The sequence below is a fragment of the Nelumbo lutea genome, chromosome 5, assembly GCF_056320005.1.
Source record: "Nelumbo lutea isolate HS-2025 chromosome 5, American lotus-T2T, whole genome shotgun sequence".
NCBI classification, from domain to species: Eukaryota; Viridiplantae; Streptophyta; class Magnoliopsida; order Proteales; family Nelumbonaceae; genus Nelumbo; species Nelumbo lutea.
The window spans coordinates 72,808,460-72,880,548 of record NC_142688.1 but is presented as its reverse complement, the minus strand read 5'-3'; the positions used below and the strand labels follow the sequence as shown (position 1 = coordinate 72,880,548).

At 40.2% G+C, this 72,089-nt stretch overlaps 1 protein-coding gene, 1 long non-coding RNA gene and 1 other non-coding gene across 4 annotated transcripts; all 3 read left to right on the top strand.

The window, feature by feature from the left end:
• Positions 1 to 17,302: 17,302 nt before the first annotated feature.
• On the top strand, positions 17,303 to 17,409 carry LOC148852892 (small nucleolar RNA R71). Its single transcript, XR_016100081.1, has one exon. It is a non-coding gene; the product is annotated as a small nucleolar RNA R71 (small nucleolar RNA).
• A 23,504-nt stretch (positions 17,410 to 40,913) lies between these two features.
• Positions 40,914 to 44,024, top strand: LOC148852891 (uncharacterized). Its single transcript, XR_016098781.1, has 4 exons — positions 40,914 to 41,027; positions 42,628 to 42,696; positions 42,782 to 42,862; positions 42,954 to 44,024. It is a non-coding gene; the product is annotated as an uncharacterized LOC148852891 (long non-coding RNA).
• Positions 44,025 to 46,646: 2,622 nt separating this feature from the next.
• LOC148852890 (uncharacterized) lies at positions 46,647 to 53,176 on the top strand. 2 transcript variants are annotated; one of them, XM_088944206.1, is made up of 2 exons: positions 46,647 to 47,907; positions 52,706 to 53,176. In XM_088944206.1, the coding sequence occupies exons 1-2, from the start codon at positions 46,960 to 46,962 to the stop codon at positions 52,835 to 52,837; spliced, it is 1,080 nt and encodes a 359-aa protein (XP_088800332.1). In that variant the 5' UTR covers positions 46,647 to 46,959; the 3' UTR covers positions 52,838 to 53,176. The 2 variants fall into 2 exon arrangements, with proteins under 2 accessions (XP_088800332.1, XP_088800333.1); XM_088944207.1 differs by having other exon boundaries at positions 46,740 to 47,907; positions 52,709 to 53,176.
• The last annotated feature ends 18,913 nt before the right edge of the window (positions 53,177 to 72,089 follow it).

The following is a 72,089-nucleotide window of genomic DNA, read 5'->3' as shown; positions in this document are numbered from 1 at the left end:
AGCTAAAGGCGCAACTGGCTAAGCAGGCTGGTCTTGTCCGGGAGCTGAAGTGGGAGATTGCCAAGCTCAAGGCTGAGCAGGACTGGTTGAGGCAGGAGGTCGCTGAGGAAGCCAGTAATGAGTACAAAGCATCAGAGGAGATGCAGATGCACATGAATGAGTATGTCGAGGCTTCCTTTACAGTGAGGTTCAACCTTTTCTGACGAAGGATCCTTCACCGTCACCCAGAGTTGGACTTGAGTCACAAGGCTGAGATGCCTTTTATCCAAATTCTCTACAAGGGTCTGTCGAGGGAGCTGAGGATGAAGCCAAAGCTGCTATTGGTGCTACTGATTCTACCACCGAGGATTGATCGACGACCTCCTATGTTCATTATTTTCTGTGTTTTTCTTGTGTTGGATCGGTATGCCAAGCCTTAAATGATGTAATGGACCATCTTAAGTTGAATATCAATTCTTCTTCATGTTGACTATATATATGCTTCTTCTTGTTGTTGCTATACTTGTGCATGTGCATTTTCCTTTTTTCAGTCAAAATATGCCCAGCGGGGCTATTATGCATGCTGAGTCGAGCTACGCCTCGGCATCTTGTTACTTGTACCAATTTTCTTTTCACTGGCCAAGGTGTGGTCGGCTGGGCTACTGTGTGGGTCGAGTCAGGCTATACCTCAGGCGTCCTCTTCGTACTTCAAGATTCTAGTCCGTTAGCTGAGGTATAGTCGACCAAGGCATGGTTGGCTGAGGCATGGCCAACCAGGCTAAGCCTCGGTGCCTCTCGTCTTGTGCTGACCGAGGTTACCATTAGCCAAGGTGTAGTTGACCGGCCAGGTTATGCCTCAGCGTCCCCAGTCTTGTGTTGACCGAGGTGTCATTGGCCAAGTTGTAGCCGGTTGGGCTATGCCTCGGCGTCCCCAGTCTTGTGCTAATCGAGATTACTATTGTCTGAGATTTTTTTATTCTTGAGCTCTCAGCCATGGGATGCTTAGTTTCTGGTCTCGGGAGCCTTTGGGGCCCCTCTAGTGCTAGCCGCTTCCCAGCTAGCTCAGCCGGTAAGTTGGCGGTAGTACGTAGTTCCTCGATGGCCCTCAGGCCTTGGTGGGTAGGGGCGTTCTTCCTCTACGTTTAGGCTCAGTCATTGACAGCTGAATCGAGTAGTTTTTTTGGCAATGTTGATGTGTGGCTCATTGTGACACTAGCAAGTGCACTAGCTGTTCAAGTAATAAAGTAGTGAGTGAAGTATCGTTCCCACGAGGATTTAGGAAACAAGTATCAACACTAAACTGAATACTTCTTATCTGATTAACAAATAAATCAAAACTTTAATGAAAGCTAAAAATCCTAAATTAAAATCTATCTAAATCATTGGTCCAATTGCCTTCAAATCAGGTTAGAAGACTAAACAAAAAATTTCAATCTCAGAATTCAGTAATCTATCAATTTGGATCATTCGAATAAATCATAATTGAGCCTTGGTTTGGTGAAACCCCAAGGTCATGAACAGCCTCTCTCAAGCACATGTTCATCCTATGCATGAATAACAATTCTTCTATCTCTAACAAGAATCTAATCCCCATGCATGCATTTCTTCAAACACTTCTAATGCATCAATTCAAAACTGAATTGATCACCAACTGAATTGTGCAAGTTATCTCTAATCTTGCATCCAATTCAGTTCTTGAATAGTAGATCTGAATTCCTAGAGTCTCTCTCAAGCACTCTAGGAATTCCAAGATTTAGATCCATTCGGCCAATCTAAAAATTGCCGATCTGAATTCTCTTTCAAACAATTCAGATCTTGCAATCTCAGATCTGAGAATTCAGATATGAGTTTTGAAAGTTAGTTGGCTGAATAAATCTACAATAACACCCTTATTCAAGAAACTCCAAGTATAATTCATGACCATTCGAATGAATCAAAAAGAATTAGATTTCTGAACTGAAATTTTACAAGCTGAAATACATCAAGGAAGAATGGAAGAATGAGAAAGAAGAAATAAAATATAACAAAGAAACAGAATTCAAATTAAAGGAGAATGAAACTACAATTGAGTTATTACAAAGGATCTTTGAATCACAAACCCCGAATTTCGAACTCACCTTCTCTTCTAACTTGCTTGTCTTGAACTTCCTCCAGCCCTTCTTCTTCTTCTTCCTTGCGCCTAACCTTCTTCTCTTCTCTTCTCTCAAGGTGGCCGAACCTCTAAGAGTGGGAGAGCCTTCCTCTCAAGCAATTGAACACCTCTCCCCCCTCCTAGAGGCCTCCTTATATAGTTTTTCAAGGGGGCTCTTGCCCCTTCTTGAAGCCTCTAGAATGGGGTGTATTACACCCCTTTATTGAGCTTTCTAGAGCTCTCTTGAAAGCTTTCTAAGGGCTGCTATTTGGGCTGCACTTAGGCTCTCTTAGCACATGATATCTATACATTGAGCTGCTCTTTTGGGCTGAGAATGGGCCTTCCTTGCTGGGCCGAATTCTACTCTTAACTAGGCTTTCTTTTCTTGGATTTTCTCAAGGAATCCACTTGCTCTTCTTGGGCCGAAGTGCTCTCTCTTGCTTCCACAACCGGGCTGGGCTGAATTTGGTCTTTTTGAACCTTCTTTTCTTGCCTTTTTCCTTCATTTTCTTGGATTAATTACCCCTGAAACTTATTCTTAGCATTAAGCTAAATTAAGGCAAAAATTAATAAAACTGGCATAAAAATCCATGCTAAAGTCCTCAAAAATTATAGATAAATTGTAGGTTCAACGAATACCCCCACACTTAAGCTTTTGCTTGTCCTCAAGCAAATACATCAGCTATAAACTGAACATTCCCCCCTTCTACTCTCACCATTTACCTGGTGAACTTTTTAAGATAGAAATGCATTGAATAGTCGGGGAACTTTTGTAAGTGCTCAACTCTTATTCTTGTAAATTACCATTTAACATATGTATAAGATCCAAGGAAAGGAGAATATGAATTTCATCATAGTCTAACCTTCACTCCTATTTCATATATAAATCAGCTCCTTAATTGTCAAGGTTAATAATCAAATTTCACTAAGTTTCACATCTGTAACTAAATCTCAATGAGAGTTCAACTTTAGAGTGCCCCTTTGAACCTCAGTTGTCACCACAATTACTTATTTCTAAGGGTGAGTGCATCTTATGCTCCATCTCACAATTTTCTTCTTCTTTTTTTTTGGTGTGAGTGCATTTTATGCTCCATCTCACACTCTTTTCTCTCTCTTTTTCTTTTTTTGTTTTTGTGTGAGTGCATCTTATGCTCCATCTCACACTGGTCACTTACTTGAGGTAGGTAAATAGGACTCATGTTCTGAGCTGCTAGTTTTACTATTCAGTTCAAAATAGCGGAGTCAATTTGGGCTTTTGTCCTTCTTTGCAATTATTGAACCTCAAGAATCAACACTTCAGATGTGCACTAGCTCTCTTGACCATTAACCATGAAATCAAGGGCTTCCATACACATGAAGATAGTTAGGGCTAGTCATGCTGAAAGGCATATTCAGCTCCCCTTTTCTCATGCATATATCAAATTGGGTCATTCACAAGAATAAAAACTTAACAAGTACATCAGTCTCCCTCAACTCATTGAATTCCTTCTTAAAAATCATCAAATAAATAGTAATGAACTTGAGGGTTTCCAGTCTTTTTTTTGGTTATGTCATTGCTTACATATGTGTGTTGGGGTGAATGAGGTGCATGATTTCATCCCCCATACCCTAGCCTTGGGCTCACTCCCCTGCACTTAAGATGAACATTGTCCTCAGTGTTCCTAGTGTTAGGGAGTCATAATAAAACCAACAAGAGTAATATCAAGGAAAGAGAAGGGTGTATAGAGAGCTCCCTGAAGATTGTTTTCAAATTTTGCAATGGTTCTTTTGGTGGGAGGCCTCTTCTCCTAGAAATCACTTCAAACTAGAAGGAGAGATCAAAAGCTTTATTCTAACTAATAATCTAAGCCAAACAATAAAAAGACTACTATACACAATTCCAAACAATGTAAATAATTTAACCAATCTATAATACACAACAAAAACTTACAAGGTCAAGAAGTTTGAATTCTATTTAACAAAAAAAAATTCAAAAATAAGATCAAAAGCCAATATAAATATCTCTTGGAATCAGATATGAAAGTGATAAACAAGTGATTTACAAGATTAAAACTAGCCTAGAAGTCTAAGAGTTCTTGAAATCAGCGCACTACCAAAGTTATTTGATTTTTTTTTGTTGTGTGCTCAGATCTACATTAGAATTTCAGCAATGTAAGTGAATGTATGCAGATCTGATCCACACTAATAATTTTGCAAACTAGAAAGACATAGCTCCATTACTGAAACTAAACCAACATTCAAGAGTGAAGTAGATGTTCAATGGAAAAGAGAGCTAGCTAAATCAGCAATGGAGTTTATTACACACTATTCTAAACTTAAATGAACATAAGTAAACAAATCTAAAATCTATTGTAAACAGATCTACAATCATTGTTGAATTTATGATCTTTAGGCTGCTCTTCAAGTTCTAACCATAAAAAATCATATCTGAAAACTTAACTTTTGAGAACAGTCACTTACAAAAATTCCAAACCTAATATCAATAAGTAGGTCTAAAATTTGTTGCAGTTAGGTCTGAAATAAGTCTGATCCCATGAGCTTAGGACTTCTCTTTCAAGTCCCAACTTAAATGTCTTGTATGCCTCAATTGATTGCAGAGACCTGAAATCAGATCTGCAAACTTACCTACTGAGAACAACCACTTTTGTATCTGAGTTCAGATCTGAAATTATAGTAGCCACTGATACTGAAATCATTGGTCATTGTGAATTTTTATAGCAGCTGAAATCAAATACACAACTATTTATTCAATCATATACAGCAACTACTTGATGCTAAGACAGTGGATCTGAAAAAAAATGTTGCACTCAAGGATAAATCAATTAGGTCTGGGATCAGATCTGATTTGAATTAGGGCTGATATCAGATCTGATCTGAAAAATATATTAAGAGGACCTAAAATAAACTGAAACAAGTCCTAAGTTAGGCTTGGTTTAAGGATTTTAAGCCCTACAATTGAAGACCAGACCTGTATAACTCATGCATATCAAACAATTGCTAAGACCCGAAATCAGGTTTGCAATGTTTGGCATTGTTAACTACTATAATTCAGACAGAACAAAACTCAGTCCATAGATATTTCAAATCAGAACTCATATCAGACTACCTGCATTTCAGGTCTGCAACTTTATTAGAAATCAGAGCTGGACATTAAAAACTTTAAATTTAGAAATGGACATCCAAGCCTGTGTGGCTCATATTAAGTAATTGCAGAAACCTGAAATCAGATCTGCAACTTTATACTGTAAGCAGCCTTGATTCAGATCTGAATGCCAATACATCAAAAATATGAAGCTCTTTTTAGACCTTTCAGGCCTCACAAACATTAGTCCTAATCCAATCCAAACATCAATCCACAGCCAATTCAGATCGGGTGCAAGTGATTTAAAAGATAACAAAACATCAAGTTCACAAAAATTTCAGATCATGTACTTATACTGCCTCAGATTCTCATGCACTTCAGATCTGATTTTACCATTCATGGCATAAATTTTCATCAACGAGGCAAGTCTTATGCATCAAATTGTGAATTGGGTGCTGTCACTACCCGAATTCACATCAAAATTGAGTAGGTTCAGGTCTGAGTTTAGATGAACTCAGATCTGAACCTAGCAGAATGCAGACCTGCAACCGGCTGAACTTAGATCTGAACTTCAAATTTGAGTTTCAGATTTGAAAGCTCACATGCTATTCTTTCATTGTTTTCTTTTTCTTTTCTTGTTCTATTTTTTTCTTTTTAAAAATGAAGAAAACTAAAACAAAATACAGCAACGCAACCAAAATCTTTTTGGATGAGTGCAGGTCTGATTGATGAATTCAATTCAGATCTGAACTCATTTTGAGAGTTATAATTTTTCTTTTAGAACCAAAAGAAGAAGAGAAATTTGATTTACATAAGCTACATTAAAACTGAAACTAAGGATGGAACAATCATGTATCGAGAGAAGAAACATGGCTTCCTCAATGTAGCCCTTGATAGAGTATACACTTATTGGAATGTAGTACACATGGCTGCACACACCCATTCAGATCTGCTACACTTTCTATTCATGCACAGCTGAAATCAGAGCTATCTAACTCAAAAAATTTCAAAGATCAGCCCAGGACCATTCACAATGCCAATTAAGTAATGTTAATTGTAATACAAACATGTTCTCAAACCTGCCCTGATTCAGCCTTGTTGTAGCAGGTAGCAGCCTTGCTAGGTCTGAACTTACTAGAAACACTTATGAAGCTCTGCTTTTCATTAGATATCTGAGGTATCACAAATTTTTAATTCAAACATACATCTCCTCCGATACATTAGCTTGGTTATAAGTGCATAGAGCAGAAAAAACAGTTCATCAAAAATTCAAAGTTTTGGTTCAGTCCTCAACTGCAATTCGGATTTGAATTAGTTCAGATGCTGCTACCAAAGTGCTTTTGGGGGAACACCATAAGTCCCCTAGGGTGAATTAGGTGGTGATGATACTCAATTCCCCTCAAAATTGCATCAGTTCAGGTCTGAGTTCAGATGAACTCAGATCTGAACTGTTGCAGATCTGTAACAACCAAAGTGATAACTAAACTCAGATCTGAGTTCCATTGCTATACAGATCTGAGTTATGGTCTTAAATGCCCTTCTTTACTATCCAATTATTTTGGGGTGTGCAGATGGATAATAGGGTGAGTTGGGGTGATGATGGCTCCCAATTCACCTCATGATTGCATCAATTTAGGTTTGAGTTCTGATGAACTCAGATCTGAACTATTGCAGATCTGCAATATCAGAAGAGAAGTCTGAAATAGAAAAATGTGTGGAAGTGTTGCATTGCATTAAAACTATTGAGGCCTCAAAAAAAATTTTCTCAAAATAAACACACTTTTCCTCAACCAAATCAGCTCAAAAAAGATCATAGTACAAGTTATCTAACATTGCAAAGTCTGCCCTGTATCCTTCTCTGTTCACAGCCCCAGTTCAGATCTGAATTTCTTTACCCAATGCTATCCAGTTGTTTTTGGGAGATAGCAGATTTGTTCTAGGGTGTATTGGGGTGATGATAACCCCCAATTACCCTTTAAATTTACATCAGTTCAGGTCTGAGTTCAAGAGAACTCTGATCTGAACTGTTGCAGATCTGCTACAACGAGTTTTGATCTGAATCCTTACTTTCTATTCTTTTGTTTATATGGTTCTTTTTTTTTTCTTTTCATTTTCTTATTTTTTTCTTTTTGTATTGAAAGAAAAAAAAATTATAGAGGGCTGAAACAAAAGTAGATTTTTTTTTTTTCGGTTGAGTGCTGAAGTTCTGCTATAGTAGATCTGAGTACCGAATGCAACTCAGATTTGCAACACTCATGATTTTGTTATTTTTTTTTTCTTTTAGAGGGTAATACTTCAAGATAGAAAGAAAAACAGGTCTCATTTACTAAAACAAGGAAAATAAAGTAATCTACTAAAGAGAAAAGAAGCATAACTATAATAGTACAGCAGTTGCATTCAAAGCAAAAATGAAAAATTAAGCAAATTAAACAACTATGAATGCAATGCTGAATGAGACCAAACTAAGAATGCTCAATGTTTCCTAATATTGCTTCCCTAAATCCCCGGCAACGGCGCAAAAAACTTGATGTGTGGCTCATTGTGACACTAGCAAGTGCACTAGCCGTTCAAGTAATAAAGTAGTGAGTGAAGTATCGTCCCCACGAGGATTTAGGAAACAAGCATCAATACTTAACTGAGTACTTCTTATCTGATTAACAAATAAATCAAAACTTTAATGAAAGCTAAAAATCCTAAATTAAAATCTATCTAAATCATTGGTCCAATTGCCTTCAAATCAGGTTAGAAGACTAAACAGTAAATTTCAATCTCAGAATTCAGCAATCTATCAATTTGGATCATTCGAATAAATCATAATTGAGCCTTGGTTTGGTGAAACCCCAAGGTCATGAATAGCCTCTCTCAAGCACATGTTCATCCTATGCACGAATAACAATTCTTCTATCTCTAACAAGAATCTAATCCCCATGCATGCATTTCTTCAAACACTTCTAAGGCATCAATTCAAAACTGAATTGATCACCAACTGAATTGTGCAAGTTATCTCTAATATTGCATCCAATTCAGTTCTTGAATAGTAGATCTGAATTCCTAGAGTCTCTCTCAAGCACTCTAGGAATTCCAAGCTTTAGATCCATTCAGCCAATCTAAAAATTGCAGATCTGAATTCTCTTTCAAGCAATTCAGATCTTGCAATTTCAGATCTGAGTTTTGAAGGTTAGTTGGCCGAATTAATCTACAATAACACCCTTATTCAAGAAACTCCAAGTACAATTCATGACCATTCGAATGAATCAAAAAGAATTAGATTTCTGAACTGAAATTTTACAAGCTGAAATACATCAAGGAAGAATGGAAGAATGAGAAAGAAGAAATAAAATATAACAAAGAAACAGAATTCAAATTAAAGGAGAATGAAACTACAATTGAGTTATTACAAAGGATCTTTGAATCACAAACCCCCAATTTCGAACTCACCTTCTCTTCTAACTTGCTTGTCTTGAACTTCCTCCAGCCCTTCTTCTTTTTCCTTGCGCCTAACCTTCTTCTCTTCTCTTCTCTCAAGGTGGCCGAACCTCTAAAAGTGGGAGAGCCTTCCTCTCAAGCAATTGAACACCTCTCCCCCCTCCTAGAGGCCTCCTTATATAGTTTTTCAAGGGGGCCCTTGCCCCTTCTTAAAGCCTCTAGAATGGGGTGTATTACACCCCTTTATTGAGCTTTCTAGAGCTCTCTTGAAAGCCTCCTAAGGGCTGCTATTTGGGCTGCACTTAGGCTCTCTTAGCACATGATATCTATACATTGAGCTGCTCTTTTGGGCTGAGAATGGGCCTTCCTTGCTGGGTCGAATTCTACTCTTAGCTAGGCTTTCTTTTCTTGGTTTTTCTCAAGGAATCCACTTGCTCTTCTTGGGCCGAAGTGCTCTCTCTTGCTTCCACTACCGGGCTGGGCTGAATTTGGTCTTTTTGAACCTTCTTTTCTTGCCTTTTTCCTTCATTTTCTTGGATTAATTACCCCTGAAACTTATTCTTAGCATTAAGCTAAATTAAGGCAAAAATTAATAAAACCGGCATAAAAATCCATGCTAAAGTCCTCAAAAATTATAGATAAATTGTAGGTTCAACAAATGTGCTGTCGAGCTGGGCATAATGGGCTCAGTCATTTGGGGATTGGCGGAGTCAACTCAATTAACAGTGTAACTTAGCATGTGCGTGTGTAGTGTGTGTAATGGTCATGGGCGCACCTCTAGGTCAAAGAAGTAGCTTAAAAGGAGACTTTTATTGCTTGTGGGTCTACTGGTAGTACATCTTGAGATTTCCCGAGTTCTAACTCCTCGGTATCGGTTGACCTTTGAGGTCTTCAAGTCTATAATTACCTGGTCTGAGGACTCCGGTGACCCTATACGGCCCTTCCCAGTTTGGTCCGAGCTTTCCTTCTCCTAGTGTGGGGACTATGACTTTGTGTAGAACAAAATCGCCTATCTTGAATTCGCGTCTTCTTACCTTAGAATCGTAATGCCATGCCATCTTCTGCTATTGTGCAACCATCTTCACATGTGCTCGGTCCCGAGCTTCTTTTACTAGGTCCAACTCCGCACGTAGATCTTCGTCATTCTGTCCCTCGTCAAAGAGCTCGGTCCGAAGGGTTGGGGAACCTATCTCCACGGGAATCATGGCCTCAGCCCCGTAGGTCAAACTGAAAGGGGTCTCTCTAGTGGCAGTTTGCGGGGTCATCCTATAAGCCTAGAGAATGCTTGACAACTCCTCAACCCACCTTCCCTTGGCATGATCCAGGAATGTTTCCAGGCCATGTAGTAGGATGTGGTTGGTTACCTCAGTCTGCCCATTTCTCTGAGGTCGGTGTACCGTGGTAGTTCGGTGATCGATTCTTAGGTCGGCAAAGAGGGCCTCGAACTTCTTGTCGGTGAACTATGTTCTGTTGTTTGTGATGAGCATGAGTGGGATACCAAAGCGGCATATGACTCCCTACCAAAGGAAGTTCTAGGCATTGTGGGCGGTGATGCACACCAAGGCTTTGACTTCTACCCACTTCATAAAGTAGTCCACTACTATGAGAAGGAACTTCTTCTATGCAACCGCGGTGTGGAAGGGGCCGAGAATGTCCATTCCTCATTGGGCAAACAGCCATGGGCTGGTGATCAGTCTCAGAAGCTGCAAGTTGGTGATGTAGATTAGAGTGATGTTGGCAACTATCGCACTTCTGAACTAACTAGGTGGCATCCTACTTCACCGTCGGCCAGAAATACTCATGTCGGAGTGCTTTATGGGCTAGTGTACGCATGCCAGGGTGATCTCCATAAATTCCATCATGTATTTTCCTAAGGACGTAGTGTGTCTCGGCTAGGGGAGGCACCTCAAGTAAGGAAGCATGTGGGAACGGCGGTATAGTTGACCCTATATCAAGCAATACCAGGTTGCTCTATGTTGGAGTCTTCTTTCTTCTGCTTGATCCTCCGGGGAGGTGCCCTCTCGAAGATACTCGACTATGGGGTCTATCCAAGATGAGCCATGTTGCATTGGAAGCGTGAGGACAGCTGATGGTGTGATGCTCGGCTGGGCCAGAGTGTCTAAACGGATAGTTGAGTCAAGGTCTATCTGTAGTGAACTAGCGAGCTTTGAAAGGGTGTCAGCTCAAGTGTTCTCGTCTCAAGGGATCTACTGGATGTTGAAGTGCTTGAGCTACTGAATGAGCTCCTACACCTTCTGTTGGTAGCTCACCATAGAGGGAGTTCAAGCCTCGAACTGGCCATGCATTTGGTTAACCACAAGTTGGGAGTCGTTGAAGGCTCAATTCATCATGCGCCAAGGTCTAAAGCAAGGCGAAGCCCAGCAATCAGGACCCCATACTCAGCCTCCTTGTTGGATGCTTTGAACTCAAACCTGAGGGCGTGTTCCAACACTACGTCATCCGAGCCGAGGAGGATAAGTTCGGCACCGCTGCCCTGCTGGTTTGGCGAGTCACCAACATGGAGGGTCCATGCTGGGGGCAGTGGGGCTGGTTCCTCTAGGGTAAATGTACATTCTGCGATGAAATCTGCCAAGGCCTGGTCTTTGATCGCCAACCAGGGTGCGTACTTGATGTCGAATTCACTCAGCTCCACACTCCACTTGACTAGGTGGCCCGACACTTCCAGTCTCTATAGCACTTGCTTAAGGGGCTAGCTAGTGAGTACTCGAATGTTGTGGGCCTATAAGTAAGGCCTGAGCTTTCTGGCTGTGGTGACAAGGGCAAGAGCCAACTTTTTGAGATTCGAGTATTGGGTCTCTACATCATTGGGGACCTTGCTAGTGTAGTAGATCGGCCTTTGTACTCAGTCCTCTTCTTTGACCAATATGAGCTGACGACCTCATCCCGGCGGAAAGGTAGAGCAATAGCTCATCTCTTAGGCTTGGCTTAGTTAGAAGGGACGACGAGCTTAGGTACTGCTTTAGTTCTTGGAAAGACTGTTCACACTTTTCTGTCCAATGGAAGTCCTTTGGCCGTTTGAGGGCTTTGAAAAAGGGGAGGCACCGGTCCGTGAACTTGGACATAAACTTGTCAAGGGCGGCTATTCTACCAGTGAGCCGTTGCACTTCCATGTGGGTCTAGAGGGATGGCATGTCAAGAACGGCTTTTATCTTCTCCGGATTTACTTCGATTCCTCTCGTGTTACCATAAACCCTAGAAACTTGTCGAAGTCAACCCCGAAGGAACACTTCGTTAGGTTTAACCGCATCTTGTACTTTGTAAGTGTGTCGAAGACTTCGCGGAGGTCAGCCAAGTGGTCTTTGGCCTTTTTGATGGATGTGTGGCTCATTGTGACACTAGCAAGTGCACTAGCCGTTCAAGTAATAAAGTAGTGAGTGAAGTATCGTTCCCACAAGGATTTAGGAAACAAGTATCAATACTAAATTGAGTACTTCTTATCTGATTAACAAATAAATCAAAACTTTAATGAAAGCTAAAACTCCTAAATTAAAATCTATTTAAATCATTGGTCCAATTGCCTTCAAATCAGGTTAGAAGAGTAAACAGTAAATTTCAATCTCAGAATTCAGCAATCTATCAATTTGGATCATTCGAATAAATCATAATTGAGCCTTGGTTTGGTGAAACCCCAAGGTCATGAGCAGCCTCTCTCAAGCGCATGTTCATCCTATGCATGAATAACAATTCTTCTATCTCTAACAAGAATCTAATCCCCATGCATGCATTTCTTCAAACACTTCTAAAGCATCAATTCAAAACTGAATTGATCATCAACTGAATTGTGCAAGTTATCTCTAATCTTGCATCCAATTCAGTTCTTGAATAGTAAATCTGAATTCCTAGAGTCTCTCTCAAGCACTCTAGGAATTCCAAGATTTAGATCCATTCGGCCAATCTGAAAATTGCAGATCTGAATTCTCTTTCAAGCAATTCGGATCTTGCAATCTCAGATCTGAGAATTCAGATCTGAGTTTTGAAGGTTAGTTGGCCGAATTAATCTACAATAACACCCTTATTCAAGAAACTCCAAGTACAATTCATGACCATTCGAATGAATAAAAAAGAATTAGATTGCTAAACTAAAATTTTACAAGCTGAAATACATCAAGGAAGAATGGAAGAAGGAGAAAGAAGAAATAAAATATAACAAAGAAACAGAATTCAAATTAAAAGAGAATGAAACTACAATTGAGTTATTACAAAGGATCTTTGAATCACAAACCCCCAATTTCGAACTCACCTTCTCTTCTAGCTTGCTTGTCTTGAAATTCCTTCAGCCCTTCTTCTTCTTCTTCCTTGCGCCTAACCTTCTTCTCTTCTCTTCTCTCAAGGTGGCCGAACCTCTAAGAGTGGGAGAGCCTTCCTCTCAAGCAATTGAACACCTCTCCCCCCTCCTAGAGGCCTCCTTATATAGTTTTTCAAGGGGGCTCTTGCCCCTTCTTGAAGCCTCTAGAATGGGGTGTATTACACCCCTTTATTGAGCTTTCTAGAGCTCTCTTGAAAGCCTCCTAAGGGCTGCTATTTGGGCTGCACTTAGGCTCTCTTAGCACATGATATCTATACATTGAGCTGCTCTTTTGGACTGAGAATGGGCCTTCCTTGCTGGGCCGAATTCTACTCTTAACTAGGCTTTCTTTTCTTGGATTTTCTCAAGGAATCCACTTGCTCTTCTTGGGCCGAAGTGCTCTCTCTTGCTTCCACAACCGGGCTGAGATGAATTTGGTCTTTTTGAACCTTTTCTTGCCTTTTTCCTTCATTTTCTTGGATTAATTACCCCTGAAACTTATTCTTAGCATTAAGCTAAATTAAGGCAAAAATTAATAAAATCGACATAAAAATCCATGCTAAAGTCCTAAAAAATTATAAATAAATTGTAGGTTCATCAAATACCCCCACACTTAAGCTTTTGCTTGTCCTCAAGCAAAGACATCAGCCATAAACTTAACATTCCCCCCTTCTGTTCTCACAATTTACCTGGTGAACTTTTTAAGATAGAAATGCATTGAGTAGTCGGGGAACTTTTGTAAGTGCTCAACTCTTATTCTTGTAAATTACTATTTAAGATATGTATAAGATCCAAGGAAAGGGGAATATGAATTTCATCATAGTCTAGCCTTCACTCCTAATTCATATATAAATCAGCTCCTTAATTGTCAAGGTTAATAATCAAATTTCACTAAGTTTCACATTTGTAACTAAATCTTAATGAGAGTTCAACTTTAGAGTGCCCCCTTTGAACCTCAACTATCACCACAATTTCTTAATTCTAGGGGTGAGTGCATCTTATGCTCCATCTCACCCTTTTCTTCTTTTTTTTTCGGTGTGAGTGCATTTTATGCTCCATCTCACACACTTTTCTCTCTCTTTTTCTCTTTTTTTTTTTTTGCTGTGAGTGCATCTTATGCTCCATCTCACACTGGTCACTTGCTTGAGGTAGGTAAATAGGAGTCATGTTCTGAGCTGCTAGTTTTACTATTCAGCTCAAAATAGCGGAGTCAATTTGGGTTTTTGTCCTTCTTTGCAATTATTGAACCTCAAGAATCAACACTTCAGATGTGCACTAGCTTTCTTGACCATTAACAATGAAATCAAGGGCTTCCATACACATGAAGGAAGTTAGGGCTAGTCATGCTGAAAGGCATATTCAGCTCTCCTTTTCTCATGCATATATCAAACTGGGTTATTCACAAGAATAAAAACATAACAAGTACATCAGTCTCCCTCAACTTATTGAATTCCTTCTTAAAAATCATCAAATAAATAGTAATGAACTTGAGGAGTTCCAGTCTTTCTTTGGTTATGTCATTTCCTACATATGTGTGTTGGGGTGAATGAGGTGCATGGTTTCAGCCCCCATACCCTAGCCTCGGGCTCACTCCCCCACACTTATGATGAACATTGTCCTCAATGTTTGTAGTGTTAGGGAATCACACTTGCTAGAGCAAACTGAAGAAAAGAAAAGGATGAACTGAGTCCTTAAAGAATTGGAATTTTGAGAAAAAGATCTTTATTTTACTAACTAATATTCTAAAAAGATAAATGACAAAAAGATGCCTTAACCTATTCATGAGCAAGCATAAAAGATTATTGGTTATCAAGATAAACAGTGGATGGAGGGGGTACAGTATCGCCCGTTAAATATGGTTTCAGGCGCTGACCATTTACTTTAAACGTGCCCTGAACCGGGTGGGTGAGTTCTATAGCCCCATGGGGAAAAACCTGTGAAATGGTAAAGGGTCCAGACCACCTAGATCTCAGCTTACCTGGAAACAAGCGGAGACGGGAATTATATAACAATACATGTTGGCCTACATAAAAGTCCCGTCTCAGCAAGTTCTTATCATGCCAATTTTTTATTCTTTCTTTATAAACTTTGGTATTCTCATAGGCGGCAAGTATGAATTCATCCAATTCATTCAACTGCAACTGCTTTTTAGCCCCTGTGGCCTGAATGTCAAAATTTAAGAATTTAAGAGCCCAATAGGCCTTGTGTTCTAATTCAACTGGTAAATGGCATGCTTTACCAAAGACCAATCTGTAGGGGGACATGCCAATGGGTGTGTTAAATGCAGTTCTGTATGTCCATAATGCATCATCTAATTTGATGGACCAATCTTTTCTGGCAGATGCTATGGTCTTTTCCATAATTCTTTTGAGTTCCCTATTAGCCAACTTCACTTGGCCACTAGTTTGAGGGTGATAAGGGGTAGCTAATTTATGTGTAATTCCATATTTCTGCATTAACATCTCAAATTGACTATTGCAGAAGTGAGTTCCCCTATCACTAATTATAGCTCGCGGAGTGCCAAATCGGGAGAATAGCTTCTTTAGGAAGTGTACCACCCTTCCTGAGTCATTTGTGGGTAAAGCCATGGCTTCTACCCATTTGGATACATAGTCAACTGCAACGACGATGTACTTATTCCTAAAAGAATTCGGGAAAGGTCCCATGAAATTTATACCCCAAACATCAAAGATTTCACATATCAAAATATTGGAAAGGGGCATTTCATTCCGTCAGGAAATGTTTCCCGATCTTTGGCATTTGCCACATGTGGACACATACCTATGGGCATCTTTGAAAAGTGTGGGCCAAAAAAAACCTGATTGCAAAACCTTGGCTGCAGTGCGACTAGCTCCAAAATGACCTCCTGCTTCTTTATCATGGCAAAATTGGAGTACCGACTCCATCTCCTCCTCAGGGACACATCTCCTCATCTTGTATCCTAAGGCTGAGTTGTCCTTGTTGGACATCAATCATTGCTTTCCCAGTAGCCAGGAAAGGTCTTCCTAGGATAAGCGGGACCTCCACATCTTCTTGCATGTCTAACACAATGAAATCAACTGGAAAAATGAATTTGTCAACTTTAACTAACACATCTTCTATGATCCCCCTAGGATATCTAATGGATCTATCAGCCAATTGTAATGCCACTATAGTGGGTTGGGGTTCATTCAACCCCAATTTCTTGAAGATAGAATATGGCATTAAATTGATGCTAGCTCCCAGGTCACATAAAGCTTTTTCAATTTTTAAACTGCCAATGGTACAAGGAATAGTGAAACTCCCTGGATCTTTGAGTTTCTGAGGTAGCTTGTTTAGAAGGATAGCAGAACATTCCTCATTTAAAACAACTGTAGCCACATCTCCTAGTTTCCTTTTGTTTGCCAATAATTCCTTCAAAAACCTTGCATAGTGTGGCATCTGGGCTAAAGCATCAGCAAAAGGAATATTAATATGTAAACTTTTAAATATTTCAAGAAACTTACCAAATTTCTTTTCCAATTTTTGTTGCTTCAGCCTGTTAGGGAATGGAACTTGTGGCTGCTAGTGCATCCCTTGTTGTGCTTCTGGTTGCTCCGTCTTCTGTTGTCCGGTCCCAAGGCTTGTTTCTGCCTTGGGTTCAGCCCAATTATTCTTTTCTACCTCGGGCAACTCTTTTCCATTCCTTAAGGTAATAGCTTGCACCTGCTCTCGTGGATTCACTTTAGTGTTGCTTGGAAGAGTTCCCGGCAGTCTGGAAGAGATTAATTGTGCCAATTGCCCCACTTGGTTTTCCAGGTTTATGATTGAGGCTTCCTGGTTCTGGAACCTGGTTTCTGCACCTGCTATAAATTTTGTCATCAGTTCCTCCAAATTGGACTTTAGTTCAGGCTGATGATAAGTCTGGTGGAACGGCTTGGAAGTATGCTGATTTGGCCGGGACTGGTTTGAATTTCCCCTCCATCCTGAATGAAAAGTATGGTGACTCTGATAACCCTGTTGTCTTGATGAATTGCTGACATAGTCAACTTGTTCAGTAGATGGCCTGAACTGATTGCCAACTTGGCAGTCAGTACTGATGTGGCCTCCCCCACACAATTCACAATTAAGAGGCTGCACATGCATGACAGCTATCTGCATTTCATCTATTTTCTTACTGAGTGCTCCTATTTGTGCAGATAGTGTCGTATAAGTATCAACATTATGCAAGCCATGCTGCTTCCTAGTTTGAGTTCTTTCAGAATGCCATTGATAGTTGTTGGCTGCCATTTCCTCCATAAGTGCATGGGCAACCTCAGGAGTTTTATTATTTATGGACCCTCCGGCTGCAGCATCTAATATGGTCTTATTTGAGTCAGTAAGACCATTATGGAAAGTCTGCACTTGCAGCCAAATGGGGAGGCCATGGTGAGGAACACTCCTTAACAGCTCCTTGTATCCTTCCCATGACTCGTATAAAGATTCCCCCTCTTGCTGGAAAAAAGTAGTGATGTCATTCCTCATTTTAGTAGTTTTAGAAGGGGGAAAATATTTAGAAAGAAAACGGCTGGCCATTTCATCCCACGTAGCTATTAATCCTGCCGGTAATGAATTCAGACATGCTTTGGCTTTATCCTTCAAAGAAAATGGAAATAACCTCAACCTAATGGCATCATCACTTACCCCATTGTGTTTGAAGGTGTCACAAATTTCTAAAAAGTTAGAAATGTGTGCATTGGGATCTTCGTGGGCCAATCCACAGAATTGCACCATGTTTTGAATCATATGTATGATGGCAGGTTTGATCTCAAAGTTGTTAGCAGCAATATTGGGCCTGATAATGCTGGAGGCAGCTCCAGTGAGAGTGGGTTTGGCATAGTCCATCATAGTCCTATGCTTAGCCATTTCTTGAGCTTCTTGAGCTTCTTGCTGGACTTGTCTGGCTGCGCTTAGTCGGACACAGAGAGTTCTTTCAATCTCTGGGTCATAGAGGATTTCCTCCAGCTCGACTCTGCTTGTCAGAAACTACGAAAGTCAAGGCAATAAACAAGCCAATATTCACAAAATAACTAACCTTATTACAACTGAAAATGTATAGTGAAGTATTGGAATATACAAACCTACATCCTAAAATAAATAAATGCAGCTAACTAAAAGCAGATCAACATCTTATTCAATATACAGAATTCAGTAGCAATTTACAAACAGGTCTGAATTCAGTAATCTCTTAGTAGAACAACCGTTTACAAATTCCTTTTCTTTATATTGCTGAAATAGATCAGAACTGCTGAAATCTTAGTAGCTACTGAGAACAGTAATATATAGTTCTGAAATCATATCTGAAATCTTAGCAGCTACTGAGGACAGCCAAATGCGGATCAGCAGTGATTGTGTTCAGGTCTGAGCTTCATATTAAAAGGCTATTCTGTGCTACTGAAGGTCAATACACCGAACTGAAATCAGTGTACAAAGGATTGTGAGATAGCAATTCAGACATCAGTTCTACACAAAATTGAGATTAGCTCTGAAATCTCAGAAGCCACTGAGAACAACAATAAATATACAGCAGCTACTGATAACAGTACAGTTGTGCTCAGGTCTGATTTCCATATTGGAAGGCTACTAAATATCAGATCTGAACCCACTGTTTTGATGAGCTATGCATCACCAAACACCAGCTAGAGTAGCCATACTAAAACTGACCAATTCAGCAGGATAACCCACTGATATCAGCAATGAAACATGCTGTATACAGATCTGCACAAAACCGAAATCAATTAGTAGTAAAAAGATATGAAATCAGACCTGTATTCACCATGGTGTGGCTGCTGGGATCTGATTTTTTTTTCTTTTCTTTTGAGATGAAATAAAACACAAAGCAGTAATGCAACTATACTACTGAACAAAATCTCTTTTTTTTTCGGTTTGCTCAGATCTGATTTTTGATTTCAGTACTGAAATCTACTGTGTACAGATCTGAACTCCCCTATTTTTATGAGCTATATAGAACCAAAAACCAGCTAAACTAGCAGCACTAAAACGGTAATCAAAACCAAACAAATCAGCAATAGAAAAAAATAGAGTAGTAATATCAATAATGAAGAATACTATATGCAGATCTGTACAGAACTGAAATCAGTTAACAGTTGAAGAAATCAGTAATGAAATTTTTGATAAACAAAACCAGCAATCAACTAAACTACCTAAACTAAAACCAAAGATGAAGCAATTCAGCATTAGGAAAGAAGACCAGCTTCATCAGTAATGAAAGCTTCTGCATTCAAATCTGAATTCTAAGATGCAGAATTAAAAATCAGTTCTTTGCTATCCATATCAATTGCATTTCAGATTTGAATTTCACTCATTCTTTGCTATCCATTCACCCTTGAGGCAGGTTGGATGTATCATAGGGTGGATGTATCAGAGGAATTCAGATCTGAACTAAGCAGATCTGTAACAATAGAATTCAGATCTGAACTCAAGTCTGAGTTTGGATCTGAATTCTCAATTGCCTTACCTTCAGTCATTACTACCAAATTGCCTTTGAGGAGTAGCAGAAGTGTCCTAGGGTAAATTGGGGTGGTTATGACACACAATTCACCACAAATTTGCATCAGTTCAGATCTGTGTTAAGAGGAATTCAGATCTGAACTGTTGCAGGTCTGCTATAGCAGAATTCAGATCTGAGTGCTGATCTGAATTCTCAATTGCCCCTCTTATTGTTCATATGATCTCTTTTTTTTTCTCCTTTTCACTATATATATTTTTTTTCTTTTTGTAATAAAAAAAATAAAAAAAAATAAAAGGCTGAAACACAAACTAACTAAGTCTTTTCGACAGAGTGCTGCAGGTCTGAGTTCTGCTGATCTGAGTGACGAATGCAACTCAGATCTGCAAAACATATGTTGTTATGAATTTTTCTTCTTTTTTTTTTTCTTTTTCAATGTAACAACACCAATATTGAAAGGAAATGAAATCTATATTTATTAAAATGAAACTAAAACAAGGAAATGAATTAATCTACTGAAGAAAGAAGAAACATAATTAAATCAGTACAGCTGTTGCATTCAAGGCTAAAATGTAAAATGAAGCAATTAAAACCTTCTATGAATGCAATGATGACTGAGACCAGATTAAGAATGCCTAATGTTTCCTAATATTGCTTCCCTAAATCCCGGCAACGGTGCCAAAAAATTGATGTGTGGCTCATTGTAACACTAGCAAATGCACTAGCCGTTCAAGTAATAAAGTAGTGAGTGAAGTATCATCCCCATGAGGATTTAGGAAACAAGTATCAATACTAAATTGAGTACCTCTTATCTGATTAACAAATAAATCAAAACTTTAATGAAAGCTAAAAATCCTAAATTAAAATCTATCTAAATCATTGGTCCAATTGCCTTCAAATCAGGTTAGAAGACTAAACAGTAAATTTCAATCTCAGAATTCAGCAATCTATCAATTTGGATCATTCGAATAAATCATAATTGAGCCTTGGTTTGGTGAAACCCCAAGGTCATGAACAGCCTCTCTCAAGCGCATGTTCATCCTATGCATGAGTGACAATTCTTCTATCTCTAACAAGAATATAACACCCATGCATGCATTTCTTCAAACACTTCTAAGACATCATTTCAAAACTGAATTGATCACCAACTGAATTGTGCAAGTTATCTCTAATCTTGCATCCAATTCAGTTCTTGAATAGTAGATCTGAATTCCTAGAGTCTCTCTCAAGCACTCTAGGAATTCCAAGCTTTAGATCCATTCGGCCAATCTGAAAATTGCAGATCTGAATTCTCTTTCAAGCAATTCAGATCTTGCAATCTCAGATCTGAGAATTCAGATCTGAGTTTTGACGGTTAGTTGGCCGAATTAATCTACAATAACACCCTTATTCAAGAAACTCCAAGTACAATTCATGACCATTCGAATGAATAAAAAAGAATTAGATTGTTGAACTGAAATTTTACAAGCTGAAATACATCAAGGAAGAATGGAAGAAGGAGAAAGAAGAAATAAAATATAACAAAGAAACAGAATTCAAATTAAAGGAGAATGAAACTACAATTGAGTTATTACAAAGGATCCTTGAGTCACAAACCCCCAATTTCGAACTCACCTTCTCTTCTAACTTGCTTGTCTTGAAATTCCTTCAGCCCTTCTTCTTCTTCTTCCTTGCACCTAACCTTCTTCTCTTCTCTTCTCTCAAGGTGGCCGAACCTCTAAGAGTGGGAGAACCTTCCTCTCAAGCAATTGAACACCTCTCCCCCCTCCTAGAGGCCTCCTTATATAGTTTTTCAAGGGGGCTCTTGCCCCTTCTTGAAGCCTCTAGAATGGGGTGTATTACACCCCTTTCTTGAACTTTCTAGAGCTCTCTTGAAAGCCTCCTAAGGGCTACTATTTGGGCTGCACTTAGGCTCTCTCTTAGCACATGATAGCTATACATTGAGCTGTTCTTTTGGGCTAAGAATGGGCATTCCTTGCTAGGCCGAATTCTACTCTTAACTAGGCTTTCTTTTCTTGGATTTTTTCAAGGAATCTACTTGCTCTTCTTGGGCCGAAGTGCTCTCTCTTGCTTCCACAACCGGGCTGGGCTGAATTTGGTCTTTTTGAACCTTCTTTTCTTGCCTTTTTCCTTCATTTTCTTGGATTAACTACCCCTGAAACTTATTCTTAGCATTAAGCTAAATTAAGGCAAAAATTAATAAAATCGGCATAAAAATCCATGCTAAAGTCCTCAAAAATTATAGATAAATTGTAGGTTCATCATTGATCTTCTCGAGCATATCGTCGACATATGCCTCCACATTCCTACCGAGTTGTTCTTTGAATGCCTCGTTCACCAGTCGCTGATAGGTAGCATCGACATTTTTTAGGCCAAAGGGCATCACCTTGTAGTAGTACAGGTCGTGGTCAGTGATAAAGGTTGTACGCTCTTGGTCGTCCAATTCCACTCGGATCTAGTTGTAGCTGGAGAAGGTGTCCATGAAGCTTAGGAGCTAATGTCCTGCTGTTGCGTCAACAAGCTGGTCAATTCGTGGCAGGGGAAAGCTATCTTTGGGACAGGCCTTATTTATGTCGGCGAAGTCAATTCAAATTCTCCACTTTCCACTGGTCTTCTTCACCATTACTACGTTGGCCAGCCAATCGGGGTATTTGACTTCCCTAATGAAGTCGGCGTCGAGCAACTTCTGTACTTCCTTAGCGATCACTTGCCATCATTCTGTGCCAAAGTTTCTATTCTTCTACTTCACAGGTCGATAATGAAGGTCAACGTTCAATCGATGTGTGATAATTTCGGGATCGATTCCAGGCATGTCCTCTGCCGACCAAGCAAATACATCGGCATTATTCCTCTGTAGTCGAACAAGTTCCTCTCGGAGGTGGTGGTTACCTAGCAGGCAACCAACTTGGACTGTCTTTTTGGAGTCTTCCTCAAATAGGGGGACCTGGACAAGGTCTTCCATGGGTCTGCCATCAATGTCTTGGTCACTAGACGTTGTCCTCGGTAGGATAACTGATAGCAATGTCGCATTGTTTTCTGATCCCCGTGCACCACCCCTATGTCATACTTGGTTGGAAATTTCATGGCGAGGTGGTATGTTGAGACTACGGCCTACAGGGCGTTGAGGGTCGGCCTACTGAGAATTACGTTGTAAGTGGAGGGGTGCGCACCACGATGAAGTCTACGATGGCCATCGTAGTCACATTGTCGTCCCCGATCAAGAGTGGAAGAGTTTTCCTCCCAATGGGATGGAAGGACTCTCCCAAAAATCCCATCAAGGGAGTGCTAACTGGTGCAAGTTGTTCTCTGGCGATGCCAAGCTTTTTGAATGCATCCTCAAACAATACGTCGAAAGAATTCTCTATGTTGATTAGGATCCATCGTAACTCGAAGTTAGCCACTTCGGCCGTGATGACCAAGGCGTCGCCGTGCGGTGTTTGGAACCCTTGGAGGTCATCATCAGTGAAGGTGATAGATGTGTCGTGCCTCCTCCCGTGACCTCAGTCATCGATCTCCCATAGCCGAGCATATCTTTTCCGTCCTGAGCTGCTTTCCCCTCCGGAGGCGGTTCCTCCTGATATCACGTGGTTAACCCCGGTTGGAGGGCCTCAGGGCAAGGTTGTCGATCTTCATCCGCTCTTCTTTCCTCTTGGGATGACTTCTCCTTTCTATCTACGAAGCCGCTGAGATAACCGCGCCCAATTAGATCTTCGATATGGTTGTGAAGGTCAAAACAGTTCTCCATATCATGGCCATGGTCCTTGTGGAACTCACAATATTTCTTTTGATTCCTCTTGTTACTTTACGTCTTCATCTTTTCGGGCCACCTAACACAGTTGCAGTCGCGGATTTGCATCAGAACTTCACACCATGGAACATTAAGTGGTGTGAAATTCCGATAGGTCGGTGGAGGGGTGCGAGGTCTACGGTCGGTCCAACGATCTTGCCTTTTGTGGTCTTTGTCCAACCTCTTGGACTTCCGCTCATTGTTCTCTCTCCTTTTTCTGTCGGGCTTCTCATCCTCGTCTCTGAGTTGCATCTAGGCCTCTTCAACGTTAATATACATCTACATGTGGTTCATTAGCACGGCCAACGTTTGAGGAGGATTCTTGGAGATGGAGAAGTTGAATGGAGAAGGGCGGAGGTTTTCCAATGCTTCCGACTAGCTGTGCACTGTGCCAGGAACTAGGTGTCCAGTTGAGCCCATGATGCTATATACCTCGACAGCAAGGAGGATTATCATGCCAAGGCTAGGCCTTGCAGCATGGTTACAAGGGAATTACACATCAGTCCCTCCGACGCACCATGTAGCATCATCTAGGCTTTGAGTGCCGTGACATGGTCAAAAGGGTCGGAGTTTCCATCGTACCTATCGAATTGGGGGGCTCGCCATCTGATAGGGGGTACCTCATCCACTATGTCCTGGTTGAAGGGTGGCTCCTTGGTGATATGCACGGTGGCCTACACAGGTTGGTCTACGGCGGGAATTGCACTCTTATGGGTGGAAGTGCGGTCTAACTCTTCCAGACGTTGCCGGAGCTCTTTAATTTTGGCATCTCTGCTGTCTGGGGCTGTAGTGTGTACGACCTCCCTTTTGGGTCATGTGGGGTGATCCTTGACCGAGCTTGACTCGGTGATTGAGACTATGAAGGGCGGTGTCCTTTTGCCAAGCCTTTCTTTGGCGAGGATGCACGCTAACTGGTATGTCTGGCTATGGTAGTCCCGTCCTCGAGAACGGGCAGTGGTGGCGGGCCTTCGGGTCGTGTCTTGCCTCATACGCTCGGGTCTGCTGTGAAGATTCTAAGTAAACACGAGTCTCATCTGTGTCCAGTTTAAGGGTATTACATAGAAACACACCATAATAACATGAATCAAATATGTACTTTATTCATTTACATTAAATGTCATATTGTACATCATTCTGATTGGAGCTAAGGGCATACAATGTCTAACAGCTCCCACTTGCAGTTAGGTCCAATCGGGTACAAGCCGGAGTCCCAAACTTTCCACGGGTTTCTCAAACACTTTGTATCAGTGGCTTAGTCAATGGGTCTGCCACATTCTCCAATGATGCTACCTTTTAACATTAATCTCCCATAGACCCAATGTTGTCATACAACAGTGGAATGGGTGATGTGCTGAATTCCAAATTCTAGAATGAACACCTTTATTCATAAGGCAACCTCACTTACAGCAATGTGTTCGGCTTGGGTTGTGGATTGTTATTCTTACTACTCAGGACCCCTGTTTGCTGCTCTTCCAACTAACAACACACGATCCTATCGTGAAATTATAACCAGATGTAGACATTCTACCATCTGGATCTGGCTGGTAGTCAGTATCAGTATACCCGATGATCTGTAGTGAACTACCATCAAATACTAGACAAAACTCTTTTGTCCTTCGAAGGTACTTTAGTATTTTTTCACAGCAGTACAAAGCTCCTGCCCTAGGTTTGATTGGAATCTGCTTACCACACTCACTACCTGAGAGATGCCAGGACGAGTGCACAGCATGGCATACATGATGCTCCCTACGGCTGAGGCATAGGGAACGTCCTTCATGCCCTCAATCTCCTCGGGAGTCTTGGGAGACATTCCCTTGGAGAGAGTGACTCCATGCCTGAAAGGAACATTTCCTTTCTTAGAGTTCTCCGTGCTGTATCTCTTGACTATCTTGTCAATGTAATCAGATTGGGATAATCCTATTAAGCTCTAACATCTATCTCTATAGAGTCGAAGACTCAGTATATAGGAGGCTTCTCCAAGATCTTTCATGAAGAATTGTTGTGAAAGCCATACTTTCACCGTAGTCAACATTCCTACATCATTCCCAATGAGTAGAATGTCATCTACATATAGAACTAAGAACGTAACAAATGAGGGCGGATTTGGCCCTCCAGTGAAATTATGACACCTGGCACCTCATGCAAACCAAGTGCAGCCTCTTGACAAATGGGCAGCTCGGGAAGCTTGGGTAGCTCGGCAGAGCTCGCCACAAGCAACTCGGTATAGCTAGGGGCAGCTCGGCATAGGCAGCTCACCACAGGCAACTGGCCACTCCGCAGGCAACCTGGCATCTTATGAAGAGCTCGCCACTTAGGGGCAGCTCGGCACTTACAGGTAGCTCGGCATAGGTAGGTCGCCACAAGCAACTGGCCACTCCGTAGGCAACCTGGCGTCTTACAAAGAGCTCACCACTTAGGGGCAGCTCGGCACTTACAGGTAGCTCGACATAGGTAGCTCGGCACTTAGGGGCAGCTCGGCGTATCGCAGGAAGATCTCCTGCCTGACAATCGTACCTGACAGATCCGGAGACCTGCGACACGTCTCTCGCTAGGCGGCGCCGTGCTTGTCAGTCCTGAGAGTTGTCCCTTGACTAGCAGAGCCATACTCTATAGCAGTTGCCTGCACCCGCCACCTCAGCTCTGGCAGTAACGGTTGCGGCAGAGAGACAGAGGCAGTTATGCCTGACTTGACAGAGGCTGTTATGCCTGATTTGATAGGACACCACTATATAAGGACTCCGACCCCCAAAGACAAGGGGAGAGAATGAAAAAATGGAGGTAATCCATGCTCTCTAGCTCTCTGATTTCTCTCCAAGCTCCGTATGATCAGAATGCTAACTAAGGCATCGAAGAGTCCTCGCCGGGAAAATACCCCTGGGTCCTCTGATTCAGTTCTCGTAGGTCCCTCAGCTCCCACCGCCTATAAAGGAGAGGAGATCACCTCATGTAGAAGGCAGTCGGGTTGCGCTACACCAGGGAGCTCCACCATCCCCTGAGTTATAGGTCGCCTAGGAGCAGGTCAAATGACGAGTCCACCTAGGTAGCTCACCACTAGGGAGCTCGTCACCAGGTAGCTCACCACCAAGGAGCTCGTCACCAGGTATCTCACCGTCAGGGAGCTCATCACCAGGTAGCTCACCACCAGGGAGCTCGTCACCAGGTAGCTCACGACTAGGGAACTCATCACCAGGTAGCTCACCGCCAGGGAGCTCATCACCAGGTAGCTCACCGCCAGGGAGCTCGTCACTAGGTAGCACACCACCAGGGAGCTCCACCATCCTCTTCTGGGAGCAGGTCAAATGGCGAGGCACTTAGCCAAAAAAAATTGATACATCACAAAAAATTGGTACGCGACTAGAAATGGTTACATCAATTGGCGTTATCTGTGGGAACACGCCACAAAAAGCTAAGTTCTCATCCTACAAAAGCTAAGTCCTCTTCTCCTAGAAAGCTAAGTCCTCACCTTTTAGAAATTGAAGCTCTCGCTTTATAGCTTACATTTTTTATGAACTCAAAGACTACGCAGGGAGCTAACAGACTAAGTTTACTTTCAATTCAATTAAAGCCTCATAAGTCCTCTTCGCAAGGTCCCCCCTACAAAGATGAGCTCTTCGTGGCTTCTGCAGGATTTGGCGGCCAACAAACTACATAGGCGCCCTTACTGGTCGAGCCTTCCAAGGCTCCCGTGTGAGCTGACGACCTAAAGTTAGTAGTTCTGCCCCCTAAGGTCGAGCTCCAGTAGCTTCTTGTAGGAGTGGGTGACCGGCATTACGAAGCTGATGCAGCACAATCATAGCTTTAAGGCAACCACCTGATTGGCTCGGCACCTTACAGGTAGCTCAGCACCTGGTCAGCTCGGCACCTTGCAAGTAGCTCGACACCTGGTCAGGTCGGCACCTCACTGGTAACTCGGCACCTGGTCAGCTTGGCACCTCGCAGGCAGCTCAACACCTAGTCAGTTCGACACCTCACAGGCAAAGCCTACGGGCCACATTACTTCTTAAGACCCAGTCACCTCTTTGGCATGGGCAAAGTCAAAAAAAAGTGGACTAAGTGTCACTCCCAAAAGCCTACGAGCCACATTACTACTTAAGACCCATTCGCCTCTTCGGCATAGGCAAAGTCAAAGAAGAGTGGACTACGAGTCCCTCCCAAAGCCTACAGGCCACATTACTACTTAAGACCCAGTCGCCTCTTCGGCATGGGCAAAGTCAAGAAGAGTGGACTACGAGTCACTCCCAAGGCCTATGGGCCACACTATTGCTAAATACCCAGTCGCTTCCTCAGCATGAGCAAAATCAACAAAAGTGAACTATAAGTTGCCCCCAGAGCCTAAGGGCTACACTACTAAAGTGGCGGAGACCTCCTCACCTTACAAGTAGCTCACCATTAGCAGGCAGCTCGCCACATATAGGCAACTCCCAAAGCCTAAGGAATTGGATCAGCACTTACTAGCTCGTCGACTTAAAGGCCAAAAGAAAAAATCTACTCCCTTTGTTGAGTTACTCTCAGCTCAGGAGTGGGGGGCAAATGAAGAGGGTGGATTTAGCCCTCCAGTGAAATTGTGACACTTGGCACCTCATGGAAACCAAGTGCAACCTCTTAACAACTGGGCAGCTTGGGAAGCTCGGGCAGCTCAGCAGAGCTCGCCACAAGTAACTCAGTATAGCTAGGGGCAGCTCGGCATAGCCAGCTTGCCACAAGCAGCTAGCCACTCCGCAGGTAGCCTGCCATCTTACGAAGAGCTCACCACTTAGGGGCAGCTCGGCACTTACAGGTAGCTCGGCACAGGCAGCTGGCCACAGGCAGCTGGCCACTCCGTAAGCAGCATGGCATCTTATGAAGAGCTCGCCACTTAGGGGCAGCTCGACACTTACAGGTAGCTCGACATAGGTAGCTCGGCACTTAGGGCAGCTCGGCGTATCGCAAGAAGATCTCCTGCATGACAACCGTACCTAATAGATCTGGAGACCTACGACACATCTCTCGCTAGGCGGCTCCATGCCTACCAGTCCTGAGAGCTGTCCCTTGACTGGTAGAGTCGTACTCTACAGTAGTCGCCTGCACCCGCCACCTCAGCTCTGGTAGTAACGGCTGCGGTAGAGAGATAGAGGCGGTTACGCCTGACTTGATAGAGGCTATTACGCCTGATTTGGCAGGACATCACTATATAAGGACTCTGACCCCCAAAGACAAGGGGGAGAGAATGAAAAAATGGAGGAAATCCCCGCTCTCTAGCTCTCTCATTTCTCTCCAAACTCCCTACGATCAGAATGCTAACTTAGGCATCGGAGAGTCTCCACCGGGAAAATACCCCGGGGTCCTTTGATTCAGTTCTCGCAGGTCCCTCAGCTCCCGCTGCCTACAAAGGAGAGGAGATCACCTCATGCAGAGGACAGTCAGGTTGTGCTATACCAGGGAGCTCTACCATCCCCTAAGTTACAAGCCGCCTAGGAGCAAGTCAAATGATGAGGTCACCCAGGTAGCTCACCACCAAGGAGCTCGTCACCAGGTAGCTCACCACCAGAGAGCCCGTCACCAGGTAGCTCACCGCCAGGGAGCTCGTCACCAGGTAGCTCACCACTAGGGAGCTCCACCGTCCTCTCCTGAGAGCAGGTCAAATGGCGAGGCACTTAGCCAAAAAAAAATTGATACATCACAAAAAATTGGTATGTGACCAGAAACGGTTACATCAGTAACCTTATCCCCATTGGATTTCCTGTAAACATAAGGCTCATCCGGATTTTGCTCAAAGTCAAACTTTTTGATGGTAGAGTCAAACCGGATGTTCCAACTGGTAGAAGCTTGCTTAAGTCCATTTATAGATCAGTTTAATTTACATACCATGTGTTCCTGTCCCACAACTATAAAACCTTGCGGTTGCTGCATATAGATATCTTCACTAAGATCTCCATTCAGGAATACAGTTTTGACATCCATTTGCCAAATTTTGTAATTATGGTACGCTGCTACACCTAGCAGGATCCTAATGGATTTAAGCATGGCCACCGGTGAAAAGGTTTCCTCATAATCGATTCCCTCTTTTTGAGTGTACCCTTTCCCCACAAGACGAGCCTTGTAGGTCTCAACCTTACCATCGGGGCCCTTCTTCCTTTTATAGATCCATTTGCAACCAACTGCAAATGGACGGATCTACCAGTTTCCAAACTCCATTGGTTTCCATTGAGTCCATCTTGGCTCTCATGGCTTCTACCCACTTCAAGGAATCTATGTCCAACATACCTTTCATATAAGTCACGGGATCCTCCTCACTAGTCGTGGCTTCCACCAAGTAACTATCCTGGTCATAGCCAAAACGAACTGGAGGCCTGGAAACCCGGGTAGATCTTCTAGGTTGGTCATTACTTGGAGCTTGTGGGACATCTCCCACTACCCCTGAGCTCTCCTCATCAAGAACAACTTCTTGACGATGATTGTTCAAGATGTAATCATCCTCCAAGAAATGGGCATTTTGACTACAGAACACCTTCTTTTCTCTTAGGTCATAATATAGGTAACCCACAAAGCCTTTGTGGTAGCCTACGAATAGGCAACGGCTGGTCTTGGATTCCAATTTGTCTGCACTCGTTCTTTTAACATATGCCGGACAACCCCAAATCTTTAAGTGTCTCACACATGGTTTCTTACCGGTCCAAAGCTCATAGGGAGTCTTCGGAACTTATTTGGTTGGAATCCAGTTCAACACGTAACCCCAAAAGGATGTGGATAATTCTAAGTGTACGAGAAGTGATCGGACCATATCCAATAAAGTCCGATTCCTCCTCTCTAACACACCGTTTAGCTGTGGTGTAGCAGGAGCTAACTGTAATACTATCCCATTGACCTTTAAGTAGTCCCTGAATTCGTCAGAGAGATACTTGCCACCTCGATCCGATCGAAGGGACTTAATTTTCTCCCTAACTGTTTCTTGACCTCTTGTTTGAACTCTTTGAACTTTTCAAAGGATTCAGACTTGTGTCTCATTGGGTACACGTAACCATACCGCGAGTAATCATCCGTAAATGTTATAAAATAAATGTGTTGGTTACGTGTCCTAACACTCATGAGACCACATACATCAGTATGTATAAGGTCAAGCATGCTTGTACATCTTTCAGGCTTACCGTTAAATGGTCATTTCGTCATCGTACCCTGAAGGCAAGGTTCACAGGTTGGAAGATCTTCTACAGTTAGAAAATCCAAAGGACCATCCTTTACCAACCTCATGATACGATCTATGTTAATGTGGCCATGTCGGTAATGCCACAGGCATGTGGGATTAACTATATCATGGGCTCTTTTCTTGGGAATATCATCTGACGTAGTTTTGGTTATGTTAGTTTCCAGAGAAGGATGGAGAACATAGAGGCCATTCTCAAGTTCTCCGTATGCGAGGAATTTGTTATTTCTTTTAATAGTAATTGTATTACTAAAGAAGACAGAATATCCATCTGCACACAATTTTGAAACAGAAATTAGATTTCTTCTCAAATTCTATACATTAAGACAACCTTTTAGTACAATAGTTCTTCTCTGAAAATTAACACTATAGTTCCTATATCTGTAGCTGCAACACTTGAAGAAGTCCCCAAGTAAAGAGTCACTTCTCTGTTACTCAATCTTCTGCTTATCCTGAACCCTTGCAGTGAGTTACATGCATGAGTCAAAGCCTCGAAGTCAATACACCAGGAAGCAGAAGTTACCAACAAATTGGTTTCTATGACACAGGATTCAAAATTACCTTGTCTCTTGGGTTCCAAGTACTAAGGACAATTCCTCTTCTAGTGGTCAGTCTGCTTACAAAAGTGACAAGCATTTGATGCTTTGTCCTTCCTCTACCTCTTGGACTTAGCAGCTTTCTTTTGAGGCTTTTTCTTAGCCTTCCTCTTCTTCTTGCCCGATTTGTTGGCTTCACACAAGCATGGCAATGGGATCATCCTTCTTAATCAATTCATTGGCCCTCTACAACATATTACTGAGTTCCTGGATGCTAACATTTAGCTTGTTCATGTTATAGTTCATGATGAATTGATTGAAGGAAGGAGGCAAAGAATTTTGGATGGCATCCACCTTAGTGACATGGTCAAGCCCAGATCCAAGAGCCTCAAGTTCATTGATATATCCCATCATCTTAAGACGATGGTCATGAACCTGTTGGTTCTTGGACATTTGCGCAGTCATGAACTGTTTCAAAACCTTTTGATGAGTAGAACAATTCTGCTCTTCATACATCGTCCTTAGATTGTCCAAGATATCCTTGGAAAATTCAATTTGATCGAACTGTCGTTGTATCGGATTGTCTAAGGGTGCTATGATGTAGCAGCAGGCCAGGGAATTTTTCTCTTCCCATTCCTAGTAGTCCCTCCTACGAGCCTCAGGAGCCCTATCACCCGGACGCTCTAGGGCAGGATTTTTAACTACTTTGTCTAGTTTTTCTGATGTCAGGACCAGTGTAAGATTACGGTACCAGTCAGCATAGTTTTGGCCTTTTAGTTTGTTGTCATCCAACAATTTTGTGAATTGTCCGTTTGTCATTTCTGATAAAAATCAAATATTAGTCCACAACCTTATTTGATTCATGTTATCTACATAGATGGCTTTTAATCTATGTTCCATTCCTATTTGTTCATCTTTGAGATTTTCCTCCTATCTCAGTAATGGAGACTGCGAATTATGTTTCTGGAAATGTGGGAAATCACATAGGGTGCAGGGAGCCAACTATTTCAACTGCATAACCCCACCACCTTTCTGTGAAGGATCATATCCACTCATCTTATGGCCTTTCCCTTTGGCCTCTGTCAGACAAGGTTCATTGTCATTTTAGGTTAAACCATTCTGTCTAGTGAGTGCTTACCCATCATATTCATGAACGCCAAGGTACCGTGAGAGAGTCTTTCATTTTAGGATAGGCTCCTCCCACATCGGTCTATGACGCCCCTATCATCTTATGAAACATTCCAATAGATCCAACAGCAAATGGATAACTCAATTTTATGGTGCATTTCCTCATTACTGAATGACCCATCTTCATGCTAATGATGGAAGGCCTTTAGAGAGTTCATCATATGAATCTCCCTATCATATGCACTCATATTTCAGTGGAGGGAACAAAAATTATGCCCTAGTTTAATTTAGGTCAAACCAAAGTGGATCTCACTGACTTTCATAAAGCCAGATTTAGGTGGGCCCTAAATGGCTAGGGATCCACACGATTCCTCTTGGGGAGGTGTGGGGCCCACCATGAAGGGAGATCATCCAATGATCTTTAGGGACACCATGCCAATGATGTGCATTCAGCCATGGTGTGCGCAAGAGCCACTATCGTATCAGCATGGGCCAAGTACTTATGGCCCATGAACGATGCACATTACACATCCATACATCACATGTAGGAATAAAATTGATCCAATCAATTAATATCTGTAAAACCCATTATTAAAGCCCATAATAATCTATAACATTACTAATTAATATTATCTAGTTATATGGGCTGAATTGCAAAGAGCAGTTCGGCCCATATAGCTTTAATGCAGTTAATGAGCTAAAGCTGTTTTAACACATTAAAACTGGGTTTTACAGGTGTGGGCCGAATTACATCTTGTAATTAACCATCAACCCCTAGACCCAAGAATGAAAAATTGGGGCTGAGAATAGCCTCCATCGAACCACAAATTCAGTCCAACCAGTTTAGTCCAATCTGGTTTGAATGGGTCTAGGGTTTGGTCTTTAATTCAAGATTATGATCTGAAATTAAATTACTGATAAAAGACATTCAAGAATCAGTACAGGGGCTGAGAATAGCCTCCATCGAACCATAAATTTGGTCCAACCAGTTTAGTCCAATCTGGCTTGAATGGGTCTAGGGTTTGATCTTTAATTCAAGATTATGATCTGAAATTAAATTACTGATAAAAGACATTCAAGAATCAATACAGGGGTTGTTCATAGATCTACTACCCTGCAAAACAAATGTTAGTTCATAGTTTGCAACTTCTCAAACTGTTACCCTACCAAATCATCTATGAAACTCCTTCCTTCTGCGCAATTAGCTTCGAATTTGAATGGAATAAAATAGAAAACCTTAATTTCTATTAATATTACATCAAATCGACTTCCTATACATTCAGTCTAAAAAATAAAAATAAAAATTAATTACAGACAAGAATGTAAAAGAACTACAAAACGCATATTTCTTGCACCAATCAAGATTACAATCTCCACCGTACAAATAGCCCATAAATCAAGATAAATATAAAGAACAACTCTAAATATATATCAGATTTAAAAAGATTTAATTTCAGATCAATCGCCCTTAATCTAGGAACTGATTTCCCAGAAAATCAATAATCTGTGCAAATCGGGTATAACGCCTTCTGCCCATTTGCGTAGTTTCAGATCTGACCAATTTCGGTTCAAGATTTGAACCTGGCTTTGATACCACTGAAGAGATGATAGATCCATTATATGAATAGCCGAACCCTGTAGGTAGGTAGAGCGAAATTTCAAAAATTTCTCTCTCTCCCATATGGGAATCACATTCCCTATTTTAGAAAACTACATTTTCAAAGATCAATCTTGAAATCAAACCAAACCAGATCTAAAACCAAAAGGTAGGAGAGGGAAATACCTGATATGGAGTAACAGTAACTCCCAATGAAGGTGTTCACGTCCAAGGAGATTACCAAAGACTACTCCCACTAAAGATGGCACATAGGGTGGAGCAGAATCAGCAGGATGGCTCTTCAGCAAGAACCTGATTCTTCACCAAGAATCTGATGGAGAGCGAGTGAGCATGACTTCAGATCACCTATTCTGCCAAAAAGTGATATCAAGAACCCTTCTTGATCGCTCCTACAGGTGAAGACTGAACTGGTAATGCCAACAATAGCAGGAGAAGGCAAGAGCAGAAGATGACGTCAGTCCAACTGTATGTTGTCTTCTCTCTTGAATCAGTAACACTAAAAGATGATCTGGGGTTCACCCTTATCCTCTATTTATAGCCTTAAAGAGAGGTTCTCCTAATCCCATTAGGAGTTTCCTAATCCAAATCTTGTATTTGGATCTGGACTCTCTTTAAGAGATACGGATAAACCCTTATCTTATCTGCAGATAAAGATCAGCCCTCCTAATCCAATTAGGAATTTCCTAATCCAAATCTTTATTTGCATCTGGACTCTTTGAGTGGATAGGGACAATCCTTTATCCTATCTGCTGATCTAAATCCCAGAACCGCCCCTCTTTAATTAATCTAATTAAGCCAGTTCGAATTGAGCTTTAGGCCCATTAAGTCCATGTGCTCACTTATCCTCCTACTGCCCTGTTGGATATCCTTGTATGGCATGGGACCCAAACAATGATCTACACATCAACCACATGGGTTCAGTCCAACCTCTGTTACAAGGCCTGGCCGAATTCATTATAGGAGATGGTGAACCCCTGAGTCCATCACCATGGGCTCTTAATGGGCCCAACATTTACACTAAATAGTCATTGGGTCAAGCCACCTTATAAAAACCCAAGGACTGTGGGTAGATCCAAGATTAGCCCATCAGGTATTACCCTCAATGGTCTTACACTTAACCTCTCAGCCCATAATGATCAAACATTGCCCGATAAGAGAGGACCTCTCCCTCAGCTGCAAGTTACAGTGCTGCTGATGAACTTACAATTTATCTATAATTTTTGAGGACTTTAGCATGGATTTTTATGCCGGTTTTATTAATTTTTGCCTTAATTTAGCTTAATGCTAAGAATAGGTTCAGGGATAATCAATCCAAGAAAAGGAAGGAAAAAGGCAAGAAAAGAAGGTTCAAAAAGACCAATTTTAGTCCAGCTCGGTCGTGGAAGCAAGAGAGAGCACTTCGGCCCAAAAAGAGCAAGTGAATTCCTTGAGAAAACCCAAGAAAATAAAGCCTAGCTATGAGGAGAATTCGGCCCAGCAAGGAAGGCCCATTTTTAGCTCAAATAACAGGCTAGAGTGTAGCCCACATGAGTTCAAAAGCAAGCTAAGTTGTAGCCCAAATAGCAGCCCAAAGGGAGCTAGGGGCGGCAACTTCTAGGAGTTTCTTGAAGAGAAGGAGGGAACACTCTAGAAGGTTCATAAGGGGTGTAATACACCCCATTCTAGAGGCTTCAAGAAGGGGCAAGAGCCCCCTTGAAAAACTATATAAGGAGGCCTCTAGGAGGGCAGAAAGTGTTCAATTGCTTGAGAGGAAGGCTCTCCCACTCTTAGAGGTTCAGCCACCTTGAGAGAAGAGAAGAGAAGAAGGCTAGGCGCAAGGAAGAAGAAGAAGAAGGGCTGAAGGAAGTTCAAGACAAGCAAGATAGAAGAAGAAGGTGAGTTCGAATTGAGGGTTTGTGATTCAAAGATCTTTTGTAATAAATCATTTGTAGTTTCATTCTCTTTTGATTTGAATTCAGTTTCTTAGTTATATTTTCTTTCTTCTTTCTCCTTGTTTCCATTCTTCCTTGATGTATTTCAGCTTGTAAAATTTCAGTTCAGCAATCTAATTCTTTTTTATTCATTCAAATGATCATGGATTGTACTTGAAGTTCCTTGAATAAGGGTGTTATTGCAGATCAATTCGGCCAACTAACCTTCAAAACTCATATCTGAATTCTCAGATCTGAGATTGCAAGATCTGAATTGCTTGAAAGAGAATTTAGATCTGCAAATTTCAGATTGGGCGAATTAATCTACAGCTTGAAATTCCTAGAGTGCTTGAGAGAGACTCTAGGAATTCATATCTACTATTCAAGAACTGAATTGAGTGCAAGGTTAGAGATAACTTGCACAATTCAGTTGGTGATCAATTCAGATTTGAATTGATGCCTTAGAAGTGTTTGAAGAAATGCATGCATGGGGATTAGATTCTTGTTAGAGATAGAAGAACCGTCACTCATGCATAGGATGAACATGCGCTTGAGAGAGGCTGTTCATGACCTTGGGGTTTCACCAAACCAAGGCTCAATCATGATCCATTCGAATGATCCAAATTGATAGATTGCTGAATTCTGAGATTGACATTTACTGCTTACTCTTCTAACTTGATTTGAAGGCAATTGGGCCAATGATTTAGATAGATTTTAATTTAGGATTTCTTAGCTTTCATTAGAGTTTTGATTTATTTGTTGATCAGATAAGAAGTGCTCAATTTAGTATTGGTAATTGTTTCCTAAATCCTCGTGGGAACGATACTTTACTCTCTACTTTATTACTTGAACGGCTAGTGCACTTGCTAGTGTCACAAGGAGCCACACATCAAGTTTTTGGCGCCGTTGCCGGGGATTTATAGAAGCAATATTAGGAAACATTGAGCATTCTTAATCTGGTATCATTCAGCATTGCATTCATAGTTGGTTTAATTTGCTTAACTTTACATTTTAGTTTTGAATGCAACTGCTGTACTATTGTAGTTATGTTTCTTCTTTCTTAAGTAGATTACTTTCTTTTTCTGGTTTCAGTTTCATTTTAATAAAGGCATATTTGATTTCTATTCAATCTTGGTGTTGTTCCCTTCAAAAAGAAAAGAAAAAAAAGAAAAAAATTCACATAAACATGAGTGTTGCAGATCTGAGTTGCATTCGGCACTCAGATCAGCAGATTCAGATCTGCACTACTCAGTCGAAAAGAGTTGCTTGTGTTTCAGACTTTATTTTTTTTATTTTTTTCTTTCATTACAAAAAGAAAAAAAAACAAATGAAAAAAAAAAGGGGGAGATCTTTTGAACAACAAGAGGAGCAATTGAGAATTCGGATCAGAATTCATATTTGAATTCAGATCTGAATTCTGCTATTGTAGATCTGCAACAGTTCAGATCTGAGTTCCTCTGAACTCAGACCTGAACTGATGCAATTTTGAGGGGAATTGGGTGTCATCACCACCCCAATTCACCCTAGGGCACTTCTGCTATTCCCCAAAAACAATTTGGTAGCAATAACTGAAGGTAAGGCAATTGAGAATTCAGATCCAAACTCAGACTTGAGTTCAGATCTGAATTCTGTTGTTACAGATCTGCTCAGTTCAGATCTGAATTCCTCTGAACTCAGATCTGAACCGATGCAAGTTTGATGTGAATTGGGTGCCATCACTACCCCAATCCACCCTATGATACATCCAACCTGCCTCAAGGGTGAATGGATAGCAAGGAATGAGAGAAATTCAAATCTGAAATGCAATTGATATGATGTGAGGACTGAACTGATACAGAGCATACTATGAATTCTGGGTGGACTGAATTCTTGGCTTTACCCACTTGTACCCAATCTAAATTTGCTGAGGATGTGTGTTTGGATTGAATAATTGTGATGCCTCACATATTCAATAAAAGCAGCAGTGCATTCCACTAGCATTCAGAGCTGTAGCAGGGCTGCTACAGTACAACAATTAGCATGAAACTCCACTGCTGATCTAGTTAGCTCTCTTTCCCATTGATGATCTACTTCATATTTGATTGCTGATTTAGTGTAGCTAGTAGATGTAGTTCTTCAGATGTAGTTCTTCAGCATTGCATTCATAGTTGGTTTAATTTGCTTAATCTTTCATTTTTGCTTTGAATGCAACTGCTGTATTACTGTAGTTATGCTTCTTTTCTCTTTAGTAGATTACTTTATTTTCCTTGTTTCAGTTTGATTTTAATAAAAGGAGACCTGTTTTGCTTTCTATCTTGAAGTTATTACCCTCTAAAAGAAAAAAATCACAAAATCATGAGTGTTGCAGATCTGAGTTGCATTCGGCACTCAGATCTGCTATAGCAGAACTGCAGCACTCAACCGAAAAAAAAAATTAAAATAAGTTCAGATCTGAATTGCATTCATCAATCAGACCTGCACTCATCCAAAAAGATTTTGGTTGCATTGCTGTATTTTGTTTTTAGATTTATAAAAAAAAAAGAAAAAAAATAGATAAAGAAAAGAAAAAGAAAACAATGAAAAAATAGCATGTGAAATCTGAAACTCAGATTTGAAGTTCAGATCTGAGTTCAGCCGGTTGCAGGACTGCATTCTGCTAGGTTCAGATCTGAGTTCATCTAAACTCAGACCTGAACCCACTCTATTTTGATGTGAATTCGGGTAGTGATAGCACCCAATTCACAATTTAATGCATCAGACTTGCCTCATTGATGAAAATTTAAGCCATGAATGGTAAAATCGGATCTGAAGTGCATGAGAATTTGAGGCAGTATAAGTACATGATCTGAAATTTTTGTGAACTTGATATTTTGTCATCTTTTAAATCACTTGCACCCAATCTGAATTGGCTGTGGATTGATGTTTGGATTGGATTAGGACTGATGTTTGTGAGGCCTGAAAAGTCCAAAAAGAGCTTCATATTTTTGATGTAATGGTATTCAGATCTAAATCAAGGTTGCTTTCATTATAAGTTTGCAGATCTAATTTCAAGTCTCTGCAATTTATTGACGCATACAAGACATATAAGTTGGGACTTGAAATAAGAAGTCTTAAACTCTTGAGTTCAGACTTATTTCAAACCTAATTGCATCATAATTCAGATTTATTGATGTTAGTTTTTTTTTTTTTTTTGTAAGACTGTTCTCAAAAGCTAAGACTTCAGGTCTGATTCTATTAAGAGCCTGAAGAGCAGCCTAAAGATACTAAATTCAGCAATTGATTTTAGATCTGATTATAGTAGATGTTAGATATGTTTACTTCTATTTAGTCTAGAATAGTGTGTAATAATATCTATTGCTAATTTAGCTAGCTTTCTTTTTCATTAATGATCTACTTCACACTTGAATGCTGGTTTTCAGTAATGGAGCTCTGTTTTTCTTGTTTATTAAAAAAAAAAAAGATAGAGAAAGAGAGAGAGAAAAAGAGTGAAGCAAATGACTTTGGTTTGTCTTATTAATTACTTGGCTTTGTAAATTTTTCTTGTATAGCTAGTAGATTAGGATTACTTACATTCTTTTGAATTGTGAATAGTAGTCTTTTTTTTTTATTATTTGGTTTAAATTATTTTTAGTTAGAACAAAACTTCTGATCTCTGTTGCAAGTAAATTCTAGCAGAAGAGGCTCCCACCAAAAGAACTCTTGCATATCTGGAAATTAATCTTCAGGAAATCCTCTTTACCCTTCTCTTTACTTGGTATTTCTCTTGTTGGTTTTATTGTGATCCCCTAACAGTAGGAACATTGAGGACAATGTTCATCTTAAGTGTGGGGGAGTGAGCCCGAGGCTAGGGTATGGGGGCTGAAACCATGCACCCCAACACACATATGCAGGCAATGACATAACCAAAAAAAAAAAAAAAAAAGACTGGAACCCCTCAAGTTCATTACTATTTATTTGGTGATTATTTTTAAGAAGGAATTCAATGAGTTGAGGGAGACTGATGTACTTGTTAAGTTTTTATTCTTGTGAATGACCCAATTTGATTTATGCATGAGAAAAGGGGAGCTGAATATGCTTTTCAGCATGACTAGCCCTAACTATCTTCATGTGTATGGAAGCCCTTGATTTCATGGTTAATGGTCAAGAGAGCTAGTGCACATCTGAAGTGCTGATTCTTGAGGTTCAATAATTGCAAAGAAGGACAAAAGCCCAAATTGACTCCGCTATTCTGAGCTGAATAGTAAAACTAGCAGCTTAGAACATGAGTCCTATTTACCTACCTCAAGCAAGTGACTAGTGTGAGATGGAGCATAAGATGCACTCACACCAAAAAAAAAAAAAGAAAAAGAGAAAAGTGTGAGATGGAGCATAAAATGCACTCACACCGAAAAGAAAAAAAAAAGGGTGAGATGGAGCATAAAATGCACTCACCCTTAGAAATAAGTAATTGTGGCGACAACCGAGGTTCAAAGGGGCACTCTAAAGTTGAACTCTCATTGAGATTTAGTTACAGATGTGAAACTTAGTGAAATTTGATTATTAACCTTGACAATTAAGGAGCTGATTTATATATGAATTAGGAGTGAAGGCTAGACTATGATGAAATTCATATTCTCCTTTCCTCGGATCTGATACATATCTTACATGGTAATTTACAAGAATAAGAGTTGAGCACTTACAAAAGTTCCCTGACTACTCAATGCATTTCTATCTTAAAATGTTCACCAGGTAAATGGTGAGAACAGAAGGGGGGAATGTTAAGTTTATGGCTGATGTCTTTGCTTGAGGACAAGCAAAAGCTTAAGTGTGGGGGTATTTGATGAACTTACAATTTATCTATAATTTTTGAGGACTTTAGCATGGATTTTTATGCCGGTTTTATTAATTTTTGCCTTAATTTAGCTTAATGCTAAGAATAGGTTCAGGGATAATCAATCCAAGAAAAGGAAGGAAAAAGGCAAGAAAAGAAGGTTCAAAAATACCAATTTTAGTCCAGCCCGGTCGTGGAAGCAAGAGAGAGCACTTCGGCCCAAAAAGAGCAAGTGAATTCCTTGAGAAAACCCAAGAAAATAAAGCCTAGCTATGAGGAGAATTCGGCCCAGCAAAGAAGGCCCATTTTTAGCCCAAATAACAGGCTAGAGTGTAGCCCACATGAGTTCAAAAGCAAGCTAAGTTGTAGCCCAAATAGCAGCCCAAAGGGAGCTAGGGGCGGCAACTTCTAGGAGTTTCTTGAAGAGAAGGAGGGAGCACGCTAGAAGGTTCATGAGGGGTGTAATACACCCCATTCTAGAGGCTTCAAGAAGGGGCAAGAGCCCCCTTGAAAAACTATATAAGGAGGCCTCTAGGAGGGGAGAAAGTGTTCAATTGCTTGAGAGGAAGGCTCTCCCACTCTTAGAGGTTCAGCCACCTTGAGAGAAGAGAAGAGAAGAAGGCTAGGCGCAAGGAAGAAGAAGAAGAAGGGCTGAAGGAAGTTCAAGACAAACAAGCTAGAAGAAGAAGGTGAGTTCGAATTGAGGGTTTGTGATTCAAAGATCTTTTGTAATAAATCATTTGTAGTTTCATTCTCTTTTGATTTGAATTCAGTTTCTTAGTTATATTTTCTTTCTTCTTTCTCCTTGTTTCCATTCTTCCTTGATGTATTTCAGCTTGTAAAATTTCAGTTCAGCAATCTAATTCCTTTTGATTCATTCAAATGATCATGGATTGTACTTGAAGTTTCTTGAATAAGGGTGTTTTTGCAGATCAATTCGGCCAACTAACCTTCAAAACTCAGATCTGAATTCTCAGATCTGAGATTGCAAGATCTGAATTGCTTGAAAGAGAATTTAGATCTGCAAATTTCAGATTGGGCGAATTAATCTACAGCTTGAAATTCCTAGAGTGCTTGAGAGAGACTCTAGGAATTCAGATCTACTATTCAAGAACTGAATTGAGTGCAAGGTTAGAGATAACTTGCACAATTCAGTTGGTGATCAATTCAGATTTGAATTGATGCCTTAGAAGTGTTTGAAGAAATGCATGCATGGGGATTAGATTCTTGTTAGAGATAGAAGAACCGTCATTCTTGCATAGGATGAACATGCGCTTGAGAGAGGCTGTTCATGACCTTGGGGTTTCACCAAACCAAGGCTCAATCATGATTCATTCGAATGATCCAAATTGATAGATTGCTGAATTCTGAGATTGACATTTACTGCTTACTCTTCTAACTTGATTTGAAGGCAATTGGGCCAATGATTTAGATAGATTTTAATTTAGGATTTCTTAGCTTTCATTAGAGTTTTGATTTATTTGTTGATCAGATAAGAAGTGCTCAATTTAGTATTGTTAATTGTTTCCTAAATCCTCGTGGGAACGATACTTCACTCTCTACTTTATTACTTGAATGGCTAGTGCACTTGCTAGTGTCACAAGGAGCCACACATCAGCTGCACTCTCTACTCACATGGATTGTGGGAATTAAAACATTTTGCAAACATTTTGAAACCATAATATATATATATATATATATATATATATATATATATATATACTCAACGGTTGAAATCAGCTGCTGGCAGCTTTGGTTTCCATTAGAAAGAGTGTATCCCTGATCATTCACTTTGTCCGATAAAGGGGCTGATCTTGTCACTATGATCACCCACTCAAATGAATTCTCAGACTGTCCCAACATACCCAAATTTTGACCCCCTCTAAGGACCTCACTGATTGGCAGATCAAAAACAGCCCAATCCGACACTTAATGCAGTATCATAATCGAGTCTAGGGGTCAGGTGTAACATTCCAGTTTTGCCCATCTATCTCCAAGGTCGAGGGCAATACTACATGTGCCTCAGGTCTCACCCTAGCAGCTGAGACAAGCCACCCCAACCAACTTGGTGGCACATCAGTGTCAGCCTTGGTAGGATAAATCTCCCCAAATCTATCCAACGGATGGGAAGATTTTAAATTAACACGAGTCTCATATGTGTCCAGTTTAAGGGTATTACATAGAAACACACCATAATAACATGAATCAAATATGTACTTTATTCATTTACATTAAATGTCATAATGTACATCATTCTGATTGGAGCTAACGGCATACACTATCATGCAGAAGGTTCCAATAGCTCCTCCTGAACAATCAACAGGAGTCTCAATTAACTCCTCTAAAAAGGTAAATTTGGTAAGTGGATTAGCAGAGTTGTTTATTATTATTGTTTATGGTTTGTTATGCTTGTTGTGCATTAGTTGACTAATGGTTTATGCAGTCCTTCATTTTGAAGCGGGTGGATTCCGAGGATGTTCAACCCAAAGCAAATGTTTCAGGGGTCAATGAGTTGGGTCAAGAGGTAGGTGATGTTTGTTATTCGTTGGTTGTGTTATTGATTTGTACATGTACAAGTCTATTGTACTGACTGCTTGTTTATGGCTTTATCACAGGTACCTTTTGTTGTGTATCCTTTTGGCACGCTAAAGACGCCCTTTATTAGATGCTTGGTTGAGGAGTTGAGGGCACTACAGACCCCAATCCCGACTCAAGAGTTGCTGAAGACGTTGCGGACGGTCACAACGCTCATGGTGTTGAGGTGCAAGGGACGGATCAAACAAGTCAAACGACTGTGGGCGCAGACACGGCAACGCATTGTGCAGAGCTGTCTATTGTTACTACCATCGGTGTTGAAGTCCCTGTAGGTGCGGAGTGCCTAAATTCGATTGAGCCTAAGTCTCCCGTCATAGTGGTTTGTGCTCCTGGAGACATGAACAACTAGTCTGGAGACGCTGATGCATGGCCTAAGGTCAATGACTCTTTTGAGCCTAAGGTCCTAGTTGACTTGGAGCACCATTCAGGGGATGGGGATATAGTGAAGGGATGAGAGATCCATCATATGGATGACTAAACCCTGTAGGAAGGTTGGGAAAAATTCCAAAAATTTCTCTCTCTCCCATCTGGGAATCGCATTCCCTATTTTAGAAAACTGCATTTTCAATGATCAATCTTAAACCAAAATTAGACCAGATCTGAAACAAAAGGGAGGAGAGGGATATACCTGATACGAAGTAGCAGTAACTCCCAATGAAGGTGTTCCCACACAAGGAGAAAACCAAAACACGCTTCTACTGAAGATGACACAGTGTGTAGTGAAGCAAGATCAGTAGGACGACTCTTCAACAAGAATGTATTAGAGGGTTGGTGAGCACGACTTCAGATTGCTTCTTCTACCACGAAGCAATATCAAGAACAATTCTTGATCGCTCCCACAAGTGGAGATCGAACTGGGTAGGGGCAATAAGAACATGGAAGAACTCTACAGATTGTTATGTTGTGTAACTGAGGAATTTGCCCCCTTTATTTATAGCCTTCTCAAGATCAGCCTCTTAATCCAATTAGGAGAGAGTTCCTTAATCCAAATATGATATTTGAATCTGGACTCTTGAATGGATAAGACTTATCTTATCATTAAGCTAATCCTAATCATATTATAAATCCTATCTTGTCTCCTTTTAACTAACTAACTTAAGCCCAGTTCGATATAAATTCTATCTTCTTCCTTTTTTGATATATTTTGCGTATCTTATATCAATAAAGAAATGAATGGGGTTGCTCATGAACTTGCTTACAATGCATGTAAATATAATAGGATAGTTGAAGACTGGAGCAACCAATCAAACACTACTGTATTGTCTATATTTTAATGAATATGTCATTTTTGTTGTGCTAAAAAAAAAAACACATGGGATTAACCTTAACAGCTAGTTAACTCCAACAAACATTGTTTCAAAATAGAAAAGACTAAATGACCAAATTGAATGGCTCGACGTATTACACCTAACCAAGGTTAAAAATATCGATATGCTTGATACGTCGATAGGGGCATGTCGGGCGATATTGATACTTTTTTTTAATTTTTTCAAAACTGGTTCAAGGGGCCGGTTTAAGGCTCCTCCACTTCTTGAATTGGTTAGAACCTCGATACATCCTCTATAGGGATGTATTGGAGAGTTCCTAGAATGATACATATCGACCGATATGGGCTAATACATGTCGATACTTTGAACCTTGCACCTAACCATAAAAAGAACACTCGCAACATAAATAGCCCGCCTCAACTGGACCATTTGTCTAATCCTCTCTTGCTTATTGAAAGAATAACTTTTATCAATAAGCAAGGGAGCTAACAATAATCGTAATATTGAGGAAAGAAAATCATACGCGTAAGCTCTGCTATTAATCAGGATTCTAGTTTGGTGAATTAGTGAGATTAATGGGATTACGTCATATTTTAAATCACAGCATTAAATTCTTCTTTGGTGCATTACATATGTGCATGTACGTTGGTCCATTCCAAAAATTCAAGAGAAACAGTTATTTTGCAAATCCGAATTTTGTGCACAAAACCACTACATCCATTTCAAAGATCATAAATGTCACAAAACCCATTTAAAGAATATCTGATAATACATTCGAAGATAATAAAGTATGCTTATTGACAGAATACTTCTATCAATACAAAGGTGACCACCAGAGAACCTATGATGAGCACTATATTCATCATCAAAGATGTCTCAAAAATGCAATCCCAAAACTCTGTGATGATTTGAGATCGCACAAGAATGGCAATGGCACTTTCGATGCTCTCGTGAGAGAAAGTTGTAGTCGTCGACCATGTTTATGCAAACTTGATAGCAGAACATACTGTATGGGTAACTGCGATGGTACTCCATTACCACTGATTTTTGTTATCGTATAAGAATATCTTACAATCGACACATGGTTGCAAGTAAACACAAAGGGTTGTAGCCATACACGTGCCTAATGAGAGTCTTAAGAGACCGGAAACCTTGATCTCAAGGAAATTTTTACTGGACACATGGCTAAACCCTAAAGGGACTTATCTGTTAGGTAATCGGTGAATTATAACCACCTTTCTGAGATAGGAAAGCTCCCTTAATAGCCTTAGCTATTTGTGGAGGCTCGAAGACCTTAACAGTAAACCTCTTCCTTATACACTCTCGGTCATCCTCTGTCCTTTAGGGAGACCAACTTCCTTTGCCTTATCACCTTGCCTACATTTATAATATAATATAGTCTTTTATATTTATTATATATTATTTGTTATATATGATATTATGAAAATCAAACAACCAAAAAACTGATGAACCAAATTCACGGTTAACCGAATCGATCAATCGGTTTATTGATCGACTTTGGTTTGGTTTTCATTACTAGTTTTTCAAAAACCGACACTATTGGTTCGATTTAGAAAAAAGGCCCACAATTCGGTTAACCAAACCGTGAGCACTCCTAGTGTTACTCAAGTAATATATAACAAACAAGACCTAAGTCAAGATTTGAGTTAAATTCTAAAATATATGATTAATAAATTCAATATTTTATATAAATACCATTGACTTTGGTTTGGTTTCAATTACTAGTTTTTCAAAAACCGATACTACCGGTTCATTTTAGAAAAAAGGCCCACAATTCGGTTAACTGAATTATGAGCACTCCTAGTGTTACTCAGGTAACACAAACACAAACGAGACCTAAGTCAATATTTGAATTAAATTCTAAAATATATGATTAACAAATTCAATATTTTATATAAATACAAATTCATTATATAAAGGGCTGTTTGACAAGTCTTTTTGGGAAGATCTTCCGGCAGCTCTAACAGTCAAAAGACGCATTGAGCTTTTGCATAAAGATCTAAGTAGTCCGAAGCTAATTTGGATACCACACGTCTTTCTATGCATCTTTTTGTATCTTTCTGCATGAGAATAAAATGAGAAAAACGCAAAAAGCTTCATTTTTTCCAAAATCAGTCCAAAATAGGCTTCTCACATCTTTTCAACACACCTTTTGTCGGCTAAACTGCGGCAGGGTCCACCCCACTTGTAAACAGCCGAAAGACCGCATGGAAAGACACGCCAAACAGGGCCTAAGTTAAAAATATTTAACTTTTAATTCTTTTTCTTTTTTCGAACACAATAAACAGTTTAATTGCGATACATGGGATTGTATATCAGATTCGGATTTGAAGTTTTAGCCGGACCAGATTTGGATCCGAATCGAGCAGAACCTAATTCTACCCGATTACAGCCTTTCTTTGGACCCGTTTCATGCTGCCAGTCGGATCCACAATCAGTCCTCCTTCCCGAGAAAAAGAAATCGAGATCAATGAATTTTGTTTTCTCGTATCGCGATTTGCGATAAAATGAGCGCTCACTGATTCTAGAGAATCGTCGTCCTCTCTCTCTCTCTCAGCGCAGATATCTCTTTCCATACTTGGAAGAAAATAGCTGGAAAAGCTTCAACGACAATTTTCCTCTGTTTTTCTCCTCTGCAATCTCTTCTGGTTTTGTACCTTCTTTTTTTCTCCTTCATAAGCAGACACATATAGGTTGGCAGGGGTCTTCTTTGTTGTTGTTTGATCTTGAAACCGCCATGGAAGCGATTGGGGAGTTTCAGGACTGGGAAGTGCTCCAAAACACCGACACGCGTTCTGTTAATCCATTCGATTCCATAGAGGATTCGAGAGATCTCACAGTAATAGAAGGGGACTCTGAAGGGCTTATAAGGTCTGATTACTTCACTTTGGACTCGGAAAGGAGGTACTCGAGGACGGTTAGAGAGGGAGACCTGCACGAGGAGGGTTCTGTGGAATCGGATAATCCGAGCTGGGTCGATCCTTCTTCGGAGCCTAGGTTTGGAGATGATGTCGGAAAGGATGTGAGTTTTCAAGGGATCGCGCTTGAGCGTAGCAATTCTGGAGAGTTTTGGTCGGACTCAAGTAGCGACAGGTCGGTTTCTCAAAGATTTAGCAACTTGGAGGAAAAGAACGAGTTGGGTTGTGGATATGATGCGAAGAACGAAGTGGCTTCTGAAAAACTCGGAGAAATTGAAGCTACGAATAACGATTCTGTCAAATTTTGGTCGGTTTCAGACGCAGAAGGAAAGGGTCATCTGAAGGTCGGTGACGTTGGAGGTGAGATCAAAGTGGATGTTTCCGAGTATGAGGCGGGAAGAGATGAACCAGAATTTTCAGCTGAAGTAGAGGGGGCAAATGGGTCGGAGTTGGCTGGTGCAATGGCGGTCGACGGTGGAAATAGCTTGGACTCTGCCGGGTTTGTTGAGGCAGAGGGAAGTAATGTTATGGAAAGAACAGGGAACGTCTCAGTCGAAGAGGTGAAATCGGGTGAGGGAGAGAAGAAGAGGATGGTTTGGTGGAAGCTACCTTTGGAGCTCCTGAAGTTCTGTGTTTTCAGGGTTAGTCCTGTTTGGTCATTCTCCGTTGCTGCTGCTGTAGTGGGTTTTGTTATTCTGCGAAGGAGACTGTATAGAATGAAGCGAAAGAGCCGCAGCATTACCCTTAATGTTACTGTCGAGGATAAGGTAAGTAGCTGCCTATTTGTATTGCTTCTTCTGGCCGTTATCTCATTGAGCAAATTCGTAATTTTATGGTGTAAATCACTTAGATAATTTTGCCTGTATTGGTTTAGTTGTCTGTTTGATTTCTCGTAATCCTTATTAGACAGGCAGTAACAAATTTCTTCTGATTTAAGATTTAAGTTTTTATGAATTCTGAGAATTTTCTGCTTAGTCATCCACTGTAAAATGATTCTTTTGGCATGAGCCATTAGAATCTTATTAGCTGAAGTCGAATGAAAGAAGGGGTTGGTTGATCATTGTAAAAATCCATGTGAATGATACCCGATATTTGCAAGTATTGCCCAAGTCATACATTCAATTTTGTATTCTGCATATTGGATAGGTGGATGTTGAGTGCCTCTTTTAGGGGCTGGAGGATTTTGAAGAGCTGGGTGTCATTTCTTTTGATTTTCTGTAAATGATTGAAATCCACCAGGTCCACCACTTCCTCAAATCCTTGGGGTGGAGCTGTTGTTTTGGTCTCCATCTCTTTGGCACAATGGCACCCCTTCTTTACATGTTACATTAACAATATCTAATTGCATATACTTGATATCCACATTATTAGATTTTTTTTTTTTTTAACATGTGATCGATGCAATAAGTGCATGCATCATATAAAGCATATATGGCTGTTTTCTCTTTTGATACCAGGTGTTATCTGCTATTTGACATTGCTGGGATATATATATGTGTGTATATCTATAATTTCAAGTTTGAATGGAATGAGTTCTCTTATGCACTGTATAATTTTTATACCTATTCAATTGAGAACCAATGCAAATGGGTAGCCAAATATCTTGGATGGGAAGTCTACTAGTTGCTGCCTTTTATTTAGTATTTCTGGATGCTTTCTAAAATGAGATCATTTCGTGTTTGTTTCAGATAGCACTTGAAACCATATACAGTTAAATGAAAATGAGTATATTTCTTGAAATACTCATCTTGTGTTGCCATTCCTATTCATGTCGCAACTAATCAGACTATTAGTCATTTTTCTAATACATAAAAGGAACAGAGAGCCAATTGATAAAAAAAGGGGGACAGTGAGCCAAAGGGGGAAGAGAAATGGCTGGGTGAAACAATAGGTGGGTTTCAACTGTAATGAATTGGGATGCAGGCTTGATGCAGAGTGCTTGGGAGGGAAACCCTAATTGTGCATAAATTGTGTGGAATTGTCATGGATATGCTAAATTGATTCAACACCCATTAGGATTGGAATCAACCCTACCTAAGGAAGATGAAAAAGCAATACTTCATTCAATGACAAATTAAATAATGGTTAATTATCTAAAACTCCCTTTCATTTTCCCCATTTCTCTTAAATTACCCTGACTTTTCAAAACCTCCAGACCCTATCAGAGAATTTTTGTTATCAAAACTTGCCTTCCATCAGGTAACCCTTAATGACCATTAATTATTTTTAATGACCAAACTAACCTTGACCTCTGTTAAATAATTGTTTAAAAAAGAACAGGCAAGAAAACAAAAAATACCAAGGGTTTGGAAAAAGAAGCCAAATCCCTATCAGAGAATTTTTGTTATCAAAACTTACCTTCTATCAGGCAACCCTTAATGACCGTTAATTATTTTGAATGACCAAACTAATCTTGATCTCTGTTAATTAATTGTTTAAAAAAGAAAACAGGTAAGAAAACAAAAAATACCGAGGGTATGGAAAAAGAAGTCAAATGCTGTAACACATTTTAACAGTCGGAAATCATTTAGAACAGTCCAGATTTCAAAACTTTTTGCAAGATTAAAAGGGGGTTTGTTTGGAGTTGGACCCATAATAAGGTGAAGAAGTCAAAGAGCATCATTAGGAGAAGTAAAGAGGCCCCATTATAAGTTGTTGGTGAGAGGAAAGATTGTTTCTTTCTCATTGATGTTTGGTGTAGTCATGTCCTGCTTCAGGGCTTTGGGGGTTTGGGTTGGTTTGTTGTTTTGGCTCTTTTGCTTTTTGGTTGATTGCTGAGTTATTTAGGGGATTGGTTGTTCGGGCTAGTCCTTAGAGGGAGTCTGGATCTGCTCCCCACAAAGCACTCCTCACACCAACCTCACAGCACGTCCCAGCCACACATAGGGAGCATCTCCCATACTTGTATGTTATTATTCATGGGAGATCTTCCCAATACACGGTGGGTTGTGGCTGTGAGGTCGGTGTGAGGAGCGCTCTGTGAGGAGCAAATCCCATTCCCTTAGAGGTGTAGTTGTCTCTCCTTTTCCAGGTGACTGCTGGTCACCTTTCTTTGTATTCTCTTTTTCTTTTTTAATAATTTTTCATTTATTATCAAAAAAATTGTCAAATAGAAAAGGATAGAAGCACTAATCCTATGGCTCCTATGAGTATGATGTCTCTCATTTGGAGCTTGGAACAATTTCTAGACAAGAATGGAACCAAAATGCTTATTTCAGTGAAAACCTAAATGATGCACAGAATAATAATTCAAGGTACAAGGTACATTTTTACTTCATAACCCAAGCACTGAAACATTGACCGAACTACCGTGTTACAAGAGCTTGTGCTATTATATGAAGACGAAGCCTTTAGGTATTTAAAATAGTGGAGATGTCTGAGTCCAAGAATTGCAAGGTAGGTTTCTACAATTTACTTTTCACTTAAAACATATGGCAGGTCTGGAGAATGTAGCAGTTTGATGCCTTAAATCAATGATTTTTTTTTTCTTATGCTTATTAAGATTTCTATAATAGTTTTAAGGGTTGCAGCCATTTTAATCTATTGATGTAGACACTGAACAAACTGATGACAAGATTTGTCTTTGACCCAATATATTGCATTCTGCTTTTTAGGACCAGAATAATTATCTCTTGTATAAAATTTGTCTGTATCCCAGGGGTTCTCTTTGGAAACATATTATCCTTGAACTGCATGAAGCTAGATTGAGTGACCATTTCAGATTTGATAAAAACAGAAAGATTTTCTTGTAATAGTTTGAAGAAAGATATTGGTGATGTTATGAAGAGATGTTGAGTTTTCCAAATTGGAACAAGGGGAAGAGGAAACACAAGTTAGTGTTGGCTTCTACCTGTACCTGCAATTTCATGGCATGGAGTTTTTTCTTGGTTTGCCAAGATGCTAATGCAATTTAGAGTCTCCAAAATGGCATACTTCATTCCATGCTAGAAGACATATGATGTGATCTCATGTACAAGTATCTCCTTGACGCTGTATTTGGTTTGATAAAAATAAGAGAAAGCCACAGGTTGAGGGTATGTTCTTAATGAATTTCACAAAATTTATTAAGAATTCCCTTTCATCTTTCTTTTTCTCTCTTATTTTCTATAAGACCAAACATAGCCTTTAGGAGGTTCTTTGTTTACTTGGGTTTTTATTGTTTAGTATTTGTAGATAGAGATGTCAAATATATTAGCTACTTCCAAGAAACTTTGTGGACATTAATTATTACCAAGTTGATGTTTTTGATGCTCATCAACCTTGGGTATAATGGTCAGAGGAAGATGGTTAATTAAAGTTTGGGAGACCTCTTTCTAGCTATGTACAAGAGAGAAAATGCCTGTTAGGATACAGTAGTTTCATAAGCAGAATACTCATAATAGTTTTATAAATCGAACTGCTGGAAAAAAAAAATAAAAAATCTACATTCTTTTTGAGCTTATAGTATTCAGCCAAATCAGCCAGTGGTTACTGAAAAGAAGCTGGTAACCTGGAACCAGTGCATGGCATATCCAAGAAGGTGATTTAGTGTTCATACATACATTCAAGGAACAGATTCTTCATGGAATTTTTCACAAGTTGCATGCAAAGAAGGTTGGCCTGCTTAAGGTTTTGAAGCATTCTGAACAAAACACTGCACTTTCTTTGGATATGAGCATTAATTGAATCTTTAATTTGAAATCTATCTACTTATTATAGACATGATTTTTTTTTGCCCCAAGAGTGAAATGCACGTTCTAGAATCACTGAATAAGTACCATAAAGAAATTGAAGCAATATTTAACACCAAGTGGATTGTATTTGACCAGAAAATTATGAAGGTTATTGGTGAAATAGGAAGGATGTCGGCTGCAAATAGCAGGTGAATCAAGGAAAAACATTATAGCAATTGAACCTAGACTTGTGAAATTATTGACTTCTAAACATAATGGAAACAAGCTCTTCTTAAAAGGAAGGATTGGTGATGTCTAGCTAGCGGGCCCAAATTTAGATTGTCTTTTATTTGTTATTTCTTAGATTATTTATTGGGTTCGGAGATAGAAAGTTAGTTTAGAGCTATTTTGGGGAAGTTATTTTATTAGATAATGTTAAGTCAAAGTATCAAGGTTATTATAATCTTGTGGGTAGCAATACTTGGTGCAGTGGTAAAACCTCAGACTGGCAACCATGATTATGTGGATAAGTCAGAGGACCCACTCCCAAATTCCTTTGTACATCTATCACAATTGAAACTCTTGATTATGTTTGTGGCCATCAAAAGCCTAGGACCATCAACAGTAAAGGGCTATTGTAAAAAGAGAACTCCCATTAATCATCAGGAGAATCTTATTATGCTTGAAAACATGTGAACATTGTAAAACAGGACTATTCTTGTATAGCCCCAAAGTTCTGCTACATGACAATGATAATTTGTATTCATGTACAGCAAAATTGTGATGGCATAATGGCCTAAATGTCCTCTTGGAATTAATGCTGCTTATAAGAATTTATTTATTATCATTTGCCTTTTCTTTTGGGGAATCTATGCCTTTTGTGTTCCATTTCTGATGGCTGTGAAATGTGCAGCAGGTGTCTCAATTCATGAGCCGTGCTGCACGTCTCAATGAAGCTTTTTCAGTAGTGAGACGTGTCCCCATCATACGACCTTCGCTGCCAATGGGTGGGGTAACTCCATGGCCAGTCATGGGGCTGAGATGAAGTCCATTTTGCTGTAGATGAGGGGTAAAGAGAGTTAGTCCACCTATATAAATATGCAGGTTTGGAGGTGAGAAGCTCTGGTTTTATATTATAATTGTGTATGAAGTTGCTAAATAACTTGTATGCGTATTTTCTTTTCTTCTTTTTTCATTGAGTGTCAACACTGTATGTCATACTATATGGGCACAATTCAGATTGGAACACAGTCAAGGGACTGTGTTCCTGCTATTTCTTGGTCTTCCAAGTAATATTCATGTTCAGCAATGGACGGTTGGATACCCATCCATCTGTTGGTGTAATTGAAACGAGTATAATCTAATCCGTGGGGTTTGATGAAAATCAGGATGTCAATTTAATACCACAAGATGCCAGAGTCAATTTATTTTCCAATTTGCCAATGCAATATTGGTTTTATATGACATCTTTCCCAATGAGTTATTAGAAGCTATCTTCAGTTGCCGACTGAAAGCTTGTTTTCTGATACATGGATGAAACTATATATTGAAGCTTCCTAATTTTACCGGTTCAGTAGTTGATTATAGTGAGCTTCATGATTTTGTTCAGTGACTCGATTCAGGGTCACAAGGTTTATCATTGACAGAAGGAAAAAAGCTACAGTATTATGGTTGATACATCTACTCATGCCAAACAATTTAAATGGCTGTTCAGGGTTTCACTTATACTTTTGGACAGAGAAAAGGTTTACTCCATATTCGTGAACCATACGAGGCAATGAATGGGTGAAAGGATCTCAACACTAGTGGCTTCTTATCAGGTTTTGTACCATCAATGAATAAGTGAACTGATCAAATGGTGGTTTTCGCTTCACGCAGCTCTCCTGGACTTGCATATTTGCATGTGGTCAGTTTACCATAGTAAGGCCATGTTTGGGAGTGCTTATATTAAAAATAAGTGCTTAAAAACAAGTGTTTACTCAAAATCTCACTTATTTGTATTGGCAATTGGCACCCACCTTTTTCAAGTGCTTATTTTAAAAAATAAGTATTTATTTTATATTGGGTGTTTGGTGGTCTTTTTCTCCAATGAACACTTAGATAAATTCTTGTGACTTTTTTGTTCGTCATTTTCTTTCAAATTTTTAAAATATCCAATTCAAAGTGAATGAATAAAGTACTTTAATAGAAGTGCTTTCGTAAAAGTGTTTTTACCAAAGTACTTTAATAATAGTATTTTCATACAAGGTTCAAAATATCGACTCGTATCGGCCTGTATCGGCTGATACGTATCATTCCGGGACCTCCTTGATACGCCCTTACAGTGGTGGAGTCCTAAACTGGCCCCCTTAAATTGGTTTTGGAAAAAATAATAAAAAAAAAGGGTATCTATTCACCCAATACGCCCCTATCGGAGTATTGGGCGTATCGATATTTTTAACCTTGCTTTCATAGAAGTGTTTTTATAAAAGTAATTTAATAGAAGTGTTTTTATGAAAGTACTTTCATAAGTGTTTTTATAAAAGTATTTAAGTAAGTGCTCTTATAAAAGTATTTTGTTTTCATAAGTGTTTTTGTAAAAGTATTTTAGTTTTCTAAAAGTAACAATTTTAAAAGGGTATTATTGGTATTCTAAAAATTTATCGGGAACAAATTATGAGAAAAAAAATTTTGAATAACTGCTTATTGTATGATCACTCCCAAATAACTGCTTAAAAAATAAGCACTTATTTCTCAAATATCAAAAGGTGCTTAATGGTGTGATTCTAACCCAAATAATTACTTATTTTTAAACACTCCCAAGCATGGCGTAAGACTTACCTGCATTGGACGGTTAAACCGGTGGCTACCGACGTAGTGACCATTCTGAGTCTCAGTTGAATAATGGGTTTTAGTTTTTACGGTTTGAATAGGTTAACTGCCTGGTAACCGGTATATCTGTGATGCAGTGAGCATTTCAGTTTTGTCTGGTCGTAGTCTTACAAAATGATGATGAAATGATAAAGCAAGAGAGCAAGCTTCGACGACCAAAAGTTTGCTTCACGCAGTTGGTTCACCAAGTTACCTCAGGCATTATAGTGCGGTAGTGGTTCAGACTTCATGGTGGCCTGTAAGATCTAAACGGGTTATTTTAGTTGGGCAAATTTCATGGAAAATGTACATTATTTCGGAAGCCCATTAGGCTCCGTTTGGGAGGAGTGCAATGCCAGTTTAGTGCATATAGTCACTCTAGTTCAGTTTTGTTGATGTTTGGTAAGAGTTCACGTGTATTGAAAATGACAGTAAATACAGATATCTAAGACATTTGTTTTCAAAATGAGTAAAGTTTGCATCTAAAAAAGGGTTCCACTATGATATGGAAAATTTATGATATCTTAAAAACTTCTGACCAGTCAACTGGTATCATAAATGTGGTAGCCAATCAGGTGTTATTTATCAAAATTTATGGGTGGATTTTAATTGGTCAATTTTTCTCATGCCATATTTTTTCCGCATCACAGATTTTTCCTCTAAAAAATGGATGCAAACTTTTGCATTTCAAGTTTATCAATTCAAAAAAGGTGGATTTTACTCTTTAGATTCATGTTTGTATCTATCACAATTAAAAATCATTTGGCAATAATACAAAATTATCATTATAAAATCAAATTTTCATTTTTCATGAACTAGACTAGACATATTTGCATTTGTACGAAACATTTGTTATTTGCACTTTTTCCAAATGGAGCCTTATGCATTATGAGTTTCATTCTCCCATTCAGATTTTTACCTCATATGGTATAATTATTTTTTTCCTTCACCATTATTGGATGTTCATCCAAGTGATGTTAATGTTCTTTTCACTTTTTTCCTCTTAGAAACAGCCTTTTTGTGTATTTGCAGAGGTAAGGCTGCATACATCTGTCTCTCCCCAAACCTTGCATTGGGGGAGCCTGGGCTGCCTTCAAATCATCATTGAAAGCTTTGGCTATTGCAATTTATGAAACATAGATACAATTTACTAAGGGGTAAGGGAAGAGAGTTCAGATCTGTTACTCACAGAGTGTGCCTCACACCAACCTTATAGCACGTTTTGGCCGTGCATCTGGAATCCATGTTTATAATTTTTATTCATGAGGAGAAGTTCCAGATGCACAACTGAAACATGCTGTGAGGTCGGTGTGAGGCACACTCTGTGAGGAGCAGATCTGAACTCGAGAGAAGGCAGTCTAGCAAGTAGCCTCCAACAACAGTTGTTTGGGGAAGCAGCTTAGGCCTAAAGACTGGGATAACATAGATCTATTAGTATTTTGGTTCTAATATAATTTGTTTGGCCGAATTCAAGTTTTAATCTGGCCCAATTTGATTTTATAGTTGGATTGAGTATGGATCCTCTCCAATTTAAGCTAATAAATATCATTATTGTCATCATCGTCATCATCATCCATGCCTATTCCCAACTATATGGGGTTAGTTACATGAATCCTATTTCGTCAATCCATTCTATTTAAAATCATATTCACTGTTAAGAGGATGTACAAAGTCCTTGATAGAAGGAAAAATGAATAGAGCATGAAGTTAACATAAACCTAGTTGTTATCATTTGACCTGGCCATTTTAACGATAACCCATGAGCCGGTCATAATATTGGCAGCTCCAATTATAGACAAAAAAAGGTAAATTTCTGAAATCCCCCCCCCCCCCCCGAAGTTTAGTAATTATAATCACCTCCCTTGAACTTTCTGATCCAATTATAGACCCCTCTAATAGAATCTTCTAAAAAAAGGGATGAAAATGCCCAAAATACCCAAACAGTTACTATTGAGTCTGGTTTCTACCAAAAACAAAACAATATAAACTTTATGAACAATAAAAATAAAGAATTTAAAGTTGCAACCCTTTGAGTGATTGATTTTATGGGCAAATTTGACTCCAATTACCAAATTTCAGACAGTTTTGTGCCTCTTTTTAGAAGATTCTACCGGAGAGGGCCTACTTGCAGCTATGTCAAAAAGTTCAGGGGAATTGACTCCAATTACCAAATTTCAGGGGAGGTTTTAGCAATAATCAGAAACTTCAGGGGAGGTTTCAGCAATTTACCCAAAAAACAAGGTTGATTTGGTCAAAGATCCAATGACTCAGGTCGTTGAACTATTGACTGATCAGCATTACTTGACTACTTGGCTACTTGTTATTCGTTTCATTTATTTTGTTTACTGTTGAGCAAGGTTTTCAAACCGTTGTTGATTCAGACAGCCAGACCATTTTGGCTAAAAACCAGTTAGGGTATCAGTTCTGTTTCACACTTTCACTTTTGAACTATTATTTTTTTCAAAAATTGTTGAATTGGTTAGAGATCCATTGATCCGAAAGCAATTGAGTTGTCAACCTGTTCGACTTGGACAATAATTTTTGGGTCAAATTGTTATATTAATTTTTTTTTTAAACATCATGAACTGATTTATTTGGATCAAGTGGTCGAATAGCTGACCCAAAATCCAATGGTCAAAGCAGTCCCGTTTTTTGGTTGATTTTAAAAATATTGGTGATGAATTATGAGATATCTAAAGGTCCACTTCGTTCATAGTCAGAATTAAAATGGGAATAGGATTCCAATTCCAAACCCATACTCCTATGAACCACCCTAATCTTTTTATAAGTTTCTTCATTTTTTTCTGCACAAAGTTTTCAATTTTTGAAACACTCCATAGACAATTTTAAAGTTATTTTTAGTTTATTTCATTTGTATCATGCTATATAATTCTTATACTTGGTCTATGTGTAGCAATATTTTAAAACCTGACCTGGAAATAGAATTACTTTGGCCACCAGTTCTTGGGTCAGCTATTCGACCATTTGATCTGAAAGGATGATTCATTATAATTTAAAAAATTAAAAAGCAAAAATATAATTAAAATAAAAAAATTTCCAAAAATCTTTGGTCAGGTGGAACAGATAAACAATTCAACCACCTAAGTCAAGTCATTGACCAAGTTAATAGTTTTTGACAAAAAAGTTGTTCCAGGGGTGAAATGAAACCGGTTGCCACCGGTTGCCTAGACAATTTCCAGGCCTATCATTCAGGTCAAAGACAGTTCGAAAGTCATGATGTGTAGACCATGTCATGCTAAGTAAAATCACAATAGTGGCTTTAAGGTTATTTGTTTGTACCCTTTTATCTATGGTTTTCGAACCATTGTTGATCGGACGGTTGGACCATTTGGCTCAGGAAACATCCAGGCAACTGGTTCCGTTTTACCCCAAACTCATTCCTTGGCCAAAAACCATTGAATCGGTCAGTGATCCATTAACCCGGACGGTCGAACTATCAACCCGTTCAATGGTTCTTGGCCATTTTATTGTCAGAACGGACCATCTATTCTAACTGAATAATCAAACCGTCGACATGGAAACCAGTGGCCAAAACAATTCCATTTCTGGATCACTTTTTAAAACCATACTTTTATCTTACACTAATGAATAGCATGTGCTCTTGTAGTAGGTAGTATAATATAAATAATTTAAGAAATGCCACTAACTCCTCTGTGAACTCTTTAAATGCAATTGCCTTAGTTGTTACTTGTTAGAATGCCAATTTGATTGCACCTTTAATCATCTTAATTTTGTGGCATCTTTATTACTTGCTCCGTTTTGTAGGTCTTTGTCTGATGATATCAGATTATCAGAAATCCCCTTCAAAGGTTGACCAGCCAACTTAAAAGAACATATCATTCATTGGCGCATCTACACCGCCCTCTGCTTTGTGGCCAATCATATTTTATCATCTGCTGGAGGGGTAAGAATTTTGAAGATTTATTTGTGAAGGCAGTGCTGTTCAATCTTAGAAGTTGGGAAAACAGGGAATAGAATTGTCAGTTCTATTTTTTTTTTTAGAACAATGATGGTATTTCATAAATGGTTCATTTACTAACAGGGGTCAGCATGGGTCGGTTTGGTCTGGTTCCATGGCAAAACCTAGAACCTACCCATGAAACTTGTACTTTTTTTACTCTCCCCTTTCACAAAAAAAACATGATTTTTAATAAATATAATATATAGTTTAAAACTTGTATTATTTTTATTGATTAAATTGGATAATATATATAGATTATCATTATATGGTTAAAACTTATAAATTAAATTTAAATTTTGTAAATATTACCTTTTGTACTACTTATTGTACACATTCAAATACTAAAATGAAAACAAATGATCAAATCACTTGAGTAATTCAATGGTCAAGTGAGACCATGGATTTTGTAACCATGAATGCTTGGGTTCAAATCTTCACATCCCCAAAAGTATTCTAGGGTTTATTTCAAAGCAAGTTCGGTTCAAAGGAAATTTCCAACAAGGCAAGTTCCACCAAGGCCGATTCATCAGGTTGGTTTAGGTGGGATAAACCCCTAGACCCTAGAACCGGCCTAGGTGGGGGTCAGTTCCAAGAATTTGTATCAGACCCTACTCTATAATAGATTGGGTAGGATCGGTTCAAGGCCGATTTGAGGTCAGTTCCATTTTGTTCCACACCCCTATTTACTAAAACACTCCTTATAGTTTGACATATTTATTAAAACTAACCATATAGTTTTCATATTATCAAGAGTAAGATACTCTTTATAGTTTTTTCATTTTTTGGTAAAATAGGGGTAGCTCTGCCCAAAAAGTCACTCTTACAAATGAAAGAAACAACTTTTATAGTTTGTAAGTGCTTTGCTTATCATTGTTTTTCTTATATTGGTGTAGTAAATGATGTTTTTTGACACTGGCGTCCATGTAATCAAATCAAAAGAAAATAAAAAATAAAATATCAATTTTTCCTTAGGTTTTGTTTTTAAAAGGTTGAATCAATATTAGAGCTGATAGGAATATTTTTAGAATAAAAAATTTTAGACCCATGTCCTCTCACATTTTTTATTAGTTTTAAGAGGTCAGATGACCAAGTACAAGTAATTCCCGATGAAAGGTCAATTGAATAAAGTGATTGCAAATTATAGGGGACATTTTAGTAATACATGAACTATAGGGTAGGTTTTTAGTAAATACTTGAAACTATTGGTTTGTCCAATTTAATGATCCTTTATTAGAGATGGCAGCGGGGTGGGTTCAAGGAGGGTTTTGTAAATTCTAGACTCTAGTCATTTCTCTAAACTTCCAACCTGTATCTGCCCCAAAACCCGTAGTGGGCTGGATTTTGAGAATCAAACCCTTTCCATACATTAAAATGCAAAACCATCCCTGCATTCAAGGGTAGGGACGAGTTGTGTTTAGAACCCATGTCTAATTTCCTATTATTTCTTGTTATACATAAGCAATAAATAAGTAAAATAGTACAAACAAACAACAAAATTTTCAATTAATTGATTAAGACATACAAAAAACACATAAACTATCAATTATCCTTCACATACAATTCAAAATATTATTAAATTCAACACCTAGTACATAAAAGTTTATATACTTTTCAACAATATGTGGGTCAAGAGGCATGGGTTTAGCTTAATACCGCACTCTATCTGTACCCATACGGGTTGTAGAATCTCAAAAACCCGTCCTTCAAGCAAAAACCCCACCCTATCGAGGCGGTTATCCACCAAGTAGGGTAGAAATTTCCATCCCCATCCTTCATTAATCATGAACAAGAGTAACAATCCAAGGAAATATTGCTGGGAACAGTTTCATCTACCCACAAATTCTTCCCACATCCCTACCCACAAGCAACTAACATTGGGAATATCTCCCTTGTCATTCATGGGGAGATGTTCCCAACACACAGTGGTAGTATCTTGTGGATAGGGATGTGGGAAGAGTTCGTGGGTAGAGGTCCAATGTGCATAAGCTGACAGATTCTAGAGGCAAACCTTAGCTTCTTTGAATCTATCTAGCAAATGCAAATAACATTTTGTTTAAAGGTAATGTATTATGAAATTGATTTGAGCAGATAAACCTACGAAAAATAGGCATATACCGAGTGAAAATAACACATTGTTAAAATGGGAAATATGGTTTTGATAAAATAGGCACGCATCCCCTAAAAATTCAGGGGAGAGAGAGAGAGAGAATTAGGGTATGCACCTAGACAATTGGTTTATTACTTAGTTTCCTTTGTATCAAAGAAAAAAGTTTTATTTCTTAAGGCACCGCTGTTCAATGTTAAAAAGAAGGAAACCAAAGGAAGTTCAAATAGTACATTGTTTCAAGCCATAACATTATAAAATTGGTTTGAACTTCATAGACAAGCATTGAATAAGCTCAGTTTAAATGAAATGTGAAACTTGGTCAAGGAAAATATGCCCTTCCTAATATGGAACTTTTTGATTTTGATACAATGGACGCATTCCCACTGAAAATAAAAAATAAACCCTCTCGATAATGAAAAAATAATTTATATCTAAGGTTTTTATTTAAAAAAAATATGTTTTTTGAATAAAAATTAGGGGGTGCACCCAATGGACGTTGCTTAATTGGTAAAATGATATAATATTGGGCTTACAAAAAGGTTGAATCTAAAACCAATCGAGGGCTGACTCGTTGGTGTGTTAGCTGGTTTGTTCCAGCGTTAACGCGGAATCGAATCCCAAACCCAATACTTTGGGGACGAAGGGGGTCAAGGGGATGTTATTAATGGTGCATGGCATAGAATACCAAAAAAAAATTCTAAGGGCATGTTCGTTTCCTCTTAACTCTTATCTCTTAAGAGGAACCTTTTAACTTTAAGAGAAAAATGATTGTTCATTTCCTCTTATCCCTTATCTCTTAAAGTGCAATAATACAACTTTTTGTTTTTCAATGAAACCCCAAAAAAGACAAACAAAAGCTCTCATATATAGGGACAAAATGGATATTTGATAATTTTCATAATTCAAAGTTCAAAATTCAGAACAACATTCTCTGCATTCAAAGTTCAGAGAAAAGAAAACTTCACCAATACCAATATACATCTTAATGTAATTATTGCACTTTCATATGTCAGACTTCAGAACAAACCAACAGGCCCTAAAAGTGGCCATCTACTTTTAGCAAAAAAGGTAGAAGCTATGTTTGTATTCAGTTCACCCCTCCGAGGCTCTGAATATGGAAGTGATAGACTTCCTAGAACTCAACACAATAAAGGATGCCTCATAATCACCCTTACCTCCTCTTCTTATCATTATTGTAACAACATTGTATTTATTTTTGTATCTCTCACTCTCTCAATGTTGTAGCTATAAATATACATGTTGTTTAATGAATATCCTAGTACTCATCATGTTGACTTCTTCCAACACATCAACCTCTTCCTCTACAACTACCGTGACTGCTTTCTCTTCATCCTGTTTGTATGTCCTCAACCTCTCTCAACTGATAAAAGGTTAGGGTTGTCAACAGATCGGGTATGGGGTCAAGACATGGTAGAACCAGTCCTAAATCGACAAGAAATATCATGTACTTGGAGCCGAACCAAACCCTATAGGGTCTGTAATTTTGGACTTAGAACTAAACCAATCAGTTCTCGGGACATGGACCCAATTATAATAAGCTTACTGAGAAAAGGACAATAATGACTATTAAAAAGGACAATAATACCCCTACTAAAAATATAATAAAAACCCTGCTAAAAACAATGAAAATTTGCTAAAAAAAGGAAATAAATTCTGCTAATAAAGCAATAAAAAAAGATAATCATAATAAACCTGTTATAATAATAACAAACATGTTAATAACAATAAAAACCTGCTAAAAGCTAATAATAACAATAAAAAAAGAAGCTAATAAAAATAAAGGAATTTTCTTAAACTACCCTTATGGCTTAGCTAATTGACTAACTCTACCCTTACCGTTTACATATTGTCTTAAAGTACCCCTACTATTTCTGACAATTGACACTATCATTAAGTACTAATGGAAACAAGCAAATTTTCAAAATTGCCCCCACTATTCCTCAAATTTTTAAAATAAAACCCAATTGATGAAAAATTTTAAGAACCTTCATGAGTTTTCCATCATCGTGCATTTGTCGTATATTGCTACCGCCATTGCTATCATCATCCTTACCAATCCTTCTCTGGATATGTACTTATAATTGGATCGATCCAGTTAATGGTTACACAATCAGAGGAAGGATTATTAATCCTATTCCAATCCAAAAGAGTTTGGTAATAAAACTAATGAAGCTAGTAGAGAGAGTAACAAACATGATGACGTACAAATCAACGTCAGGTATTCCTGCTAATCTCCTTTTGTCTGGGCTCACCAGTTTGAGACCTATGTTATATCCTAAAACCATGTTGTATCAAAAGTTAGTTATCGTTAACCAAAGAAAAGAAAGAGAGCCTACATAACCAAGCTGAAAGCAGAACTGTAGAAGCAAGTGGTGCCCCAAAATTTATTAGCTCTATTAAGGAGTTGGCCAACCCTAGGTCGGCCAGCCCTAGCTCTTCTCCTCTTAATAGAGTTCTAACACTCTTACCAAAGAGAGCTCAATTAGAGCTTAAAAAGGAAACTCTCTTCTTAACAAGTTTCCTACTAAAGACCTTTCCTTATTTCTCTGTTTCTATCTTGTAATTGTTTCTAATTTATTCTTTATTACTTCAGTATAAATATTCAGTCATGTAGTGAAATTCGACCCATTCTTTTAATCTTTGTCTTTCTAGCTTTAATTGCTGAACCGGACCAGATTTGAAACCAAACAAAGAGGGAGATTTATACCTGATACAAATACCACAAACGTAGATCCCAAGGTGTTCACACCCAAATCTGTTCTAAAACCAACCTCTAGTGAAAATGGCACAGTGTATAGATGAAGTTGATTCAATAACACAATTTTCAGCAAAACTGTAATCCAACTGCTTGGATCGAATTGGGGAAGGTGAGCCTAAAATTTCTCTAAAAATTTCTTTAAAAAATCAAAAGAAATTTGATCTCTATCAGTCCTTGAAATCCTAGGTCATGATAAGGTTTCTCGGAAGACAAAAGAGAGGAAGAAATAACAAGAGAGAGTGGTCGTTTAGCCTATTTTGCCATCTTCTTCTTTTATCTCCTTATGGAGTACTCTCTTAATCAAATTAGGAGATTATACAAATCTAATTTGGATCTGGACTCTATTAAGAGATAAGCATTATCCTCTTAAGAGGTTGGGTGCTCCATACCCATTTCCAAATCCAAATTTGACACAAAGCATATGACAACTTAAGTTGTCATGTGATAGCTTACTTAATCTTAATAATTATGGACCTTAGGCCCATTTCGTTCAAAGGCTCACAACCCAAGATGTTGCATAGCCAACTTAGGCCTGATTTATATGGCGTGAGACCCCACAATGACCTCACACAAGTCTACATGGGTTCAAACCAACCTCTATGAAAAAGGCTTGGCCGAATTCACTACTAAACATAGTGAACCCCTGAGCACGTCACTATGGTCTCAATATGAGCCCAACATTTACATTTAAATGATCATTGAATTCAATCATCCTATGAAGACCCAAGGATAATCGACTTAAGTAAGATAAATCCCATCAGGTAATCGGCCTTTAATGGTCTCTTACACTTAACCTCTCGACCCATAATGATCAAACACTACCCGATAGGGAAGGACCTCCCCCATGGCTACAAGGTGCAATCCCACAATCTCTAATCGAATGGATCTCGGGAATTAAAACCTTTTGCAAACATTTTTCATAAAACATAATATGTATCATATAAATATATTTTGCAAAACCAAATCTCAAACACAATTGAAATCCACGACTAGCAATTTAGGTTTCCATCAGAGAGAGTGTAAGCCCTATCATTCACTTTGTCCAACAAAGGGGCCAATCCTAACACTATGATCACGCACTTAGATGAATTCTCAGATTGCCCCAACATACCTAGTTTTTAACCCAATAGATCACACTGATTGGCATATCAAAGACAACCCAATTCAATACCTAGTGCAATACCATAATCAAATCTAGGGGTTATGTATAACTTTCCAGTTTTTCCCATCAATCTCCAAGGTTCAGGGCATAACTAGAAAATGGTTCAGGTTTAGTATTTCATCCAACTTCTTTGGTAGCATGTTAGTATTAGCCTTTGCAAGATAAACTCCCCAAGTCTATCCAATGGCTGAGAACATTTTAAATTAATACGAATTTCAAAAGTGTTCAATTTAAGGAGTTATTTCACAGAAACATAGCAATATCAACATGAAACAATAATGTATTATTATTCATTTACAATAAATGTATCTGTCTAAAAAAGTGACAAGAGAACAAAATGATATTGGGCTTAGGACTAGTTTATCTAATGAAACAAACCTTTAAAAGGCAATGAGAGTTCCATTGTTATCATCACCATCAAATAGGAACTTGACAGATTTCAAAATTTACCCAAAAAGAATTAACATAATTGAAAATATAGAAAAATGATTATTAAAGTACAAAAAAAGAGTTGTGATAATTTAATGCTCTCTTTTCTTTTTTATCTCAGTTTCTTCATTCTTTTAATATCTTCATGGGTATGTATAATAGATACCCGAATGCCACAAGTGAACAAGCACTTTTCTGTTTGCATAAAAAAAAAAAAGTCATAAATCATAAAAACTTCCATCAAGGCTGATGAGGGGCAAAGTGACCCTCAATTACGGACTGCCACATGGTGACTCAGAACTGTCTTAGGACACCTTGGTATCATATGTGGCAGGACCTCAGAGGAATGCTTCTTGTTAGATTGGCTCATGCCGCCCAAGCAATACTAGTCTTACTCAAAAGTAGATCGGTAGATTTGACCGAGATGGCATGTAGTAGCTTCGAGCTACCAACTCGACCAGACAACTGATAACTTGACGAGCTATCTGACCTTGGAGAGACCAACCTACGTGGCATTTCTTCACTGAACCATTTGAGTTACTTAACATCCCCGAAATGCAGGGGAGTACGTCACTCACTTGGCAACAGTTACCCCGGTTCCTCCCACTTCTTAGGGAACTGGAGAAGGGTGGTGACCGTTTGAAAGTATCCCCCAAATATCGATGGTTGAGGCCTGTTGTTACCTCCAAATATGCCAGACGCGCTTTGACCGAGGATTTATATAAGCGCAATCCTTCACCCTTCAATGGTACACTTACACCTGCTCTCACTCTCATACTCTACTCTGGAATTCTTTTTCTCTCTTCCATTCTCGCTCTCTCAACTCAATACTAACTTGACCATCGGAATTCCCTCACTCGAATCATTCCCCCGAGCTCTCTGACGTGTACTTGCTTTGCAAAGCTGGACTACTTATCTCTTTAATTTCATCTGAGCTATCAAGCCAATAGGGATCAGCACAGATCGTGCTTCATGATCATTAACTACCATAGAATCAGGGCAAGCAGCCCACCATCATAGGGAACCAGCAGCCCCCGCATCACTGGAGCCAGGAAGACCTCGCTAGGACCCGAACACCAGAGCAACATGACCCAACATACGTCCCAAAGGGGGTGGATAGCCGTGCGACCACTTCCCGCAGGACTAACACTTTGTGCTCTACGACGGGTTTCTAGTGAGATGGGTATAGGAGACGCCCGTGTTATACCACCAATTTCAGTTTGGTTCAATCTAGTTTGGTAATTTAGACCATATAATGAATACCCTTGCTAAGTATGGATCTTAGTTTAATGAGGACTGATGGAGGATGATTTGACCTGACCCCTTGAGACAATGATACGTGGACCTCACTCATTACGAGCAACAGCTCAACACCGCAGCCTGACTGTGGCTAAGTAACGAACCTACAGGGCAGCTCGCTACATCATAGCTCGCTATAGGGGGAACTCGCTACAACGCGAGCTCGAGGTCCCCCAAACTACCGAAAGGGAATACTCCAAGACTATCCCAATTCACGAGCTAGGGTAACCAGCTCGCTCCAACACTTAGGCAGAAAAACTGCCCCAAAGACAACCTTGAGAATGGTCACCTCGAAGTACCCCTGGGAGCTCGCTACGAAGTAGCTCGCGACAAGATAGCTCGCTATGCGACAGGATAGCTTGCGACTAAGCGACGCGATGCTTTCAGGAAGCTTCTATCTGACAAGACCGTACCTGTCAAACTATGTCACGTCTCCTAATTGACGGTGCAATCCCTACCCACTCGACAGACTGTACCCACGTCTCTCGACAGATGATAGCGTGCCTGTCCTCCCGGGACGTGTCACCCATCCAATTGGGTAGTACCCTGTAGCGGTCACCCGCGCAGCCCTGGTAGATAACGGCTGCGACAAAAGCCCAGTGGCGGTTACGCCCGATTTGACAAGAATGCCTATATAAGAGCTCCCTAGTTGAAGGGAAGCCTCTCTCTCTCGAACATCTGAGATCTATCTAAAATTTACTTGCTCTCGAGCTAATCTTGATAACTGAGTGATCCAGCGTGACCTACACTCTTAGCCTCTTTACACTCTTTACACTCTTACTTTCTTCCCCAGCGTTCTAACTTAAGCTTCAGAGTATTACCGCCAGGCAAATCCCCGGGGATCCTTCACCTTCTTCTTCTCAGGTGTCGTCCGTTGCCAGCTAGGAGTGCCCAGATCGTGCCGCATCATTTGGCGTCGTCTGTGGGAAACACTTCAAGAAGCCTTCCTCTAAGCTTTTACAGTTTCCTTTTCTGAAAACTCAGCATTCATGGCTTCCTCCAGCAACGCCGGACGTGGTGCCAGCTAGAACGCTTCTACGGAGTAGCCCCAACTTCCTACTATCTGTATTGGACAGTTCGTCCCCCTCTCTGTGGACGGAGTTCCCAGTTTGAACGTGTCTCTCACAGTGGCACCCGCGGTCGCTCCACTCCCTTCCATAGTTGGAACAACCTTTGCTGAACACTCGGTTGTGCCCCCAGCGGCCAGCCCGAACCAGTTGGAGGACTTAATGCAGTGCATGCGAGCCATGCAAGATCAAATGCAACAATTTCAACAATTCCAACTCTATCAACAACAAGTGTTGCACCCAGGTTTCCCAATACCAGTATCAACAGTAGTTTCCTTCTTTGCCTCAGGCCAAGTCGTCGCTTCCCCCTCGGCATCTGGCTACGAAGCAGACCAAGCCCTCCCGCCGGAGTGAACGACCTTGCCGGGGAGAGGCCTCCCAGGCCCAAGATCCCGCCAAGAGCTAAGCCTCTTCCCATAGCCAAAAGGAGAGGTCAGCCACCTCCGCCTCACAGCCCGTGGGCAGGTTGGGGGCCTCCCAACCAACCAAGTTCGTATCGCCCCGGCCTTCACGGTTTGAGCTCCCACTCTCAGAGAACCCGTTTGAGGTCCTGGCCGCAGACTATAGGCAGGGCCCTTCAGTTCAGAGCCATCACCAATAGTTTGAGCCCGTTGAACTCGGCGACACTGAAGCATCAAGCACCAACGTCGAGCCAGCAAAGCAGTAGCGAAGACGCCGGCAAGCTCACCGAACTGCTACCCGAGTCTATCCCGAGCTTAAAGGAAAAGAGGAGGTATGCTCAGGTGAAGTGAAAGCTACCCCTCTCCTCTCAATTTCTTCGCCATTATCTCCAGAACTCCTTGTTGTCCCCATGCCAAGGGACTTCAAGCTCCCTCCACTGGACAAGTATGACAGATCCTTCGATCCAAATGATCATGTGGATGTCTTCCAGTCCCAGATGCACCTGGTAAGAGCTAGTGAATCCTGCATGTGCGTGGCCTTTTCCACCACCTTCAAAGGGGTAGCCCGCACATGGTACCGTAACCTCGCACCTGGTTCGATAAGAAGTTGAGAACAGTTCATGCAAGTTTTCACCTCCCACTTCGTCATCAGCAAAAGGTGCCCGAGAACTCAGGAAAGCCTCATCGGCATAGTTCAAAAGGAAGGGGAGTCCATTCGGAGTTACATCAAGCGGACGCTTGTTTACAGATACCCGACCTGGATCCCATAGTTCGCCTCACCGCAGCCAAGCGAGGTATCACCCACAAAGAGTTCAAGTGGCACGTAGTTGTCAATCAACCCAAGACCGTGACCGAGTTCCTCAAGCTCGTAGACCGGTTCATAGGGACGAAAGAGGAAATCAACCAAAAGGGCGAGCAGGCCCTTGAGAAAAGGAAGAGGGAAAAAGAGTCCCCATCTCAGGGAGGCAGCAAGAAGAAGAAGGACCAAGCTCGGGGGGCAAAGCCAAATCAGCCTTTCTAAGCTCCAGCAACAGAAAGGGACTATACGCCCCTCAACGCAAAGCGGGCTAAGATCCTCATGGCGATCAAGGATGCCCCATACATGAAGTGGCCACCTCGACTGAAGGCGGACCCTAATATTAAAAATAAAAATTTGTATTGTAGCTTTCATAAAGATCACGGTCATAGCACCAAAAGTTGTAAAAATCTCCGCGATGAGATAGAAGAACTCATCTGTCGCGGATATTTGAGAAATTTTGTACAAAATAATAATAATAATAATAATAATAATAAAGCAGGTCGGCAAGGGGAGCAAGGTAGAGATGCTCTCGAGTCCAGTAGGCAAGCGGAGCAACCGCAGAAGCAACCCCCCGAAGAGAGACCAGTTCGGGGGACCATCCACATCATAGTTGGAGGCTCGATTGTGGCGGGTTGTACCTCAACTGCAGCTCGTGAAGCTGCTAGGGAAGAGTAGAACCCCCCAAAGCGGCCAAGGTTGAAAGATCCCATCTTCTTCAAAGAAGATGACACGCGTGGGGTCCACTACCCCCATGATGATGCGCTCGTCATAAAGGTGAAGATCAACGACTTCGAAGTTAGGCGCGTCCTCATCGACTCAAGCAGCTCGGCGGACATCCTCTTCAAAGCAGCCTTCGACCAACTGCAACTCCAGGAGAGCGACCTAAAGCCCGTGAACACTCCCCTGGTAGGCTTCAGCGGAGAGGAAGTCAGGCCCTTGGAAAGGATTATAGTACCCGTGGAGGTCGACACTTGGCCTAGCATAGTGAGGCTCAACCACAATTTCTTAGTGGTCGCAACCCCCTCCCCATAAAATGCCATAGTAGGTCGGCCGATTACCCATGCCTTACAGGTTGTGGTGTCCACCTACTACTTGGCCATGAAGTTCCCCACGAACTTCGGAATCGGGATAACGCGAGGTGACCAGCTTGAGTCTCACAAATGCTATGTCGCCGCCCTCAAGGGAAAAGCCAAGGTGGTCGATGACCTCGATCTGGAGCAACCTACGGAGCTGAGCGAGGAGCGAGCTGCGCCCACAGAAGAGACCTTCTCCATCCCAACCTCGGTGAAGGACCCAGCCCAGACACTTCAGATCGGTGCTTCCATCGAGGAGCCTCTGTGATCTAAACTAGTACGCTTCTTACTTGAAAATTTAGATATTTTTGCATGGTCTGCGGCAGAAATGTCCGACATATACCCTAGCATCATAACTCATAAGCTTACTATTGATCCTGTAGTTAGGCCCGTTAAACAAAAGAAACGCAACCTAGCCCCAGAGCGATGGAGGGCAGTCGATGAGGAGGTCAAGAAGCTCCTTGCAACCAATTTTATCAGGAAAGTCCATTACCCGAGATGGGTGGCCAACACCGTTCTGGTGAAAAAGGCTAATGGTAAATGGCGCATGTGCGTCGACTACACCGATCTGAGCCGAGCTTGCCCAAAAGACTGCTTCCCACTCCCCATGATCGACCGCCTGGTGGACGCGACCTCGGAGAACGAGTTGCTGAGCTTTCTAGATGACTATTCAGGCTACAACCAGATCAGGATGGACCCAGCAGATGAAGAAAAGTCTGCCTTCATAACCGAGCTTGGCCCGTACTACTACAAGGTCATGCCCTTTGGGCTAAAAAATGTTGGGGCGACCTTTCAAAGGCTTGTAAATAAACTGTTTGAGCCATTGATTGGCCAAAAGATAGAATGTTATGTAGACGACATGGTCGTCAAAACACAGTTCTCATGTGATTTGATTCAAGACTTGAATTTAGTTTTTGAAATCCTGCGTAGATTCAATATGAAGCTAAACCCGAATAAGTGTCTTTGGTGTCACCTCGGGTAAATTCCTGGGATACATCGTAAACCGGCGTGGCATTGAAGCCAACCCAAACAAAATAAAGGCCATCCTAGATATGAGACCACCCCGAAAAGTGAAGGAAGTTCAGAGGCTGAATGGTCGAATAGCCACTCTGAGCCGCTTCATGTCCAAGTCGGCAGATCGCTGCCTACCTTTCTTTAAAGCAATTAAAAGCAAAGGGTTTGAATGGACCCAAGATTGTCAGATCGCGTTTGACAAGTTCAAAAAGTACCTCGCTAGCATACCGGTCTTAACCCAGCCCGAAGAGGGCGATGTTTTAGAGTTGTACCACTCGGCAAGTGACGAAGTGGTCAACTCGGTACTGAGAAGAGAAGTAGATCGGGTCTAACGACCTACCTACTATGTTAGTAAAGTGTTGCAGGGAGCAGAGACAAGATATCCGGAGATAGAAAAGTTGGGCTATGCACTGGTTATTGCAGCCCGAAAGCTTTGTCCATACTTTCAAGCTCATACTGTTATCGTCCTCACCAACAAACCTCTGAGGCAAGTCCTACTCAAGCCCGAGGTCTCTAGTCGACTGACAAAGTGGGCCGTTGAGCTTAGCGAGTACGATCTCCAATACAAGCCACGAACTACTATTAAGGCCTAAGCCTTAGCAGACTTCGTCACGGAGTGCACTTTCAGCTCTGAAGCCCCCAGGCCGGTTGAGCACGAGGCCCCCAGTCTGGGCGAGCCCAGAGCTCCCAAGCCGGTTGAGTCTGAGCACCGTGAGGTAGCAGCCAGTGCGGCATCTCTCCTAGTTAGGCCAAGCGCGAACTGGGATGAGGAGCCTTGGATCATTCATGTAGATGGCTCCTCAAACCAGCAGGGCAACGGAGCCGGAATAGTTCTACACGGCCCAAGTGGCACAAAACTGGAGTACGCACTACGCTTTGAGTTTGCGGCATCCAAAAATGAAGCGGAGTACGAAGCGTTGATAGCCGGGCTAGCTCTAGCCCAAGAAGTGAAAGCCAAGCATATCGCCATCTACAGCGATGCCCAACTCGTGGTTAATCAGGTCACAGGCAAATATGAAGCTAGCAAACCGACTATGATTGTCTACTTAGCCAAAGTAAGAAAGGCTCTACTCAACTTCTAGTCACACTTCATCAGGCAAGTCCCGAGGTCGGAGAACGCTGAGGCCGATGCCCTGTCCCGGTTAGCCAGCACTAGTGATAATACCATGAGAACCGTGTACATAGAGAACCTGCCTCGGCCTAGCATTCTCGAGGGGGCAGAGGAGGTCACTCATGTCATTCAAGCAGAGCTGAGCTAGATTGACCCGCTCACTAGCTTCCTCCTACATGAGACCCTCCCTGCAGATCACAATGCCGCCAGAAGGGTAGAGCGTC

Excerpts from the sequence above, each read along its gene's own strand:
- LOC148852890 (XM_088944206.1), top strand. The coding sequence starts at position 46,960 with ATGGAAGCGATTGGGGAGTTTCAGGACTGGGAAGTGCTCCAAAACACC. Across the intron at positions 47,908-52,705 it reads ATGTTACTGTCGAGGATAAG|CAGGTGTCTCAATTCATGAG; the intron begins GTAAGTAGCTGC and ends TGAAATGTGCAG.